Source organism: Amphiprion ocellaris, chromosome 14, assembly GCF_022539595.1.
Source record: "Amphiprion ocellaris isolate individual 3 ecotype Okinawa chromosome 14, ASM2253959v1, whole genome shotgun sequence".
Lineage (NCBI taxonomy): Eukaryota > Metazoa > Chordata > Actinopteri > Pomacentridae > Amphiprion > Amphiprion ocellaris.
In genome coordinates this window covers 6040337-6102764 of record NC_072779.1, presented here as the reverse complement: position 1 = coordinate 6102764, position 62428 = coordinate 6040337, and the positions used below count along the sequence as shown (strand labels likewise).

The 62428-nt window shown below is 38.8% G+C and overlaps 1 protein-coding gene across 1 annotated transcript; it reads right to left on the bottom strand.

The window, feature by feature from the left end:
* Positions 1-8372: 8372 nt before the first annotated feature.
* stk10 (serine/threonine kinase 10) lies at positions 8373-59785 on the bottom strand. Its single transcript, XM_055017351.1, has 20 exons — positions 59168-59785; positions 46034-46198; positions 37231-37279; positions 35979-36128; positions 32126-32198; positions 29854-30048; positions 29128-29209; positions 23106-23240; positions 19267-19617; positions 18758-19186; positions 15296-15420; positions 13463-13586; positions 13106-13285; positions 12859-12951; positions 12600-12729; positions 12389-12513; positions 12111-12299; positions 11902-12027; positions 11662-11775; positions 8373-10208 (listed from the first exon to the last, which is right to left on the bottom strand). Exons 1-20 carry the CDS (start codon positions 59324-59326, stop codon positions 10068-10070), a joined length of 3135 nt encoding a protein of 1044 aa, XP_054873326.1. The 5' UTR covers positions 59327-59785; the 3' UTR covers positions 8373-10067.
* Positions 59786-62428: the final 2643 nt, after the last annotated feature.

The window sequence follows — 62428 nt, the reverse complement described above, 5'->3', positions numbered from 1 at the left end:
AACATGTTGTAAAAACGTGCCATATGATGAAATAATGTAAAGGAGGGTGTGAAAAACAGCCCAGAAAGGTTTTCTTTGAAAAAAAAAAACCATCATGAATTTTCGCGCAAAAAAAACGCCTTACTATAGTATGTAGAAAAAAATTGCGATTTTTCAAACATGTTGTTAAAACGTGCCATATGATGAAATAATGTAAAGGAGGGCATGAAACACACTCCAGAAAGGCTTTCTTTGAAAAAAAAAAACATCATGAATTTTGGCGCAAAAAAAAACGCCTTACTATACTACACTGGATATAAAATCTACACACCCCTGTTCACATGCAAGGTTTTTTTGACGTAAAAAAATGACACCAAGATAAATAATTTCACAACTTTTTCCACTTTTAATGTGACCTATAGCCTGTACAACGCAACTGAAAAACAAACTGAAACCTTACAGGGAGGTGAAGTAAAAATAAACAACTGAGATAATGAGGTTGCACAAGTGTGCACACCCTCTTATTACTGGGGATTTGACTGTGTTCAGATTTAACCAATTACATTCAAACTCATGTTAAATTGGAGTCAACACACACCTGTCACCATTTAAAGTGCCTCTGATTAACCCCAAAGTTCAGCTGTTCTAGTAGGCTTTTCCTGACATTTTTGTAGCCACATCTTCCAGCACAAACCATGGTCCACAGAGAGCTTCCAAAGCATCAGAGGGATCTCATTGTTCAAAGATATCGATCAGGTGAAGGGTACAAAAGAATTTCCAAGCAATCAAATATACCATGGAACACAGTGAAGACAGTCATCATCAAGTGGAGAAAATATAGCACAACAGTGACACTACCAAGAACAGGACGTCCGTCCAAAATTGATAGGACGAGAAGAAAACTGGTCAGGGAGGCTGCCAAAAGGCCGACAGCAACACTGAAGGAGCTGCAGGAATTTCTGGCAAGTACTGGCTGTGTAGTACATGTGACAACAATATCCCGTCTTCTTCATATGTCTGGGCTATGGGGTAGGGTGGCAAGATGGAAGCCTTACGAAGAAAAACATCCAAGCCCGGCTTCATTTCGCAAAAACACATTTGAAATCTCCCAAACGCATGTGGGAAAATGTGTTATTGTCCGATGAAACCAAAGTTGAACTTTTTGGCCATAATTCCAAAAGGTATATTTGGCATAAAAAACAACACTGCTCATCACCAAAAGAACACAATATCTACAGTGAAGCATGGTGGTGGCAGCATCATGTATTGGGGGCTGTTTTTCTTCAGCTGGAACTGAGGTCTTAGTCAGGGTGGAGGGAATTATGAACAGTTCCAAATACCAGTCAGTGTTGGCACAAAACCTTCAGGCTTCTGTTAGAAAGCTCAAGATGAAGAAGAACTTCATCTTTCAGCACGACAATGACCCAAAGCACACATCCAAATCAACAAAAGAATGGCTTCACCAGAATAAGATTGAGGTTTTGGAATGGCCCAGCCAGAGTCCAGACCTGAATCTGATCGAACATCTGTGGGGTGATCTGAAGAGGGCTGTGCAGAGAAGATGCCCTCGCAATCTGTCAGATTTGGAGCGGTTTTGCAAAGAAGAGTGGGAAAATATTGCCACATCAAGATGTGCCACGCTGATAGACTCCTGTCCAAAAAGACTGAGTGCTGTAATAAAAGCCAAAGGTGCTGCAACAAAGTATTAGTTTAAGGGTGTGCATATTAATGCAACCAGGCTATTTTAATTTTTTTATTTTTCCCCTTTAAAGGTTTCAGTTGGTTTTTCAATTGCGTTGTACAGGTTATAGGTCACATTAAAGATGGAAAAAGTTGTGAAATTAACTTGGTATCATTTTTTTACGTCACAAAAACCTTGCATTTGAACAGGGGTGTGTAGACTTTTTATATCCACTGTATGTCGAAAAAAAAATGCGATTTTTCAAACATGTTGTTATAACGTGCCATATGATGAAATAATGTAAAGGAGGGTGTGAAAAACACTCCAGAAAGGTTTTCTTTGAAAAAAAAATCATCATGAATTTTGGTGCAAAAAAAAAAACGCCTTACTATACTATGTCGGAAAAAAATGCGATTTTTCAAACATGTTGTAAAAACATGCCATATGATGAAATAATGTAAAGGAGGCCATGAAAAACACTCCAGAAAGGTTTTCTTGGGAAAAAAACCATCATGAATTTTGGCGCAAAAAAAACGCCTTACTATACTATGTCGAAAAAAAATGTGACTTTTCAAACATGTAAAAACGTGCCATATGATGAAATAATGTAAAGGAGGGCGTGAAAAACACTCCAAAAAGGTTTTCTTTGAAAAAAAAACCATCATGAATTTTGGCGCAAAAAAACGCCTTACTATACTATGTCAAAAAAAATGCCACTTTTCAAACATGTTGTAAAAGCGTGCCATATGATGAAATAATGTAAAGGAGGGCGTGGAAAACACTCCAGAAAGGTTTTCTTTGAAAATAAAAAACCATCATGACTTTTGGCACGAAAAAAAAAAACGCCTTACTATACTATGTCGAAAAAAATGCAATTTTTCAAACATGTTGTAAAAATGTGCCATATGAAGAAATAATGGAAAGGAGGGCGTGAAAAACACTCCAGAAAGGTTTTCTTTGAAAAAAAAAAAATCATTAGGAATTTTGGCACAAAAAAAACGCCTTACTATACTATGTCGAAAAAAAATGCAATTTTTCAAACATGTTGTAAAAACGTGCCATATGATGAAATAATGTAAAGGAGGGTGTGAAAAACACTCCAGAAAGGTTTTCTTTAAAAAAAAAAAAAAATCATGAATTTTGGCGGAAAAAAATGCGATTTTTCAAACATGTTGTTATAACGTGCCATATGATGAAATAATGTAAAGGAGGGTGTGAAAAACACTCCAGAAAGGTTTTCTTTGAAAAAAAAATCATCATGAATTTTGGTGCAAAAAAAAAACGCCTTACTATACTATGTCGAAAAAAAATGCGATTTTTCAAACATGTTGTAAAAACATGCCATATGATGACATAATGTAAAGGAGGCCATGAAAAACACTCCAGAAAGGTTTTCTTGGGAAAAAAAACCATCATGAATTTTGGCGCAAAAAAAACGCCTTACTATACTATGTCGAAAAAAAATGCCACTTTTCAAACATGTTGTAAAAGCGTGCCATATGATGAAATAATGTAAAGGAGGGCGTGGAAAACACTCCAGAAAGGTTTTCTTTGAAAATAAAAAACCATCATGACTTGGCACGAAAAAAAAAAACGCCTTACTATACTATGTCGAAAAAAATGCAATTTTTCAAACATGTTGTAAAAATGTGCCATATGAAGAAATAATGGAAAGGAGGGCGTGAAAAACACTCCAGAAAGGTTTTCTTTGAAAAAAAAAAAATCATTAGGAATTTTGGCACAAAAAAAACGCCTTACTATACTATGTCAAAAAAAAATGCAATTTTTCAAACATGTTGTAAAAACGTGCCATATGATGAAATAATGTAAAGGAGGGTGTGAAAAACACTCCAGAAAGGTTTTCTTTAAAAAAAAAAAAAAAATCATGAATTTTGGCGGAAAAAAATGCGATTTTTCAAACATGTTGTTATAACGTGCCATATGATGAAATAATGTAAAGGAGGGCGTGAAAAACACTCCAGAAAGGTTTTCTTTGAAAAAAAAATCATCATGAATTTTGGTGCAAAAAAAAAACGCCTTACTATACTATGTCGAAAAAAAATGCGATTTTTCAAACATGTTGTAAAAACATGCCATATGATGAAATAATGTAAAGGAGGCCATGAAAAACACTCCAGAAAGGTTTTCTTTGAAAAAAAAAACCATCATGAATTTTGGCGCAAAAAAAACGCCTTACTATACTATGTCGAAAAAAAATGCCACTTTTCAAACATGTTGTAAAAACGTGCCATATGATGAAATAATGTAAAGGAGGGCGTGAAAAACACTCCAGAAAGGTTTTCTTTGAAAAAAAAACCATCATGAATTTTGGCGCAAAAAAAACGCCTTACTATACTATGTCGAAAAAAAATGCCACTTTTCAAACATGTTGTAAAAACGTGCCATATGATGAAATAATGTAAAGGAGGGCGTGAAAAACACTCCAGAAAGGTTTTCTTTGAAAATAAAAAACCATCATGACTTTTGGCACGAAAAAAAAAAACGCCTTACTATACTATGTCGAAAAAAATGCAATTTTTCAAACATGTTGTAAAAATGTGCCATATGAAGAAATAATGGAAAGGAGGGCGTGAAAAACACTCCAGAAAGGTTTTCTTTGAAAAAAAAAAAATCATTAGGAATTTTGGCACAAAAAAAACGCCTTACTATACTATGTCGAAAAAAAATGCAATTTTTCAAACATGTTGTAAAAACGTGCCATATGATGAAATAATGTAAAGGAGGGTGTGAAAAACACTCCAGAAAGGTTTTCTTTAAAAAAAAAAAAAAATCATGAATTTTGGCGGAAAAAAATGCGATTTTTCAAACATGTTGTTATAACGTGCCATATGATGAAATAATGTAAAGGAGGGTGTGAAAAACACTCCAGAAAGGTTTTCTTTGAAAAAAAAATCATCATGAATTTTGGCGCAAAAAAAAACGCCTTACTATACTATGTCGAAAAAAAATGCGATTTTTCAAACATGTTGTAAAAACGTGCCATATGATGAAATAATGTAAAGGAGGCCGTGAAAAACACTCCAGAAAGGTTTTCTTTGAAAAAAAAACCATCATGAATTTTGGCGCAAAAAAAACGCCTTACTATACTATGTCGAAAAAAAATGCCACTTTTCAAACATGTTGTAAAAACGTGCCATATGATGAAATAATGTAAAGGAGGGCGTGAAAAACACTCCAGAAAGGTTTTCTTTGAAAAAAAAAATCATCATGAATTTTGGCGCAAAAAAAAACGCCTTACTATACTATGTCGAAAAAAAATGCAATTTTTCAAACATGTTGTAAAAACTGTGCCATATGATGAAATAATGTAAAGGAGGGCGTGAAAAACACTCCAGAAAGGTTTTCTTTGAAAAAAAAAATCATCATGAATTTTGGCGCAAAAAAAACGCCTTACTATACTATGTCGAAAAAAAATGCAATTTTTCAAACATGTTGTAAAAACGTGCCATATGATGAAATAATGTAAAGGAGGGCGTGAAAAACACTCCAGAAAGGTTTTCTTTGAAAAAAAAAAACATCATGAATTTTGGCGCAAAAAAAAGCCTTACTATACTATGTCGAAAAAAAATGCATTTTTCAAACATGTTGTAAAAACGTGCCATATGATGAAATAATGTAAAGGAGGGCGTGAAAAACACTCCAGAAAGGTTTTCTTTGAAAAAAAAATCATCATGAATTTTGGCGCAAAAAAAAAACGCCTTACTATACTATGTCGAAAAAAAATGCGATTTTTCAAACATGTTGTAAAAACATGCCATATGATGAAATAATGTAAAGGAGGCCATGAAAAACACTCCAGAAAGGTTTTCTTTGAAAAAAAAACCATCATGAATTTTGGCGCAAAAAAAACGCCTTACTATACTATGTCGAAAAAAAATGCCACTTTTCAAACATGTTGTAAAAACGTGCCATATGATGAAATAATGTAAAGGAGGGCCGTGAAAAACACTCCAGAAAGGTTTTCTTTGAAAAAAAAAATCATCATGAATTTTGGCGCAAAAAAAACGCCTTACTATACTATGTCGAAAAAAAATGCAATTTTTCAAACATGTTGTAAAAACGTGCCATATGATGAAATAATGTAAAGGAGGGCGTGAAAAACACTCCAGAAAGGTTTTCTTTGAAAAAAAAATCATCATGAATTTTGGCGCAAAAAAAACGCCTTACTATACTATGTCGAAAAAAAATGCAATTTTTCAAACATGTTGTAAAAACGTGCCATATGATGAAATAATGTAAAGGAGGGCGTGAAAAACACTCCAGAAAGGTTTTCTTTGAAAAAAAAATCATCATGAATTTTGGCGCAAAAAAAACGCCTTACTATACTATGTCGAAAAAAAATGCGATTTTTCAAACATGTTGTAAAAACGTGCCATATGATGAAATAATGTAAAGGAGGGCGTGAAAAACACTCCAGAAAGGTTTTCTTTGAAAAAAAAATCATCATGAATTTTGGCGCAAAAAAAAAACGCCTTACTATACTATGTCGAAAAAAAATGCGATTTTTCAAACATGTTGTAAAAACATGCCATATGATGAAATAATGTAAAGGAGGCCATGAAAAACACTCCAGAAAGGTTTTCTTGGAAAAAAAAACCATCATGAATTTTGGCGCAAAAAAAACGCCTTACTATACTATGTCGAAAAAAAATGCAATTTTTCAAACATGTTGTAAAAATGTGCCATATGAAGAAATAATGGAAAGGAGGGCGTGAAAAACACTCCAGAAAGGTTTTCTTTGAAAAAAAAAAAATCATTAGGAATTTTGGCACAAAAAAAACGCCTTACTATACTATGTCAAAAAAAAATGCAATTTTTCAAACATGTTGTAAAAACGTGCCATATGATGAAATAATGTAAAGGAGGGCGTGAAAAACACTCCAGAAAGGTTTTCTTTGGAAAAAAAAAAAACATCATGAATTTTGGCGCAAAAAAAACGCCTTACTATACTGTCGAAAAAAATGCGATTTTTCAAACATGTAAAAACATGCCATATGATAAAATAATGTAAAGGAGGGTGTGAAAAACACTCCAGAAAGGTTTTCTTTAAAAAAAAAAAAAAAAAATCATGAATTTTGGTGGAAAAAAATGCGATTTTTCAAACGTTGTAAAAACATTTTTGGCATATTTTGGACGACATACTAAACTATGACGTTTTTTTCACATTTTGGACGACATACTAAACTATGACTTTTTTTGACATTTTGGACGACATACTAAACTATGACCTTTTTTGCGACATTTTGGATGACATACTAAACTATGACGTTTTTGTGACTTTTTGGATGACATACTAAACTATGACATGTTTGTGACATTTTGGACAACATACTAAACTATGATGTTTTTGTGACTTTTTGGATGACATACTAAACTATGACATGTTTGTGACTTTTTGGACGACATACTAAACTATGACGTTTTTCTGACATTTTGGACGACATACTAAACTATGACGTTTTTGTGACTTTTTGGATGACATACTAAACTATGACATGTTTGTGACATTTTGGACGACATACTAAACTATGACCTTTTTTGCGACATTTTGGATGACATACTAAACTATGACATGTTTGTGACATTTTGGACGACATACTAAACTATGACGTTTTTCTGACATTTTGGACGACATACTAAACTATGACTTTTTTTGACATTTTGGACGACATACTAAACTATGAGGTTTTTGTGACTTTTTGGATGACATACTAAACTATGACATGTTTGTGACATTTTGGACGACATACTAAACTATGACGTTTTTGTGACATTTTGGACGACATACTAAACTATGACGTTTCTCTGACATTTTGGACGACATACTTATGACATGTTTGTGACATTTTGGACGACATACTAAACTATGACGTTTTTCTGATATTTTGGACGACATGCTAAACTATGACCATTTTTCCAAGTTGTCAGTCAAGTGTGGATTTATGGCATGTCAACAGATTTATTACAATACTGTATATATAATATTTAGAAGAATCTTTTTTCAAAAATGCCACGTGGTGTTTGGTTATAAGCCACCATGTTGATTTATAGGCCTGAAAAAAGCAATAATGTCAACTATGATACCTGTCACCTGTTACAAAAAGTCCTACAATTATATATTGAAGCAGATATTGTATACTCCACCTTAAAGAGACATTTTTTTCAGAGGATGGTAAAGATTAAAGCAAAAAAAAAAAGCTAAGGAGAGAGAAATTGTACATATACTTGTGAGGTGGACAGAGTTTATATGAATGCTTATGTTGCTGTGCGACTTCACGATGTTCAAAGCAAAAACAAAACAATAATTTTATAGTGACCCACCTTTGATGGCATGTAGAACTCCGAGCATTTTTTCAAATCTCCTCTAAACTGGATGCCACTTTTAGTTTCCTCTCACATTTGGTCCAGGGAACCAGTAACCACTTCAACAATAAAGACAAACACATCACTAGTTAGAACAATAGAACATTTCTAATATAATGGCAACATGCTACATTAGAGTACTGGATATAACTTACCATAATGCAGTTGATCCTTTTCTTGCTTTTTCCTCACAGTCGTGCTTTTCTCTCTGGTCCCATACTTTCAGAATTAGAGGATTTGAGCATTTCTGAGGCACCTGTTTGTTTTTTAGTATATCACCTCTGATTTTTTTTCTCCAAATCTCCAAAAAGTCTTCATGACAATCCAGTAATTAGAAAATCTGCATTTATTAGGAGTTATTTACAACAGTGGTTCCTTCTGATACAGTTACATTCATACTCACGAGCCCTCCACACAAATAATGTTATGTAAACTGAGGCAGAGAGGAAGACATAGATGGAGCCATTAAATGTGACAGAGAAGAAAACATTTCTTAAAATAAATTTAAATACTTCAGAGACAAGAGTGTGAGAGAGGGAGCGAGACAGAGAGACTAAGTTGTACCTGACTGCTGACCTAATTCAGTGTAAACCTGCAGGCCGAGCTACTCTATAAAAACACGATCTCGCTCAACAAGGCAACGGGATCCTCAGCTGCAAACGTTAGGCTTCAGTTGAAGATTAAACATCTCGAGGCATCTTACAGCACACTGAACTGTTGCATCCCCTTAAAAATGATATGAAGACTTGTGTTCCAAAAGCAGATCATTGCTTGATAAATTAAAACACAAATTTATTGCTTCTTAAGTAATTAAAATGATAAAAGATGGAACATTTTTTAACCAAATCTCAAAAAGATCTATATTTGGAGCTAAACTCTTCACATTATTCTCCCTCTCAGTGCAAAGGAAGGCAAAGTTTAAGAAAGACATACATCTAATATTGCACATTGGTTAGCAGGCAGTTCATTCACTGCACAATTATACACTTACTACATATTTTTTTAAATCCAGATTTAAATCCCCCATATAACATCCTTCAGACAAACAGAACAGTATCTTTGCTTTGGCTTTGTCAGATCCCATCCAGTGTGACTGATTTTACAGTGTAAAAAAAAAAATACAACAGAAAACAGCAATAACGTGAAAAACAATTAGTCTTTCCTTGTTTGTTAAAATCTAACTCCTAAATAGTCATTTAAAAGAAATCATTCAATTCTAACAACTTTGGATTCAGCCTCATCCCCCATAAAAAAATACAAAATTATGAGCACATCCTTCATACAATGGGTGTTAGTTATTAAGAGATTTAAATTAACATTTACAGTGATAGATCCGGATGATGTTCTTTTCCAGGAAAAATAAATAAAGGCAGACTTTGGCAGCTATGTGACATGCACTAAACCTAATGGACAAAGCAAGTAACTAACCAAGGTATTGAGATATGGGGGAAATAAGCGATTTGAGTGTGTTTTTGATCATATTACTGATAATCTGCGGTAAACAAAAGGTGCTGAATTACTGCCTCACTAGTTTTCAAAGCATTTTTTCTTGTTATGCAAAAAGAAATTCCCTGGCTGAGTGCTTTGGACTGATTCCAAACATAAAAGGTGTTTTACTTGATATTTACTCATTAAAACAGATTATTTAATTTGGTGTCTTCAGCTCACCTAAATCGACTAGCCACTATATCATACTATTCTCATGTTTCAGTGTTGAGCTGTAGCCAGATTTCAACAGAAAAAGAAAACTAAGACATTGTACGAAAACAGATATTAGGTAAGTTATGTGAAGCTGATCACATAGTACAAAACATTTTCAAAGAAAAACCTCAGAGCAGGAGTTAAAACATGAGTTAAGACATAAATATTGACTAAAATTATGAAGAAACCTAATGGAGGGATAGGCATGCTGCCATTACTGGTAAAGCAAATTAAAACTGAGGCAGCGGGTAACACCTGCAGGGTGTCTGTGTTGCTTCTATCAGTGGGCAGGAAATATTGTGCAGGGTCACAGCATCTAGTTTTATGTGTTGGAAGAGTCTTGGTAAGGCATAAACTTGGAGAGCTTATGGGGAGAACTGGGATTTGGGCAATCAGAACTCTCACTCATCCTGAAAAAAGCCTCCTGTTCTCTTTTCTTCGTGTTCAGCTCATCTTCAAGGGCCTAAGGATGGAAACCAACATATGTATCAGATTACCTCATCAAGATGGAAATGTTATTAATGTGCAAAGGCAATAGACCAATAATGAGGACCGAAAGTCTTGATGTGTCCAATTTTGCACGATATTATTGTCATGCAACATTAATATTCCTGTACCAAAATAGGGAAAACTCTCTTTAGTTTGGGTAATAAAGTCATAAGCTTTTTTTTTTTTTAAGTGCGAAACATAAAAGTCAATCTGCTCAATCACCAGATCTAAATCCGGTTGAAAACCTGTGAAAAATCATCAAATGCAAAATGAAGAACCACAAGCCCACAAACAAAGCAAATTAGTTAGAATGAGTGCAACAGGAATGGGCTGCTGTGACAGCAGAACAATGTCAGAAGCTGGTGGAGAGCAGCCAAGACGCATGGATGCAGTCATCAGAAACAATGGTTATGAATCAGTACTAACTCCTGTGTGGATCATGTGACTAAAACAGGCAGAAAAGAAAACATGGAATGCCTGAAAGCTGTTTTTGGAAGTACAATGCCATAGCTATTGATGGAAGAACTGAAGTGATTTGGGTTTTTAATCAAGAAAAGCATGGAACATGTCTAGATATCAGCTCTTCAATTAAACTCTTAGAAGCTATTTTTGTTGTTATCATTATATTTGTCCAAACAAATGTAGCTTTTGTTGTACCAGGCATTAAAATGAACAAGAAATTGAAGAAAACAAGGGTGGTCTAATCATTTTTTCAATGACTGTATGCTCCAGCTAGCTAGAACAAGAAGTGATTAGCACGCTTCTTTTGTGTCTACATTACACAAAGAAGATGCAATGTGCTAATTAATGAGTTTTAGAGGTGTTTGTCGTCATATTGTTTCCTTTATCTCTACACTTTATGCTAAGCTAAGCTAATCACCATGGGATCTTGCTGTCAACACACTGTAATGTGTGCATTTAGCAGGGACAAGGATGCACATTCCTAAAAACTAGGGAGCTATTTTTTTTAACCTAACGAGCTTTTTTGTTTTGTTTTTCAATGAACTGCTGATGGATTTTTAATAAATTAGACTTTTTTTCCCAACCAAAGACACTGCCCCCTGGTGGGCGTTTAAAATAATGCAGGTTTAAAGCACTTCTGCATTGGGTTCTCATTTTAAACCCAGAAGCTACATCCACCTAGTCTATGATTAAGACATGTCCAAGGTAAGTTACAATATATAAATTCCTGTCCATATTCAAAATGTTTTCATCAGGTCTTCTGTCACCCAATGGATATGCTTTTACTTAACCAAATGCAGTAATCCACACTGATAAACATGGCACTTTTAATTCAGAAAGTCCGCTTAAGCACTTGAGCTTAAGCGTCAGTATTACATAAAACATATGTGTAACGAGTGTAGTTTTGTGTGTTAAAGTTGACTTTAAAATAGAATTAGTATAACAAACTGACAGGAAACACGTACCTTTTTTCTGGGCTTCAGCAGATCCCTCCACTCCTTCAGCAGCTGGTTGTGTTGTTCATCCAACTGCTTGAGCCTCTGAGTCTCATTCTCAACCAGCAGGTGGCATTTTTCATTCTGGAGCACAAAATGAGCTCATGTTAGCAACTGTTGGCCGGTTGTCGTCCAAAACGTCCATGCAAACCAAAAAAATCCAGAGTGTAGAATAGAAAAGTAATGTGCAAAGGACGGGACGGTGCTCACCTGCAGCTGCAGCAGCTCTCTGACGTTGCTTTCACACTGACCAACCATCTCCCTCATCTGGTTCTCATGCTTCTGTTGCTGATGCAGCCGCTCTGCCCTCTGCCGCTTCTCCTCCTGCTGAGAAAACTAAAGCGCCACAAAGGGAGTGAATTAGTGAATAATTAACCTCATGCTTTAATATGAAGTGAGGAAACCGTCCTCCTCTCTACCTGTTTGATCTTCTCTCTGTCCTCCGAGGCACTTCCTGTTGAGTTGATGCGGAGGCTCTTCTTGAACATGGCCATGCGAGTCTTCGCCTCACCGCGCTGAATCTTCGGCAAACGGCTCTTCTCCTGCTGCTGCCGAGCTTTCAGGATTTCAATCATGCGCTGGTTGTAGCACTGCATCTGTTCCTGCTCCTGCAGTGACACAAGAAATAGGCACTGAAGAGCATGAAATTGAGTCAGAGTACATTCTTATGACTCAGCACTTGATTTTGTCAATTTACCTTCTCATGTTTCTTTAGAAGTTGATGCCTCTGAAGGAAATACTGGTCTTTCAGCTGCTGCTTCAATAACTGGTGTCTCTCGTGAAGGTTCTTCTCCTCCATGTCCCATATCGTAGCCTCACGCTCTAATCAAAGAAATGCAATGTTGTTGTTATTGTACTGATTTAACTTAAGAACAAGACTTCAAGAGCATTATGAACAGATATTCTACCTCTGATTAGGTGGTGCTTTCTGTCGAGGCATTCCCTCTCCATCTGTGCGATCTCTCTCTTGTTGTTGGAGATGATCCTCTTCAGTGTGGTGTCCAGATAGTTCTTCTGATCTGACAAGAATTTTTCCTCCTAAACACAAGAGGAAAACGAAAATCAGTAAGGTTTAAGGTGGCTTAACAATAAGAAAAATGGAATATATTTGACTGTTTTGGGTTAACTACGCATAAAAATATCAGGACACAATGACTGTTGACGTACGTCTCTTATCTTTTCTTCTTGGAAGGAATTCATCTTCTGTTTCAAGGATTCTTTACGCTGACTTCTGGGCAGCTTATCAACAGACTGTTTTACCTGAAGAAGACACATTTTAGGACTTAAAGCTCAAATGCATCAGAACGTGTTGCTCCTTTTTTCCACATTCCATTTTGATTTAACCGGACTTGCACTAAAGCAAGAAGATTAACCTGGTGAGTTATTTCACAAACATACATTATTTCAACTGTACCTCCTTTTTCTTGTGTTTTAACTGATCCTGGAACTTGCGGTAGTCTCGTTCCTGCACTGCTTTGATGTGTTTGGTCTCGTCTTTAAGTTTAAAATTGTGGTCCGTCTCCATTTTCTCGATAGTTTGCTTCTGGTGCTTCTCCAGATTCTCTAACTCCATGTCGTAGTGTTTCTTCTTGGACTGGGGCACACGAATAGGAAACAAGCACACAATTATTTTAGGTGAAAATAAAATTTGCTTCCACCCTGATCCAGGTAAAGGAACAACTTTCCGACAAAGTCTCATAGCTGTTGGATTGCATTGCATATTTAAGTTGTGTTTTAAAGTGTCATCTTATTGTGTGTGGCTGTGACTTACATGCATCTCCTGGTCGAAACGTCTTTGCATTTGTTCTCTCTGGATTTCCAGTTTGCTGTTGAGAAGAGCCTGAACGCGGTGCTCTTCCTTCTGCAGTAAACGAAGCTCACGCAGCTCCTGGCGTCTAAACACACACAGAACATTACACACAGCTTGGTGAATATATAATTAAATGGACTTTCTGTATCATAGTTGACATTTTTGCAGTTTTCAGGCCTAAAATCAACATGGCCGCCTATAACCAAACACCACATGGCATTTTTACAGAAAGATTCTTCTAAATATTATATATACAACTGAGTAAAATTGAAATTGAAAGTTATTTCTAAAGATATTGTGGCAAACCTGTTGATAGATAAATCCACACTTGACTCACACACTACTTTATATTAAATAACTCAGAAAGCCTTGGAGTCTTGTCAGTCTTTTCTTCAGGAAGAAATTACATCATGTGGAGCAGGTCATGTGATCTGGAATCAACACACTTCCTGGAGAGGTGTTTTTGTAATGGGGAACTTAGTTGAAAGTGATTTCTTGGATACAGATACAATTTGTTATTTTCCATATAAAATATTATATATTGCCAAAAAAGAAATAGCTGTCATGATTATCTCAAACTATTAAAAAGAACACAATCAAAACAATGTTTGATTAAGCTCATTTTATTTTTGTTTAGCTAATTAGAAGGTGGTTGTTATTAAACTGTGATGGTTATTTAGTTGACATTTTAGTGACATCCAGTCATTTTTTTCATTAATAAGTGATTGTTTCCATGTAATTTGCAAAGACATGATCATAATGAACATAAAAACATTTTTTTTTTTTTTTACTTTTAATAAGAATGCATGCAAGATATATCCCATGGATTTCAAAAGTCCTTCAATTATATATTGACCCAGCTACTAAGCAGTGCAGGGATGGAAATGCTGTCTTGTAGATAATTATTTTGAAAAGCAAAGATCACAGCAGCATCTAATTGGTCTGAAATGACATGTTCTTGTTGACATTAGCAGGGAATTATTCCTTGTTGAGGCTACATTACAGTGAGTTAAGTTAGATAAGCTCAAGACATTGCTAGAAAAAACAACAGTGAAGAGTTGAAAGTGAAATGATTTGATTGGCAGTCTCACTGCAGACAATGCACTTTGATTGGATGCAGTTGATGGGCTGTATACGTATTAGTTAAGCTGAGCTTTTATTATTTCTAGAAAGATTTTTTTCCCTACTGGAATCATTTGTAAAACCAAAGTGTTTCTGTTACTGCAGTCATATCATAGATGCAGTTTCATACTCTGACCACTACATGGCAGGAGTAATGCACAAGAACTCCCTGGGGTTTCAAACAGTCCAGTGTGTTTAAGACTACTTTAACTGCTCATTTAAACACTTCAGTCTTCTGTGAAAAATAAGAATAAAACTGCACGAATCCTTCATTTGGAACATTTGGGTTCCACGCATGAAATAGAGATCAGACTGTCGTCATCCTGACTATTGCACAACTTCAGAGGCATTTTATGTTTCTCTCAATACACAGACCAATTTAATGTTTTTCCTGCAACGGTTTGGCAATTTGTACACTTTAATCCCACATGGCTAAGGCCCCAAGGAGCGGGGTATCTTATATAAAGCAACAGCCAACAAAGTCTCTTATCACAGTAGAGCCAAGTTCATGGCAAACATTTAGCAAAATTGAAGAACAGATTTGAAGGAAAACTAACCAAGAAATGGAGACTGAAATAATACAAATCTGTTCATCTAGATGGTCAGTACTGATTATATATATATTTAGCTTTGTTTACTGGATGTGTGTTGTGTACAGAGTCGTCCACATACCTCAGGAATCTCATCTCCTCATCTTTCTTCTCGTCATCCTTGATGATCTTGGAGGTGGTCACGCTCACCTCCACGCCGTCAACAACAAACTTCCTGGTTCGCTTCAGAGTCTTACTTGAAAAGGCCTGATGGGCAGACAGAGAAGATCAAAAGTCACAAAAAGGATGGTTATTTAAACCTGAACTACATGAAAATCCTGGCTTGTGGGGCAGCGGGTTCAGGATTTCCACAAATCGCCAACAAAAAAGGGTCAAATTCTTCTTCAATATCTTTCATTCATATTGCCCACAATGCAATGGGACCACTGGCAGCTTGGTGGGTAATTCAGGTGCGTTCTGCCAGTAGCAGTTGGCCTGCAGAGGTCTGGTCATCTCACTGCTTTCTAGGGCTGGGCGAGAAATCGACTTTATCGATTAATTCGACTTTGTACTTAATGTCGATTTGTTTTAATGAAAATCGATTTTCTCATCAACATCCGCCACCAACGCCTGCCTGCTGGGCTGCCGTAGTTCAGAGTGCTCGCCCCCCTCCCCCCCGCGCTTGATACACAAACAACATGGCGGCGAGCGGCGCAGATCTAAAGGTACGTGTCCACTAGATGCTATTTTCCCGCACGGCAACGCACCACATCTGAAAATCTCACGGACGGCGGTCACTAGCGGACCACAACATGGTCACTACCGGACCACAACATGGTCACATGACAACGCTGACCAACAGCAGGCCGCCACGTGGTCACGTGACAGCGCTGAGCAACAGCAGGCCGCTACGTGGTCACGTGACTGAGCTTTCAGCTGGAAAGTCCGGCAGATGTGTAGGATAAACACAGCGGCTCCCTTTTATTTCAAAAAACACGTCAGAGAAAAGTATTTCTGAAAGCATCTGAGGCGATAAATAATCTGTGCTGCGGCTGAATCTGTCCACGTTTTAGGTCACCGACGCCTAGTTTAGAAATTTGAGGACAGTTTCATGATGCGTGGAATCTCCGCACGCCTCACTGAATTTGCATAAAGAGAATTCAGTCTACTTTATGCAAATTAGCTGCTGCCCTCTCCAGGTAAACACACCGGATCGCACCGGGAAACGCAACCAGACCAGCATGCCACATGCGGCGCATTTCCAGCTGCGATCTGGTGTGTTTACCTGGAGAGGGCTGCAGCTCATTTGCATTAATTAGACTGGAATCCAGCGTGCAGAGATTAGGTAGGGGGTTAAAAAGGAAAAAAAAAAAATCGAATAAATGATGAATCGGGATTTTTTGTGAAAAATCAGAGATTTTTTTTAGGCCATATCGCCCAGCCCTACTGCTTTCTAACTCGAGACATCCATGTTTTTTTTCATTTTTAACCTTCAAACACAGAGTTCATTTAGCTTCAAGCTGCTCCTGCTGGAAAACCTTCACCTTTAAATATGTGTAACTTTCTGATTCCCAATGCAGTGTTTTTATCTGGTGAAATGAAGGTGGTTGTGTGTTTATGCAAGTTGACAAATATGTTAATTTTCCCGTCAGTCAGGTTTTACTGTAACGAGAAGCGAGATTCTCCATCTGTCAGCGTTATGAGGAGCGTCATGCAGGAAGCTACTCTAACGACAACAACATGGCCTCATCCACGAAATATGACACAATGTGACCTGCCTTCTCAACCTTTAACTCTTCACAACAACACTGAGCCTTTTTCTATCCAAGTTTGGGGTTTTCCACATAGTAAAACCTCTCATCTAAAAGATTTTTGCCAGTTCTTGCAATTGATTCAAGGTTATTTCTGATCATGGAGCTACAGAAAAGAGGTGAATGACCTTAATTTCTTGGAAACCAGACTGAAGTGGAACAATTTCTCTAATTCAGGAAGTATGAGGAAGACAGCACAGGTCACTCAAACAATGCCTGCTGATACCATCTTATATTTTCAGTAAGTGTTTAGTATGAATCAAAGCGTGGTCGTCTTCTTTTAACTGAACAGGCAAAACTGTTAATTGCTAACTGAGCACGTGGCATCAAATGGTTCCATTTCCAGTGTTCGCTATCTAAATCAGCCTTCACTGACAATATTTACCAAACTGATATGACATGACTGATATGAGTTTACTCGGCAAACACTGCCATTCAAACCCTAGTTGTCATAATTTCCTGGTTTATAAATAGTTTAGATACGCGGAGAGAAGTAGACTGAGAGTAAAGAGACAGGAAAGGATAACCAAGGTAGCTCTTCTCCCTGCAGTGAGGGAATTATTGTGGTTTGTGCTGTGAACTGCTGTCCACTGTGACAAAGCTTCCTCGTGAAGCCAACACAGCTGAGCAAACACACTCCATATGAGTCCTTGTGAGGCTCCTGTCATGAATGACAGCTACTGGATGCTCCTTTTACACCGTTCTGTGCTGTTGATTCCCTTTCTAATGAAGTGAAACACTTACAAAGGCAATAAATCTAAGTGTGCGTGTGTGTTTTGACGCGTTATAAAGTCCACACCGGCTCTATTATCAATTCTGTAATTCAGCTGCGTTGTGTTTGACTCTGCTGACTTCCCATCACTCCTCATTCACAAAAATTGCACAGTTCTTCTGCACACACGGACGAATTCATGAGCACAAGCTGACGCTCTCAGTCATTCACTGTTGTGCAGAAAACACACACGCCTCCTGTCCAAAACAACAGAGATGGTGCATTCTCTCGCTGCAGGCTGCTAATCTGTTCTGGAAAGACTTCACATGTCACAAACAGACATGACTCCCCCTGCACACTCAATAGGATTTCAATCATGGTCAGTCCATAAGCCTCCAGAAGCAACTGAGCGACAATGAGCTGCATAGAAACTTCCATCCACAATAGTGAATGCTGAGCTGTGCCCACACAAAGGCCACCGCTGGTCCCGATGAATGGAAAGTGTTACATGCTAATGTCTAGCTTCCCAACTTCCCTCCCTCATCACAGAAGAGATGTCAAGTTTGAGGATTGTTAAGATGAGACAAATTGCCCTCTGTGGGTTCAGAAAATTCTCAGTTATCAGGCAAAATCTTGTCCAAGACTCACTAAATAAATCCATATTTGAAAAACTCAGTGTTTAGGGATGCTAATTTGTATCATTCTTTCTGTTTGCTCCCCTGTGTGCTGCAAGCCTAACGAGAGACAGGCCATCCATTCAGATGGTTTACACCCAAACCCCAAAACACAACACAATGCAGTTTCAGTTCCTCCAAGTGTGCAGAGAAATAGTTTTTCCAAGGAGGGGCTTTCCTACTGAGGCAGAGCCCTGCTTCTGTTCGCCTGCAACACTTAAATCCTCAACTATTTGACCAGAAAGGTGTGTTCTACTTCAACACTTCAGTGAATGAGGGACATCTGAGTTCATTCATCTTTCCTGAATCAAGAAAGCAACATTTATTGCCATTTGGATTATTATGCCCAACATTTAAGAAAGAAAAGTGAACCAAACATTACATTAGATATAGAAAGTTTTGCTTACCCTTGAAGACATGGAGATGTTCTCCTTGTGGATCGACATGTCCATGCTCTCAGATGCCATGCTGCCAGAGTAAGAGTACCGTTTGTTGATAATCCCTCCATTCATGTACGGTGAGACAGACTCAGAGTTTCCTCCTATTGACGTCCGCTCTGGAGCACCTTTGCTTAGGGTGCCGTTTGCCCCAGAACGGGATGCAGGTACTGGGGTTGGAGCAGAAGAGGGCGTGGGACTGGGTGCTGCAGTGACAGCAGGACTCGGGCTTGCAGCCGGTAACTCTCCGTTAGCTTTAGTGTTGCTCTCTTCCTCAGTCACTTGGATCTTGGGCACCTCTGGTTCTGCAGAGTCTATGATGATGTCGACTTGATCCTCCGAGGCCTCAGGCTGGTGGAGAGATGGTGGCTGCTCTGTCTCTGGGGTCTCCACAGCAACCTAAAAATTCATTTTAACATTGTTTAGCACTTTAGGGGTATACACCAGCAGATACAGGATTATCTGAAGTCTAAAAGTACCTTCTCCTCCTCCAGTGTAGGGGTACTCTTCCCATCCTCAATGCCCGAGTCTGAACTGGAAGTCTTGGTCGAGGCCTCACTCTCAGATTTGTCTGACTCCAGAATGACTTCATTGACCAGTTTCTCTCCCATCTCCTCTGGATCTTTCGGTGGGATGTTCTGTCTCGGCAGAGGAACAGGGACCACCATGTTGGGGTTCGGCTGCTCCTCCGTGGGCGTATCTGGCTCAGCCTCTTTCTTGGGAAAAGGTATCGCTGTGGTGGGGGACGGCGTGGTGGGGCTCGGGGTGTCCGGGGAATGGTCTTCTTCCAAACTGGTCTGACTAGTCTGGCATGGTTCCTTGCCTGGAGACTAAGAGGAACAGAGAGGTGCTGTTATGCACCGGTCTGACAACACATTTGATGTTTTTTTGGCTTTAAATCACTGGTGGCCTCCCAAATGTTAATGTTTTCAACCTTTGCTTTCAGTCCAAATGCTAATGGATAAAGTCATTCAGGCCTCCCATCTTCAGTGCAGTAACTTTAATCTTTGGTTTAGCAGGAATGCAGTCATTCCTGCTTCATGCTACTTTTAACTGTGGCTGAGATGGATATCTAATATGAGGTAAGTACACTAATCATTACAGAGGTGAAAAGTCTGTGTAAGTCAGAGTTTTAAATGGCATTATTACCAAGAATGGTGTGCAATTCTTAATGAGTGCTTTTGTTTTATATGGAGCAATACATATGTTAAAATATATTCACTCCACTATTCTTTAACTAAGGCATATCTGCAGTGTTCAGAGTTAAATTTAAGACTTATAGTGGCAATTTAATACCACAAAATGTGCATTTTAGCACATATTTTACTCCATGGTGATAAAACATACACTTATTTTCAAGTGCATTTAAAAACACAACCTATCTTTGAGTATTTTCATCCTGTGTAGATGCAAAAGCAAAATTGGGGGTAAAAGTCCTAGTAAGACATATTGTGTAGTCCAGAACACTCAACAGAAATCACAAGCATCCTAAAGGCAAACTGAAGGCACTCTAAAACCACTAAGAAAAATAACTATCAATCATAAACCATCAAAGAAATTGACTGACTTCATGATATACCCTGAACAGAAGCAGCTAGAAGTGAAACTACAGTTTAGAAAGCAATGATAGAAATTCACAGAAAGAGGCAATTTTAACAGCTTTAACTGTAACTGCAGAAAGCGCCGCTAGACTAGAATTCTATAGTCTCTAGTTATAAAAACCACTGAAGATGATTACATGCACAGCTATCTGTCAAACTGAGCAATTCTGCATCTTGAGATCCCACTTCCACTAGAGGTAAACAACACCATAAGACACGTTTATGATCCAGTTCGGCTTCCCCGTCGTCTCGGCAAGCAGTTCTGCCTGGCTGTGTGTGATATATAGGAAAAGATAAATAGTTGGGTAACTGCCTGGCTGCTTTTCAGCGCCTTGGAACCGCATGTGTCAGAATGTTGCTGTGTGCGAGCAAGCGGGAGTTTCTGTTTGTGCAAGCAAGAGTGCCTTCGCTGACAGAGATGAAAAAACAACCGTAGTGATATCGTAGTTATAAAAGCACAGATACGAGGAATCTGATGTGTCTGGCCATTTATGGTTCTTCATAGTAAATTATTGTTTATAAAGAAGGATGTTAACATTATTTTAAGATTTCTTTGTAAATAAATGTCCATATAAATGATATTCTGTCTAATGTAGCATAGAAGTAAGTGATCTAGTTCATGATAAATTTAGCATTCTGTGTCTAAAATCCTAACTGTCTATAAGGTTTTACTTAGGGAAACTCCTTTAGCACACAGAAAATGTATTCTTACAGCAAGACAGGTGTTTTCTTTTCAGTAAACAGCGAATATAAAGCCAGACTAGACAGTGATATTCATATTACAATACCATTAATTGGTGCCAGAATCATTTTCTGCAGTATGACAATGACTACAACACATACACAGAGTCATAAAGACTGAACCTTGGACAGTTTGTGCTGTTTTAAAGGGTGGTTACACAAAATATTATGTTTTCTGAACTGTGTATAAAATTAAAATAGAATTAAATTGAATCAACAAATTAGAAAACTATTTGTAGCCTTATTTTTGAAACCATCCTTATTTTGCCTCTTTGCCTTAAAATGTTTCTGCAAATGTAACCCCAAATCCTACACAGTGTTTCATGAACAATATGGCCACAGCAATGACCACTTATTACTTGGGTTAGATGAATTATCGGGACAGATATTTTGCAATTTACAGACTATCAGTATTGTTGTTTTTATTAACCGATTATCAATAAAAATAAATGTCTGATGCAGCTGCCTCTCGGTCTGTAGTCACTCTGTGGTCGCAGCAATGCCCCTCTAGCAGAGATTGCAAAAACTGAACAAGAAACACAAACCACATAGCAGGAAATTAGCTGCTTTCACAGTGGCTCAGGCTACACCAGCGTCTAGCCATTAAGTTAGAAGGCAGGAACATATTACCACGGAACAGTGTCCGGAAAATAATAACTACAAATGCTTTATTATATATGGAGCTTAGTGGGCAATAAAAATGATTAAGATAAACAAAACAGAGAAGAACAGTAAATAAGTGCAAGAGAAGTGGAGGAAAATTGCTATAAAATTGCTAATTATTATTATTATTGAAAAAAGCCTTTTTATGAATGACAGGTTTTCTGCTACTACTGTTAAAATTCAACATGTAATGCATATCGGTTGTAAATATTGGTTATGAATCTTTCTTGATTACCAACTATCGGCATCAGTATTGGCCCTGGAAAACCCATATCATTCAGATCCTACTTAGAAGTTGCCAATATGGAAGGATTTACGGATAAACTGTCAAACTGTACTGCCACTATATAATACATTTAGACACTGTCACATCAACTGTTGGCATTATGAATGAAGGAGATAAGCAAACGTTCAACTTCATGGGGAGAGAAACATCCATAATCAGCACATTTGTCTCAATACGACTGTTTCGAGGATGCTCCACAGATACTCGATAGCTGTTTGGAAACCATTTGTTTTTATTTAAGGGTCAGAGTACAGCCGCAGAACAATAACTGACCTTAAATAATTTACTCCATCAAAGTTTGTGAGGCAACGGTCGTTTCTATACAGGAGCGAGGCCGAAGGCAGCACCTATATTTAACCGTGTGTGGGCGTGGGTGAATGCCAGTATTCCGGTTTCCGTTCCTTTGTTTGTGCTCAGGGCAGGCGGTAATCTGCACTCTCATACTATGTTACTTTCTAATCTTATGTCCTCTGTGGATTATTGAATGGCCTCTGCAGAATGGACCATCAATCAATTGGCAGGAAGGCTATGTTTACCGACAACAACGTTCAAAAGGGTCACCTAGCAAGGACTTTAAAAGTGAGTTAAGGCTGAATCTATGGGCTTTAGGGAGAATGTGTACGCATGCAGGTAGGTGCATGCCTTTCTGTGATTATGTGCACGAGTTTCAACTTAATTACACTGTCTGGTGACACTGAAATTAAGGCCTTTATCTAATTCTTACGTATCCGTTTCCTCTGGGGACCACACAGCAAGAAGGAAGAAAAAAAAAACTGAAAAATGCCTTAACTGTTAGTAAAGAAAATGCTACTTGCATGTAAATCTGTGGAGGCCAACTCACAGCATCTACTGTCCCTTTATTATGTTGTGAAACCAAATCACGTGCACTCGTACAAACCAACAGCTTGAAGCCACAAGACCTTTCAGAAAAGCGACTGGACTGCTTACTCTCTTTTTGGAAACAAACAATGACAAAGAAGAAATTGCAGGAGTGGAAAAGAAGAAAAAAAAGATCCAGGTTTGGTACCACAGTGAGTTCCATGGCGTCGTCCTCCTCTCCTTCCTCTCTATTGTCTTCTATTTCCTCCATGACCTCAGCTTTGGCCTCGGCCACCAGCTCTCTCAGCGGACGGTTGGACGTCACCGATCTCACAAAAGGGTGCTGCGGACACAATGAGGAGAGATGGGCATTAAGCATCAAGATACGTAGAATGATAGCTGGTTAAAAAGCCACGTTTGAATTTTAGTATAATTAACTCTGCAGACACCCCACAGCATTTGCATGTTGTCTTTGCGCTGAATACAAGGCATAGTTCAAGGGTTCAGCAGTGAAATTAAGGCAGGCTGCACCATAAAATCTAATCCTACTAATAAAATAATAAAGCAATTGCAGCTAAGTGCCCTAATTTACCCGCGGGGCAGCAAGAGAATGCAAGACGAGGCCACAAGAAACTTTCACTGCTGGGGAAACTCCATCTGTCACCTGCCAGTTCCTGAACAACAATAGCAGCCTCACAATGCAACTCTCCCTGTTCACTCGAACATCATGCACTTAAAATAGCAAAATGCATTTTTAGTTCCGCAACACCTAAGGAGCAAATGCAGAGTTTGACTCGGCGCAAACAAGGCAATGATAATAATAAGCTGAGTGCAAGGGAAATAAAAAGCTAAATTAAAAGCTGAGTGCAGCCTGGATAAAAGGCTGATCATCTATTATTCAGATGCTTTGTACCGCTGTGTAATTTAATTGGAACAGCTGACAAAGGGGAAAGAGCCACAAGTGGTGCTGGACCATGAAATGTGTATAAGACTGTGTGTGTGTGTGTGTGTGTGTGTGTGTGTGTGTGTGTGTGTGTGTACATTTGTTGTGGGTGATCGCAGTTGTTTTATGTTCAGGGGCTTATCCTTGAGGACTGCATTAGGCTTCAGCTTTTAGATTCTCCAGTGGCAAACAACAGTCAGCTGTTGCCTAATGAGTACTGTATAAGCTAAGTGCCACTTACCTGTACATCAGCGGAAATACGGATACATGATTACGATTTTTAACTGCTTTATATCCATATCCAATAAAGTATTTTTCTTGTTTGTGCATACTGTCTACATTGGCGTATATTTTTATTTGTCTATGTTGCTCCATCTTATTGAATTCCATTTATGCAAAACAAGCTACTCTTCCATTTAACTGTCAAACAGTCTTGGGCCAGATTTTAAATTTTGCAGAAATACTGCTGCTATTAATTGTGTTTTGATTTCAAACACGGCAAATTTATTTGCACAATAAAAACCAGCATGAAACTGAAATTCAACAAGATTTATTACATATAAATATATAATTCTCTGGCTGTTTTCCTTATTCGATAACAGCAGGTTTTTTTTTTTTTTAAATTGTATTTCGACACAAGCTTAGCAAGGGACGGCGGCCACGCTGGTTAAATGAAGATGCGCCGAACAGTTCGACTGAAATGATTCACATTCCAATGACCGCACCGCCACCTCCCAAGTGACCGGCTAACAGACTGTTGAAGCCACACAAACATGGGTGGTATGAGGGGGACGAACATATGCTGAGACTTCAGGATTTACAGCAACAAGTTCAGTTTGACATGTTTGGAAGAAGGAGTTGCAGCGGACGCATACATTTAAGAGCAAAAGTGCATAAATAACCCAACTTGTGCATTATTAAAAACAATCAACTAGAACCATTCGATGAGAAAACAGTCAGGAAGAAAATGAAGAAGCCTGGTGTTTAATTAGACATAACCATGAGGATTAATGATACTGGTAACTAGACATTGATGCAAGAGCCAAAACAAAGGGCATAACGATATACTATAAAGCCTTACATCACTGCAAACAATGGAAATCACATCGGTTCTCCACCTTCCCAAAAAGTTCAAGCAACAGGCATCTGTCAGTAAGGTGATGTCTTCTGTGTTTTGGGACAGGGACAGATTTCTCATGATTGATGTCTTGCAAAACCCTAACCCTCAAACCATTACTGGGGAGTATTATGCATCAGAATTGCAACAAGTAAAAGAAACAATCCAAGAAATGGAAGAAGCAGAAGCAGCCAAATGTGAGTTTTGAAGAGATGACGAAGCTTGAACATCAAGTCCATTGAAGTTAAAGATGACTATGTTAAAAAAAAAATAAATGCAGGAACAATCTTTCTTCTGTGACGTTTTTTGGTGAGGCCAAGATCTTTTTGAAGTATTTTTGTACTATGTAGCGCTCCAAGCTAATGATAAACTTCATAATCATTTAAAGGTGATTTTTGGAGAAACATTGAGCTTTTTAGCATATTTAGATACCTGCCACATTTACTGTCCCTTTCGCTCTCACTGTCATTTTCACCTCATTTACCTTTGCTTTCCATCTGCTTTGTGCAGAGAAATGAGAGCTAGCGGACAGTAAGAAGATATTTGCTGGATTTGAGAAGAAGTGTATTGGATTGCTCCACCTAAGATGATAAATTATAGACTGATCTATTATTTATTTGATTCATTAAAGATCAGAAAACTTGAGAAATGTCCAATAGAACTTCTTCAAGCTCAAGGAGCCGAGAAGAGATATCTGTTAAAACAATGAAAAGCAACAGATTTTATTGTTTGGAACTTTTGTATGAAAAATTGCTTCTACAAGGAAGAAAAGTTTGATTTAACTGTGGTCAATTATCAATCAACTAATCAGCTAATCATTGTAGCTTTACTCCTCTCCTTTAATACTAAAGGCCTACAGCAGATTTTGGGAGATACAGACCTAAACCTACACTGTTAGTTAAAAGTAATTACCGGATTAAACAAGATAGAGATCAGATGAACAGAATACCTGCAGTAGCAAACATCTGGGACTTCAGCTTCAAAATGTTTGTTTTAGCAAATTAAATCAAACCTCCCGTGCTAAAGCTAAACACAGCTTCCCTGAAATCAAAGGGAGAAAAAAGGCAAACTGTGAAGCACTGCTGCCTTGTTAAATCTAGCTATGTTTTTCTTTTTCTTTTTTTTTTTTTTAACCGACACTGTGGATCAAGAAGTGGATCAGTGAAGCTTACGTTCTCTTTTTAGGTTTCACATTGCTTTAAGATCCAGAGAGGCTGGAGATTTGGGACGCATGGCTGGCTGTGAAAAGGTTAAATGTGAACAATATGGCCCACGGGGTTACCAGAGCAGGGCTACCTGTGTGTGTTTTTTGGTGCGTCTGTGTTTGTCGGGATAAATGTGAGCTTTAGAGCATCAGTGAGGACATTCTGGTCAGCCCTCGTGTCTTTGAAGGGTGGTTCAGAGGTTAAGGGTTATAATTAGGTTTAGGTTAAGTTTGGGGAAGCATCGAGGTTGGAGCAAGTAGTAATTTCAGTCTATATAAATAAAGCTGACTTTTATTTATCCAAATTTTGAAATATCTGTCTGAGATTTCAATCTCACCACGAGGTGCTCACACTTTTTCAAATTTAATTATATATCTTTTTGCCCAAAAAAAGCCTCTCTCTGTGTAACACTCACGGGAACTACTCACAGCTTTACTCTGACACTTATGATGGAAGCTCCACCAAAAACAACATAAAAAATCCTGACCATGAGAAACTATGTGGGAGGAGAGGCTGCGTTCGGTATAATACTAGTCATCCAGATGGTGTCCCGCCAACCACACGGCCACAGTGACTGATACTGTGTCATGTTGTTGTGTATACATTCCTCACAGGCACACATGTGGGACAGAAAGAAGGCAAGAGTGGCTGAAAGAGGTAGAAAACTGCAGAAAAGCTTCCTGTTTTCTATGAAAAGCGTGCTGATAAACACTTCAAGAAGCTTCAGTTTCCTCTTTTTAAAACACACCTCAATTTATTCTTTGATTCATTACAATATCTGCACTCCATCAGCGGGAAATAGCATTACAAAATCTGCAAACTTGCCACATTTGCTGATAATAACTTCCTGTTAACTGACATCATCCGACATGCAAGAATCCAATGCCATCACTGCACAAGTATCTGCAGCCGCTACAGGCGCAGCAGGCATGATAAATATCTAAAACTTCCAGCACGGCACCAAAAACCGGACCACGCCCGTCTCTTTCTCCCCCCTACTGAAGAGCACATGCAGAATTCCCAGTGGGCCCGGGGTCGAGGATTTTCATCTGCGCCTCTCTCTAATTGGCCAGAGGTGGCGAGCTGAGGGGGATCCAGGCGCACCATTGGCCGGGAGCAGGAATGTAAATAGCTGGCATTCTCTCAGCTGTGGGATACAAACAGGAAACCGTGGTTCTGAATTTTAATAGATGCTACTCTCGTTCTTTAATCCACACCCCGTGCACTGCTTTTCCTCGATGCTTGGAATTCTGGAAACATTTGTCGAAGCTCTTCCCGGGATATTGGCACAAAATCACTGCCATAAGCCCCTCCTTAACTAGACCCCTGGTACACTTGTTTGCTGATATGAGCTGCCCCACCCGAAAGCATTGTTGGATTTACTGGAAAACAAATGGAAGACCCAAGAAGAACTATTCTGGAAATGATCACTTCCTTAACCCTCGTGTCGTCCTGCGGGTCAAAATTGGCCTGGTTTAAAGTTTGAAAATGTGGGGGAAAAAAATATTTTCACAGTGAAACTTCTGATGTCCACATTTTCAACATTATTGGAAAATCTTTGAACATTTTTTTGTGGAACAAAAGAAATGTTAAAAATGTTTCTTAAGAACATTCACAAAAGAATCAACCAAAATCCAGTGAATTTTGCTAGATTTTGGTTGATTTTTATGTGAATGTTCTGAAAGAAAATATTAGAAGTTTTACTGATATATATGTAGATATTTTTAGGATTTTTTTGGAAGATTTTTACTCATTTCGAGAAAATATTTACAAGAATTTTCTTGCCAAATTCATTTTTTTTTTTTTTTTAAATAAAACTTTTAAGGGAAACTTTTAAGGAATTATTGGAATTTTCTTCCTGAAAGTTTTGCAAATTTTTAGAAATTTGGGGAATTTTTCGCTGAATTTTTGGATTTTTTTTCAGACAAAGAAACAATATTTTTTGGTGCCCGTAAATGAGGACAACAGAAGGGTAAAGATCCTGAACACTCCACTTGTCCTAAGGGTGAAAAATGACCCGTCTCCCCTGAGCCTCTAAAATAGAGCAGCTTCATTGAATTTTCAACTAAAAATCTGTTTTACATGAAAACCCAACCTGTCATGCATCACAAACTTTGTGAATGTCTGTTTTTTTTGCTCTTCACAGGGCAGAAAGACTGCATTTGATCAGTGGACACCACTCATTTTCATTACATCACACGTTATAACTGTTTCTTTACTAAAGTAGAGGTTTATTGACACTATTATTGCTGCTAAAGGTACTGCATAGGTGTAAACATTATTTATTTAGCCGAAGAAAGTACCATAAATGTGCAGAAAGTAGCTCAAAATGCATTTTTGAAGGGAAACAACAGTGTACTGTATACTGGTCAATGGAATGGAAAACTACAAAATTCAATGACAAAACACAAATCTTCTCACATCTTTTGAATCATTGCTTCCACCCACAAGGTATATAACCTACAACAATAATAAGAATTTCACTTTAGGAAAAATCAGCAAATTACAAGTTGAAAAAAGGTCATTTCGGGGGTTTTCTGTGCTATTTAACATAGTCGCCGGGTCATTTTAGACCCGAAGACAACACGAAGGTGAATTTAAAAAAAAAAGTAACCTGCTTCAAAAGTGAGTTTCTAAAAGCCCCGAGTCTTCATCGCCCTTTGCTGCACCTTTTAAGCTCTCACTTAACTTTTTCCCACTCTGTAACACAATCCCACTCCTTATATACCTGTTCCATTTCCTGTACACCTTCTACTCTTTCCCCTACTCCCATGCCTGCACCCTCCACGGGGCACCGCTCCCTCCTCCTGGCACAGATCGCTCTATTCATGTCCTAAAATAGAAGATTAAATTGCTCCGCATGTGTGTGTCAGTGCGAGATAAAGACGGAGAGAGGACAACGTTTGATCATACATCTAACTGCAGCATTGTGTGATATATTCTCTAGGATGTAACTGCACACTACCTCCATGAGTTGGACTGCAGTTGGGCGAATCTCTGGGTTTTTATCCAAAGCTTTCTTCAGGAAATCTTTAAACTCCTGTGACCTGCGGGGGGAACAACACAAGAAATACAAGCATTAATCACAAACAGAGATGTAAAGGAACAACATTTTAAAAAAACATTTTCACAACCAATAGTGATGCTGGCAGACGTGGATCATCTTTGCACACAGCTGCTTAAACTGAAATGATGAGTCAGCACCCCCTCCCCTATCTCCTCTCAGACACCTGATAACTTTGCTTTTGCAGTAATAAATCTGCTGCTATGGAACACTCGCTCTCGTAAAAGTGATAGGAAAAAAAGTCATAGTTTGGCACAAGTGCTTGAGCAAGTGCTGAGTTTTTTGCTGTAGTTCTGTAAAGGGCAAAATGGACTGCAGGTGGTGAAGGGGAGGACAGTCTGATACATGGAGTGTCTACAGTGCATTACAGTGCACTGAGTGAGCACAAAAAGGGAACGAATGGAATGAAATGACCTGGTGAGCTCTTGACAGGAAGATATAAGACTCTATTGATTCAACCTGGCGTCGTCTGTGCTGTAACTAATGAAGGAGTTGCATGCATGGTACTTTGGCTTTTAATTTCAGGTTAGTCCCAGGTAGCATATGCCTGCTTTCTCTTCCTAACTTATTCTACACAGTCGTTGAGTAGTTGTAGGAAAGATAAATTCAGATCCATTTCATCTGCACCATTTGTATGGCTGCTCCAGGGTCGGAGGCTCAGACTTGGCGATCTTCAGCAGCACCCTCATGGGGTTGAGCTCGTGGTGAGGAGGTTCGATCTGCGCGAGCTCGATCAGAGTGATTCCCAGAGACCAGATGTCAGCCTTGTAGTCGTACGGAGCGTCCTTCATCGTCTCACACATCACCACCTCTGGAGCCATCCTGAGACACACAAACAAAAAAATATAAAGGTTGAACACTTGTAGTGTGCAACAGAAAAAAAATCCTCAATGAAAGCAATCATGCATCTTACCATATAAGTAACTTTTTTCTGTGTTGAATGTATGTATTTAATGAATAGAGCAGCTGATGCTATGTTTAGATTAGTCTCAAAAAATGACCATCTGGAGTCACTGAACTTCTAATCAGTATTTTGCAACCCAGAGGTACAGTCCTGTTTTCATTGAGCTGGGTAGGTACTGATGAATGATAACCTGTTGTAGTCAATGGTTAACCACCTCCAGTCATATTCACATAGGGGAATAAACCTATGGGACACGGTTCGCTGAGAACTGTTTCCATTGACTTCAGGACACTGCACTGTTGTTACAACAGCAGCACTGAGGGCACTGAGTGAGCATCAATAAGTTCATAATCCACCAAGCAAATATATGCGCAGGGATGGTTGTTGTGTCCACAGTTTTTCAGATTTTCTATATGGATAATTCCAACATAAATATTTGTTTAATGCAAGTGAGGTTGCACCGGCAGAATACATTTGCAGGATTTAGAGAATGTTGTGTCGAGGCAATGAATTGTCTTGATTTGTCAGGTACAGTACACATCAGAAATGAACACACTCCTGTACAATATGAGATACACGTAAAATTATTCAAAATTAGTTCACTTATTAATGACTGCATTTCTTCTAAGTTAACAAGTATTTTTTATGAAAAATTAGATGAAAACCTGTTCACTGAAGCAAAATCGAGTACAGGTGTGGTTTCTAATAACTGTAATTGCATGAGCAGAGATGCAAAATGACCGTTGAACACCAATATTTGTTCAACTTTGAACCTATTTCCTGTGGCTCTGTCTGCATCATGACTCCATGTGGGGAAAAAAAAATAGCTGAGGAAATGAAAAATGTGACTGTGAGACTTCCCGGAGATCAAAAGGAACAAGTTGCAACTGTATTCAGCAGGTGTAGAATCAAGCCACTGTGGCCGGCTTCCTGAAATGACCTGTTGGGGTCATTTCAGGTGCTTTACACTCTAATTTCTATTGATAACTCTGTGCCAACAGTTATCAATGGAAACTAACATTTCTATGACAGCTGAGACAGTTGCATACCATCAACCTGTATGAACAGCAACGTAGAAAAGAAAAACCCTTGTTTGCTGTGAATGGCAAGATTAAACTTTGCTAAAGCATATGACAATAAGACTGAGTAATAGTGGGAGAACATTTTTTGGTCAGATGAGACCAAGATAAATGTATTCGACTCATGTTGGGGTTCAGCATGTCTGTCATGGACCCGGCCAGTACTACCACAGTAGAAGCATAGTCCTGACAGTGAAGCACAGAGGTGGGAGTGTGATCATATGGGACTGCATAAGTGGAAAAGTTGTCAGAGAGATGACATTTAAAGATAAAACTATAAATGCCTCTGAACATACTAAAATACTGCCTGACATGATGATTTGCAGTCGGCAGAAGAGAGATATTCCGTCATGATAATGATGAAAAGCACACTGCCAACATCACACGAGTTTTCTAAAGAAGAAAGACATGAAAGCTTCAAGCTGGCCAAGTTCCACTCAGGAATTCAATAGAACACCTTTGTGGCGTTTTAAACAGAAAGGTAGATCAACACGATCCCTGCAGCAAAACAAAAAAACAAAGAATGGCAGAACAAAGTTTGCACCACACTGGTATCCTCCATTCCAAGGAGGATTGAGTCGGTCTTCACAAATAAAGGTAGATATACCGATGTGATTTGCTTTCTGAATCACAGCAATGAAAGGTTTAGGACTTTTTTGCATTGGGTACCTACTGTGGGGCTTATATTTTTATACAGCATAACTAAATGGTTTTTAATTTCATATAAGAGCAAATACCCCACTGCTCTACTTAGAAGGAACACACTAGCTTTTCATTTGACTTTTAAGTGATAATACACAAGGGTGTATTCGCCGTATTTTGTACTGAACGTATTGTATTAGGAAACATAGACATCTGGTAATTTTATCTGCAATGATTTCTTAATTAAAAACAATTAACTTAGGAAATAACTCACCAGTATGGCGTTCCGATGAAAGAATCTCTTCTTTGCAGGGTTTTGGTATTTTTTGCAGACACGCCAAAATCAGCTGCAAAAATGAAGAAAGGCAATAAATAAATGTACAAAATGACATAAGAGAGTTGAAAGAAATTACCAGAAGTATTTCTAAGTAACAGGAATAATCATATTTCACACAATGTCCATGTTTTGTTTCCCCTTGTACTGTAGAAGACACACAGTTTGTACCTTGTAAATCTGTCAGGACATTGCAATGGGCGGAGAGACAAAGCCAGAATCAGTGAATGTATAGCAGCCCTCTTACCCAAACAGGTTGCCCCAACTCCCTAACATTGGCCTCAGATTACAGGGGTGTTGTTTTCATTTTGGCCGAACACGTTTTTCCTCTGCGAGTAAGAATATTATGTGTGGCAAGGCCGGTGTGGAGAAGAGTTTTGGCAGAGGCCCGGAGATTTTGCACACAAGGCAGCAGCAGCCTCACTGCTTCAATTACAAACTGGCATGTTCTATTACAGGGACTTAAATGGCTCTCTCGGTTTTCGCAGACTACAATTCAAATTTCTTTGATTTCCCGGTCAAACGTTCATTCGGACTGTCGCAGTCTAAACTTTTGCGGAGAGGATTTCTTCTCTTCCAGGGACAATAAATGTAACTACTACTGTTATTATACCAAGAAAAAGAGTTTACATGTCACTGTGGTGGGAGATGTTAAAATATTCAAGTAAAAATCATACAAATATAGTTAAAATCCAATGTTCCCCTAAAGAATCACTTTGATTCTCTACAAAACAACTACAATTAAGTGTTTTAGCAGGAAATCCAAATGGATTAAAATAGGAAAAGTCTTAATATCTTTAGTTAAGACTTTTGTGTTTTCATCCTGAAATGCTTTTTGTGCTGTAATTAACATTCTGCTTCCCATACATGTATGAATCTACTGAAACTGGTCGAGTTGCTGGTTAGAGATGGAGTCACGAAAGCATTTCATAAACATGATTTTAAAAAAGTTGAATTGCACAATCACGCATTATAGGCAGATTTGATGCAACTGGCTGACCTCAGAGAGAGCTAATTGCCGTGTTGTTTGAATGAACAAGCAGTGGCAGAAGTTTGGAGACTGTAAATGAGTCTGTGTCATGACAAAATGCATTTAGAAGGGCAACTCCCAGTGATTATATCTAACTGTGGCGTGTAAGGGAGGAATTCAAGGCCTTGGAAAAAAAGAATCTTAACGGGAAGTACCAAGTGGAGCTTAGTGAGCACAGCGTCTGATACAATGTATCATTTGAAATTAAGAAAAAAAAATAGGGAAATGATAATAAAACCAAATCCAGTAAGTGTCATCAGGCTCAGAAAGACGCTGTCAGTCCACATCCACATTAAGTCTAAATCTAAAATGCAGTTTTATTTTGAAAATTTTCATTTCAGATACATAATCTCTGTCTAGGCCCGGGGTGTCAAACTTATTTTAGTTCAAGGGCCACATTCAGCTCAATTTGATCTTAAGACCCGTTAAATTACAGCATACTAACTCATACAACTCCAAATTTTTCCTTTGTTTTCATGCAAAAAAGTATGTTCAGCAATTGTTTACATTTAATGAACAAAACACTATGAACAACCTGAAGTTTCTTCAGAAAAATAGATTCAATTTGAGCAGTATTAAGTCTCAGATTATCATTTACACAATACAACTTACAGATCGCAGTGTGTCTACAAAGACTCATTTAGTTATGATTAAAACAATAACGGTTGGACAAGAAAAGACAAAAAAACAAAAAACAAGACAAAATATTATAAAAATGAGACACAAAATGACAAGAACAAAACGAGAAAAAATGAGACAAATGACACAATACAAAAAAGAGACAAAAAATAAGGCAAAAAGTAACAAAGCGGCAAAAAAATGGACAAACGACAAAAACGAGACAAAAAATTACACAAACGACACAAGAGAGACAAAAAAACACAAAACGATACGCAAAACAAAGAATAAAGCAAAACAGAAAATGAAAAATAAGACAAAAAACACAAGCATAACAAAAAAGGAAACAAAATGACAAAAACAAGAAACAAAACGACAAAAACATGAGACAAACGACAAAACTCAGACAAAAAATAACAAAAATGAGACACAAATCGACAAAAGAACAATAAACAGTATATTTTACTTTATTGTCAAAATAATTTGTCCAGAAATTATTTTAAATCTATAGTTTTACAAATTTACAATTTGCAGTTAATGTCTTCTCTGTAATTTTTACTCTTTACAAAATCGTCCCAGGGGCCGAATTGGACCCTTTGGCAGGCCGGTTTTGGCCCGTGGGCCACATGTTTGACACCACTGGTCTTAGCCGTCAACCCAGATCACATGATCATTCACTGGTCATGTGCGTGCCGGTGTAAACAGAAAGCAGAAAAGTTGCAGAGTCACGTCATAGGGGTGTGACCAATAAGCTGAGGATAAGAAGTGACCAATAAGAACCAATTAGGAAGTGAATGTGGGTGTCGGCGTCACTGTTTCTAAGTTTCCTTTCCTGCAAGAGAGTTTTTGAAAGTCTGGAAGGAGTTTTCCAAAAGGTCAATGTTCAGTGACTTAAAACCAGTTGCTATGTAGCCATAAAGCCAAAACACATATAAAAAGCAACATTATAAAAACTATGTGTGAACAAGGCTTTAGTAACTCTGCTTAGTGTTTTTGGTTTGTTGGTCATGACAGAAAGCCAAGCAAAGAAAGCGAAGCATGCATTCAAAAGAGAAACTCTTGTTTAAAGGTTTACATCTGAGGATCCAACTATTGGGCAACCTTTGACAAAAATCTGCACTTCCCTAACTGGCACTCACATGAAACACATTTAAACACCATTTCCCCTTTTCAGGAAAGCTACACTTTGATCCAAAACACACGGGTCTTTGGGTTGGATCCACAACTTCAGCTGTGCAATGTGAAGAATGTGGAGGGCTCTTCAAAAAGCCAATAAATGAAAATATGCAACATTCTCAGAAAGCGGTTTTCCCACACAACGCTGGCTTCAGATCCTCTGACGGCACCGCAGGAGGGGCGCAGGGCCTCGGACCGAGTGTGTATGTGTGGCATGCATGTATGCCAAGCAAACAATGAATCAGAGCTCCAGAGATAACCTTCAATGTTCTACAACAACATGGAGTTTATCTAAGAATTAGTTCTGCTTGCACCATGTGGCAGTAAAATGGTTTTCTCTGTGAAAGACTAAATGGGTTTAAACACCTCATGTTCTGTTTTACAACAATCCATATGCTGGAGTCTAGCCTTTTTTTTTATTCTGAGGAGGAATTTATTGCTTTTGGGTTCGATTCGGTGAACATACATCAAAACACAGAAACTGAAAGAAGTATTTTACATCTTGTACTCTTCTTCATGGTGCATTAATCATCATTTTAGCGATACTTTCCTTGGACAGAAACAGAATATGGTCCAGATTTAGCCACCATAACTGGTTCAGTCTTTTGTAGGTCAAACCCAGTGAATAGTATTAGACTGAAACATTGTGGTTCTCCATGTTAATTCTAAATTACAGTCTGCTGGAACATAATTTATAGCATTTGTGTACATCTACTATGTGCTTGGACACCATAATGAACAACTGCTAGAAAGTTGAAAGTATCAGTTCAATTGAATCACATATTTTGGATTAAACTGAAATATTGTGATTTTCAATGTTAATTCCAAACTAGAGTCTGTTGAAACCTACGTTAGAGCATTTATCTACTTACATCTGCTTGGACACCATGATGAATGCATGATGACTAATTTCTACGAAGCTGAAATTTATACATTTGAACATCACAGCAACTGAAACCAAATCCTTACCCAGCTTTATGTCCCCATCCAGCATGAGGAGGATGTTACCAGCCTTCAGGTCCCTGTGGATGATCTTCATGCTGTGGAGGTAGTCCAGAGCCTCCAACATCTGGCGACAAACCACCTTAATCTGCGGCTCTGTCAGTCCACGGTCCAACTCTGATAAGGTCAGGAGAGGCGGAGGCAGGAGAGAAGACGGAGAGGTTAAACGTGGAAAGAAGAGCATAAAAGAGAACAAAAGCAAAATGGAAGCAAGAGCTGAGAGAACTAGCAGAGAGGAGCTATTATGCACACATGGCAGATTGCGTATTTAGTCTACATACAGTCACAAAGTCTCGAGGACCGAACTACTGTGTGAACTCCTCGAGAGAAAACATTACAAGGCAAACCTGTGATACCAGCTCAGATAGTGTTGCTGGATAAGTAATCCCAGATTAGAAAAACGCTTCACGCATCCAAGCTGGTCCTGCCCTGCTAGACTTTATTCTACTTTGCCTGTGTTGTGTTAGCTGCAGAGGGGCGCAGACAGTTATGAGGATGTGGATTATCCAGTGAAAACAGACCGGGGGGTTTCCCACACCGGAGGACTCCACTATGTCTGAGTGCTTGAAGGTATTCAAGGCCAGATTATTGGAGCTGTAGTATGTGGTCATGACTGGAGCAAATGTATAGTATTGCAGCAGTACAATGCTGATTTTCTACATTTTTTCTCATGATTCTTCACCATATGTACTGGAGCTCTGCAGCAGGTTCAATATATAACTGAGGGAATTTTGAAGTCCATGGGATATATCTTGCATACATTTTTATTAAAAGTTTAAAAAAAAAGTTTTTTATGTTTATTATGGTCATGTCTTTACAAATTCCATAATTATTTATTATGGAAACCATCACTTATCAAAAAAAAAAAAGACAGGATATCATTGAAATGTCAACTAACAATTTTACTCAATTGTATATATAATATTTAGAAGAATCTTTGTCTAAAAATGTCATGTGGTGTTTGGTTATAGGTGTTCATGTTGATTTGTAGGCCTGAACACAGCAAAAATGTCAACTATGATACCTGTCCACTATGTTAGCAAAAGTCCTGCAATTATATATTGACCCAGCACAGAGCAGCTTTGACCTGATATAAACTTGCTCAGAGTCACTGCTGAAGGCACAGGTGCAGCCAAAGCTTCGCCGCAGGTGTGGAACCCAACGCTTTGTGACAGTCAGGAAGGGGGAGTGTTTAAAGAGATGTGCGAGTGAAACCTACCGAGCATTGTGGCATCCACAGCACCTCCAGGGCAGAACTCAATCATGATCTGAGGAAGGGGAGAAAAGAGACGAGGTTCAAGCCGGCCCTGAATATACGAGTACAAAGTAAAAACTCACAAACTGACAGCTGAAAACTATTTGTTCTGGCACTAAATGAAGCGACAGGAAGAACAGATCGTCAAGAGTGTTCTGAACATTGCCTCACTGCTATTATTTTCTTAGAAATGTCATATAACACCAGTAGCAGGCTTTGACATGTAATTGCTTTAAACCTTCTGAACCACGAAATGTGCCAGAGGGTGATAGAAAGTATGTCGTCTTTAAAAATCAGAAGAAGAAATCAGTGTCAGAAACTGCAAAAAAATGTTTAAAAATCACCAGCTTTTCAACTTTCCAGCGGTCCTTGAACTGCTCAAACGAACCATATCTAAGCTTAAAGGTTTTTTTTTTGTTTGTTTTTTTGTTTTATTTGATAGGGACAGTGCACAATAAGGAACGCCTATTTAGACAGCAATAAACGTAAATATGCTGGATTATAGCAACAATGTTAATTTACATCCGCAGTCTCTGGGCAGATTAAATAAAAAGCAGAAAAAAAAACACAACAGTGATGCACAGGACAATAGGCTGCAATAAAAGCTCATTACAAAAAGTACATAAAGAATTGTTATTGTTTTAATGTGGCTCTTAAAGCACAACGTGGAATCAAGAGTCACACCAAGATACTTGAATTGTGATGACGTGATGTTTCATCATAATTCCTTTATTCTACACACCATTTTAAATTTGCAAAAAATTAACTGTAAAAAACTACAAAAAATTCTGCACTCCTCTGTGTAACCATGAAGCCATTCAGTTGTAATCAACACTCACGTGACAAAACAAGTCATAATTTTGGCGGAACTGATTTGAATTGGAGGCTGTATTTGCACAGAGCAGATAGGCAACAATTACACAAAAAATAATAAAATAAAAATAGTAATATAAGCAGTAAAAAAATCAATAGTATATAGAGTTACCCCTTTTCCTACTAGTGTGCACTTGAAATAAATTGTACAATTTGACTCCTGGTGAACAGTCGCAAAAAAAAAAAAAATGCTAAAACTGCTTGCGGTGCAGATATCAAACAATTGCAAATTTTTCTAGACTGTAAATGAATTAAATATGTTTTTCATAATAGTTCCTTAGACAGCAGTGACAGTCTGAGTTGCATATGTTTAAACTGGAAGCCTGTAAACATGAACATACTGTGTCCACATTTTATCATCTTAACCTCAAGCACAAGTGCACGCTTTAAACATTTTAGCAGCTGATTGTTAAAGTTTTCATTCATCTCTGTCTTTGCTGATCGCTAAAGTTATGTCATCACGACCTGGAGAGGCCTCCCTGTTCAGTGAAACTATTACAAAACACACAGTTTACAGAAGGTGACAGCCGGATTCAAACTGAAATGTTCAATACAATGCCAGGCTTCAGCTACACACACGTCTTGGGACATGTTGCCAAATACACAATACCAGCTCAGCATCTCCCTAAATGGTGAATACTTCTTCACCTTTCACACTCTCTCCTTACATAGTCAGTCACCCTCCGACACACACATAAGCACACGGAGAAAAGACTTTAAATATTTTATTCATGTAAAGTACAATCAAACAAAATATAGATGAATTAATCCTGTGGAGTTTTGTTTTTTTTTCTACAAAACTGAGTGTGTACATGTTTAAAGCAGCTCATAAACAGGGTTGTCTGACACAGAATTGTCTGATGGCAGATGATCTTTTGATTCCCAGTGATCAATCTTTAACCCTCGGTGTTGTGCAGCATACCTGCCAAGTGACCTCATTCTTATATAATCACTGCTTGCTATGACAAGACTGTCAAACCTTCAGTCGGATGCTGGACAAGGTGTGGAGTTTCAACCCAGACAAAGCCCTACGCAAAATTACACGCACAAAAGGTACACACACACGCACACAAACACACGAGGCAAATCTGAATGCAACCAACTGTGCACACCCCTGTGCACACGCAGTCACATGAAGACACGCTGGAGAAGGCACAGAAGATGTCGATCCTGGTGTGCAACTCCAAGTGGAACAATGTTCTTTGGTGAGGTTTACATTGACAAGCCCCATCAGTTTTGTCATGTCTGCTTTAAAGACGGTTTCATCTTTCTCCTTGTATGACACACAGGAGATGGACTGTCTGGCACGTGTGATAAATGCTGTACTGCTGCCAACTTTTGTACCTCCGCATTCAACGATCCAACCTCAGTAAGCTGCTAAAGCACCTAAAATATGGCTTAAAATGACATGTTTGTGTTTTAATGATAAGAAAATGAATTTAAAATCAGCCAAACCAGTATATCAGTCTGGGTCTGGCTTATAGATGTCTGTTATATATATGTGTGTACAGGCCAACAAGAAATTGCATTGAGATCATTTACAGTGTCTCTATTACAAACTCAACAGAGAAATTTACATTTCAACTGTCAAATACCTGCTCAGTGCAAAAACTATGTTTTTAAATGAAAATAGTTCTGCGTTTCAGGCTTAAAGATATAAATAACATCACCTGACACATTATCATATTTGTCATTCAGGACTTAAATTAAGAAAATAAGTCTTTAAAATGAACATTTCTGGCTGTAACTTACTTTAGATTGTTACAGAAATAGTTAGATTGTGACAGAGTCTTGCTGATCATAGTGATACTGTTGTTTGAGAACACACCCTATTTATGTATTTTGTTGACACCACACAGGGTGGGTAATGACACGTTTCAGCACAAACCACTTCCCTGTTCATACTCACCTCTAACCAAACACACATTATTTTTTATTTCTCTTCTGTTTAAGAACCACCCTAATAAATTCACTGCACTACACTTCAGTAGTATCACACTGTACAGGCCAACCTAAACAGCTATACATTACACCACTGTGTCAGCGGCCACTGGTTTCTGTTGTCATCAGTGTCTCTGCAGCAAGATTTGTTCTCCCTCCTGGATGACATGTTGTACTGCAGTAAAAAAATGCGCTCTGACTGGTCAAACTGCATGTAAAGCATAGCCACTGTGGGCTGAACACAAAGAAACTCACTCTCTCCAAGACAAACAGAAGAGCTAAAAATCAATCAAACCGACAGCTAATGCATCACATGATACTTGTTTGGAAAAGCCAACATTTCGGTTTCAGCAGAAAGCAACAGAACTACCTACTAATTACACTTAAGTGCATTAATTTAGTGTTTTACTATTAGGACATGACTTTTAATTTGAAGAATCACTAAACTAAGCCGGGTTGTTGTGTTATAAAAGATATGAGGGTCCTTTTTCTCCCTTTCTTTTGAGTCAAGGTGGTCAAATTTGTCCAGTCTACAAACTTTGGATTTGCCGTTTTAGTCTTAAGAGATTATATTTATTTTGAAAAATTACTGAATTGAATTGATGTCATCGTCATATAAAAGATACTATCTCCGCCTATCTTTTTTTACCCTTTCTTTTAAATTAAACTGGTCAAATTTGTCCAGAGTCTACAAAACCCAAAAAGCTTTAAAACAAATGAAGCAGGCCACGCTGACACTGCAGTGTTCCTCCAACTCACAGCTCAGTGATTCCACACTTCACTTTGTCAGAAGCCAAAGGACAGTAAAAAGGTCATTGGGCAACAAGGGCGCGCTTTGAAACGGTAATCACGAATAAAGGAAGAAATACAACTGTATAGGCAAAAAAAAAGTGAATCACACAGACACACTGTTTATACTATGTCACTCTATTAACATGATTAATGCTTCAGTGATCTGTGTGTGTGTGTGAACTGGAGTGTGTTTTAGAGTGTGAGGTGGTGCCAACAAACACAGCGACTTGTGCTGAGGCTTTCCAGTGTCATCCAAAGCCTCCTAGCAACCAGAGACGATGCCATTATGTGGAGTTTCGCTGTATGTAAATAGTGGCAAATGTAATGTACTCATACAACTGTCCTTGTGTTGCTGTGTGCAAAAGAACCAAGAAACTGTATAGTAAGAGCCTCATAATATATACAGACTGGGGACACAACAAGATCCCCTGATTTATCCGCTGCTGTACACCTATAAAGGCTCTTACAGGGGATCTTAACCATCCTGTTGTCCTCATTTACAAGCACCAAAAAATATTGCTTCCTTGTCTGAAAAAATTTCAAAAACATCAGCAAAAAAATTTCCCAAATTTCTGAAAATTTGCAAAACCTTCAGGAAGAAAGTCCAATAATTCCTTAAGTTTCCCTTAAAAGTTTTATTTTTAAAAAATCCCCCAAATTTGGGAAGAAAATTCTTGTAAATATTTTCAAAAAATGAGTAAAAATCTTCCAAAAAAAATCCTAAAAATATCTGATGTGACTACATATACATCAGCAAAATTTCTAATGTTTTCTTTAAGAACATTCACATAAAATTTTATTTTTTGTGAATGTTCTTAAAGAAACATTTTTAACATTTTTTTTCCACCAAAAAATGTTCAAGGATTTCCCAAAAATGTTGAAAATGTGGACATCAGAAGTTTCACTGTGAAAATATACATTTTTTTCCCCACATTTTCAAAATTTAAAATGGGTCGATTTTGACCCGCATGACGACACGAGAGTTAAAAACAAATCAGGCTCTATAATGTCAAACCTGCTGAATCAGTGTCTACTTCTAAATAATTTGATGTAGTCTATTAATACTAATATTATTATGATTATTATCATTATTACTATCATCATTATTACTATTTTTTATTATCATCATTATAGCAATCATCCACTTGATTTTTTCATACTTTATTTATTGTCTTTAACTCTTTATTTATTCACTTATTTATTTATTTATTATTACTTCAACTATTATTATTATTTTTTAGCCTTGTATTTATGGTTTTGCCCTCTATGTTCTTTTATTTCACTTGTGTATTTCTTGACTTTTTCTTTTCTGTTGTTCAGTGGTTGTCCAGAATATCCTCCTTTAATGTTCTGTCCCATCTGTGAAGCGCTTTGTAAACTCTATATTTAACAGGTGCTATATAAATAAAGTTATTGTGATGATTATGACTGGTATGATAATAATAATAATAATAATAATAATAATAATAATAATAATAATAATAATAATAATAATAATAAAAATTATTATTATTATTATTATTATTATTATTATTATAATTATTATTATTATTATTATTATTATTATTATTATTATTATTATTATTATAAATTGGCTAGACTTGGCTCACCAAAGTGACTTAATACCATATTCCTTTAATTACTCATTGTAGACAGTTGTCCCAATAGATTATGAGAGGTTGATGGGATTTTGTTTTTAGAGCTCAAAAGCACTGGAAAAAAAAAATCCTCCTAGAAGCATTGTTCATTTTGCTATAAATAATCCAAAGTTTTCCACTGGAGAAGTGGTCCCTATGGGGTGAAGCAGGAATTTCAGGGAGGGATATCTCTTGTTACAAACTGCACGGCTCCATATGCTGGTAACAACGTGTTCTATGTGATTTGGATTAAACAGACTAAATAATGGCTTCTTTCTCTCTGTGTTTATCGCATTGTTGTCCATCTGTTTAACTGCCCTCCCATTATGTCTCTCACTGTTCGTTCTTCCCCGTGTGCTGATGTCAGCAGTCCCGTCCCCCATGTTAAAGGGCCTCTTTTTCTCACGCTGTGGGCCTGGTTGCCTCACGAGCCCTCAAGACCAGATTGTTCCTGAAGTGGAACAAACAGCCTTTCTCTCACTGTCTTCTTCCTCCCCTCTGTCCCCTCTCGTGCTCAGCAGAAAGCGAGGACGGGTGGGTCGACGCTGGAATGCATCAATTTACTTCTGCCCGGTCCACCAAACTGGAGGCTACTGATGCTTGACCACCAACCACTGGGCTAATTGTTGTTGAGATGCTGAGACGAACACACACAAACAGAGAAATGACGTGCATTCACTGCTCACTTTGTAGTCTCGTCAGGAATTCATGTTCATTTGGGGGCTGGTTTCTACGCTAATGCATAAGGAGTGTAAAAATACGCAAGATCTAAAAGCTCAGAAGTGACATAGAGAGGCGAGCGTGGCAACAATGAAGCCACAGAGAGTTTGTGGTGTGAAAGCAACAGGCCGGGATGTTTGTACATTTGGCTTATCAGCATAAACTAACAGTCTCACACAGTCCCGCTTTGACTGATGGGGAACGTTCACCTTCCACCCTCAGGAATTCCAGCTATGGCCGACACAGCTGTGGCCAGTTCTGGGACTGTGATCCAGCTGTGTGTGTGTGTGTGTGTGTGTGTGTGTGTGTGTGCGTGTGCGTGCGTGTAGGCAAACCCCAGGGCAGGACTAGTCAGAAGAGGCCTGTCAGGTTCCAGGTGTGTCAGGTTTGTGCTGCATTCAATCATTTTAGCTTTTCCTGGAGTTTGATTTTTGCAAACCGAGACTCCATTTTTGATCCCCCTTTTCAAGGCTGCATTTCTTCTAGAACAGTCACTTAATTTGACGTCTGGACTATTCCATTTAAGATCATTAGGGGACTTCTGCTTAATAATCTCTGATTTACTTGAAACTTTGTTATCATAAACTCTGGATATTGTAAGTGGCATCTGAGAAATTTTAGCTAGATGTCATATAACTTTCCAAGACATTTTTTCTTTATGTAAAAGCTCATTTTTGTGACCAAGTATTCCATAATAATAAAATGTTTCCTACATGTTTTGCATTATGGATGGATGGATGGATGGATGGATGGATGGATGGAAGGATGGATGGATGGATGGACACTTTATTCATCCCAAGGGAATTTCAAGCATTCAGTTCACTAGCTGACTGATGTATTGTCAATTTTTTTGTAAATGTGTGTACAAAGATAGGACTTTTCATGGTGATTTTTTATGTTCAACTCACCCATAAATCAGAGACTAATTAGTCTACTTGGCCAATATACTGCAGTTTCTGATTTAATGGCATGGTGAGAAATATTTCTAAAAAAGTTAGGCTTTTAACTTTAATGGTTCCTGAGATGTTGTCATCCAAAAATAGCGTCAAATTTCAATGTGCAAAAAAATCTGCTGAAAGTAGGTTGATGGGCACTTAGTTAAAGAAATCTGATCTTGGAAAGTATTAGATATATTACGCTAAAATGTCAGAAATACCATTTTAATATGCATAGTTTCTGATTTGAAAAAGTTCCAAGTAAAACAGAAATACTGAGCAGGAATTATTCTACAAATAGGATGATTTGACAACTAATGATCCCCCTATTGATGATCTCACTATAGAGTTGTGTTTACTGGTTTATTCCCTGGATTTCACCACTCCACACTGGAACCAGATCAGCTACCACATAAGGCATTCCCCACATATTGTTTGTTACATACATGCATACAATGCAGCACAATTATACATCACAGTCAACAGCCTCGTGGTTTCCTCTCCATATAAGGTGTCCTAGCTGTATTAACTTGCTGCCTTCTACTTCACATGAAAAGTATTTGACTAGTATTTACTGTGCAGGAATCACAGGAAATGCATTTGTCACTGCAGTTAGACTGTAAATGCTCTTCAAAAACAGGGCCAATGAATCAAAACTGGTCATTTCCAGCATTTCTTTGTCAAACGACAGGATAATAAAACAAAAATGAGCAGTCAGAGTGAGCTGAAGGAATTTAAGAGTAGTCAGCTTTAGTGGAAAATTTTATTACATCTCACTACTACTTCTCCATGAATCAGATTTTGAATGCAAACATTCCTGACTGAACTCTTTGTTAAAATCAGCATGAGTTTAGATGGCTGTGCTGTGAGCTGATGGAACAGTTGCTGGACCAAGCTCAAACTTGCTGTTACTATGGAAACCAAATCAGCCATGACTGAAACCTTATAGATTAGTAAATTGACAATGCACTTACAACCGTATTTACTGCTGGGAACACCAGACAACAAAAGAAAAACGATCTTCTTAGATTTATTTCTGTATAAAATACACACGTTAAATTTAATTTTGTGTTTATAGTAACATTGCTCATGGAGGGGTCCAGGTAAAAAAGAAAACAACTATCTTTAGTCTTAACGCTCTCTTGTAAGTCCTCAAATATTCCAGGTCGTGCCCCAGCATGAGGTCACTAGTATTAGTCTTGGCCTGATGGAGTGAGAGATTACAGAGAGAGTTGAAAAGTTTACTCTTGACCCAGTGTGCGAGCGTGGAGAGGAAAAATAACTCAAGAGTAGAGAACGGCGAAATGAAATCCATCTTCATTCTAGTGGTAACACCAGGGTGAAGACGGGGTCGTTTCTGATGCATTATGTCACCCTGGGGGGGCTTCTGTCAGTCCCACTTAGGCGATCCACGCTTCTTATCATTATCTTTCAGCAGAGCTCTCATATGCAGGAGAAATATGGATGCTCGAGATGAGATATCGTTGCAATAAAACAACAAGGCTGTCGCGGGGTGAAACCGAACATCCCATGAGTCGGAAAATATACACAGTTAACAGGTTTGTTTTTGCACTTCCCTGCTGTGAGTTTGTGTGTTGTGGCTCAGTTTGGAAAGCTTGCAAAGAAAACTGAATTGATGGACACAGAAAGTCCACAAGACAGAGGAAACTAACTGTCCTGTGAAGGCAGAAGATGAGGCTGATGTCAGTCAATCGCTGTGTTTTTTTTAATTAGATTATTATACTTTTTTGTTTCTGTCTTATAGCATAGTGTCAGTAGTGAGACTAATAGCATTCAACAAAGGGCACAGGAAACAGAAAGAGGTGACAAATCTGTGGTTTCCTCCTATTGCTGGTTGGTTTCACCTACCCACAGTTTGTTGTCATGGTAAAATGCATCGAGCAGCTTCACGATGTAGCGGTGGTCACATTTAGCCAGGATGTCGATCTCCACCATGTAGTCCTCCAACTCCTCCTCGCATTTTGTCTCGATCACTTTGGCTGCAGCCAGAACTCCTGTTTCTTTGTTTTTGGCCTGAGAAAGACAAAAAAGGAGCACAACTTTACCTTAAGCATGCAATAGAGAGACTCTTTAACTGATTATTGTATCTTACTTGATCTATTTTAGGCTCATAGAAAAAGTAAATAAAGGACTATCCCATAAAATCAAGAGTTTCGGTTTCCCAGAGAGCAATTGTTATCGCTTAATCTTCCTTGCAGGGTGTGGCAGTGTTTGTTATGTGCTATATTAAAAGTGGCAAACATCAAAATCAAATGGACAGTGTCAATATGTAAGAAAGAAGGTTTGGTGAAACAAGAAATACAGGCTATGACCAATGTGAAGCTTTCACAAATCTCAAACTCCCACTAAAGATGAACGTATTGTGCGGCACTTTTCTGTCCCAGCTGTAGCCAAAACATCCAAGATCCACAGGACAGTGATTAAAAACATTTAAAGCCAAAACAGGAAGAAAGGAAGCTCTACACACTCACTGAGCAACTGTGGAGACAAAGGAACCAAAAAACACATTTGTCACTATGGCTAAACCGAGACACACGGATAGAATTCCACTAATTCCGAGCAGTAAGGAGAAGCAAACATAAAGCAGATTATTCAGTGTTGTCTTCCTGGTATAAGCAACAAAACAGCCAAACCATAGTGTGACTCACGTGGCACCAAACACATGATCCTTGTGTTAGAGAGAGCATGTTGTGAATTCTGACTGATGGGATTTTGTGGCTGAACACAACACTGATGCATGTCTGTGGTCAGAACCGTATATTCAGATCCATGAATGGAAGAGTGAAAGCAGAGACAATCCAAGAAAACAGAGAATTTAAAAGGTGGAGGAACTTAAATATCACTTAAAACTCTCAGGTCGTATGATTTTTCTCCATGTTTGTGGCATGCAAGAGGTGATGCCTTTGATTGTTGGAGAAGAAGCGATGGAGTCGGTGAGTAAGAGTGTGAAATTCGGATGAAGGATAAGAAAATCCTCCTGTACAGCGCTACATCTTGGTGAAAAATGGGACTATTGTGTGCACTTTTGTGAGCAATCGTCCACCCAGTGACCTGCAGAAACACGCAGACTAAACAGCCTGGTGGGGTCTGATGCCTTCATGCTTTACAGCAGCTCTGGGAAAACATCTGAATAAACAGATGAGGCTCACAGCAACGTACGCTCATCGCAGTGCGCCGCGACTCCGGGTGTGTGCGACTGACAAATAGAGTTCCAGGGAAGCCCAACTGTCCCCCCCACCAGACTAACCTACAGTGTGAGTCAACAGGACGTCTCCTCCTGCCATCAAACCGTCAGTCAGTCAGTTAACAAGCCTCAGCAGTAAAGGATGAGACAGCAGACACTTTCACTGCTCTGCCAACATCTCAGCTCCCTGCAACAACACAGTTAGACTCAACAAACTCACTGTCTGGGGTCTGATTTCAATACGTGGCGCATATATCAGGGTTACGGCTATATGTACTGTGTCTGTTGGTGCTGCGCCATCACCCTTAAAGCAAAGGTTTTTCCAAATAGTGAACCTTTTTGCTCTGCACCTCTATGGAAACAGGCCTACCATGGCTAGAAGGAAAGGAAAGTCAAATGTCCTCTGTGTAGTGTGACAGTTGTCATGTCATATTGCAAAAAAGAAAGAAAAAACAAAAAGAAAAAAAAGAAAGTTGAATTTCTACTTACATATTCTAAATGTGTTTCTGTATTTGTCTCCTATCAGCTTTGTGTAGTCACACAGCCTGCAGTTCAGTCGAATACAGCCAAAATGTCCTTGAATTTTTGTCAATTGACTGTTGGTCACAATAGAGTCACTAACGGCTTCATGGTTGTGCTGAGGAGTGCAAAATTGTTTGGTTTGTGTTGTGTGATCAACGCAAATGGTTCATTTTTGGCTTTAAAAAAACAGACATAGAAGACATTAGATTTTAGACTTAGTTTTTAGTCATCTTTAGAAATAACTTTCAATTTTACTCAAGTGTATATATAATATTTTAGAAGAATCTTTCTGTAAAAATGCCATGTAGTGTTTGGTTGTAGGCGGCCATGTTGATTTTAGACCTGAAAACAGCAAAAATGTCAACTATGTTACAAAAAGTCCCGCAATTATATACTGACCAAAACACAAACCGTGGCTTCAGACAAACACACAATTTAAGGCGACTTGATAGCCAAGCAGTTCGAGTGCATACCACATGGATGCAAATGTCGTCAGAATTGAGTTTTTGGTTTAATTCCCGGCCAGCCTGCCCTTTATTATAGGTCATTCCTCTGCTCCCTTTCCCCATATTTCCTCTTTGGCTCTACTGGATAACAGCAAATATGCCCAAAGAAAGAAAAACCATATCATGAGGTGCCACATGAAAACCACACGCAACGGCAGACTCCAACTGAATTCTTGTGAGAACACTAAACCCACACAGACACAAGACAAGAGAAATAACTGACGGGATCATCTTGGCAACATGCAGCAGAAGCCAAACATTATGACTCCTCTCATTCTCTTCTAGCTGTAATTCATCATTCCACATCTGTGACACTGTCGAAACAAGATATATTATCTTTTTCTATTCCAAGCATTCTCCTTGTCAAAACTTGGCTCCCTCGCTACCCACAATGCAACTGGACCGCTGACAGTTAGATTGGATATGCTAATATCTAATGTTGCCTCAAGCTGCTGGTAAGCTGTGGGTCTGGTAAACTCAATGACATTTATTTGGCGAAAAAAGCAATTATGACTAAGCAACAACTACAATAATAGCGGTAATAAATATGTATTTTATTGCACCAAGACTATATTAACTATAATAAACTTTCTATGTTACCTACTCCAGAACTGTACCTACTGTGTGTCGATTTTTCCACAAATGTCACATCAATTCCTCGAGTTTCGTGTCTCATGAGTTAGCGACCCACAAAATGATGGCTGACCTATATTTGAATAAGTATGTTAAATGACCAGAAAAATAATGAAATAAAAATGTTTACCAACACTTCCAATTTGAGCAACTTTTCGACTTTTTTGTGCTCAATCTCGTAGCCTAAACTTTACAACAACCAACCGCTGACCCAGCTTCAAAAGGCCATTTTCTGTCTCTCAGTCTCTCTCACACAAACACACCTTTACATCTCAGTGTGAACAAGGCTGAGGAATGCGCCTCTGGCCTTCAGATGGTTGGGGGGTGGATAGGGTGGGCAGACACTTTTTTTTGGTGGGGTGGAGAATGCGTGACGTCAATGGTGGTCCTCAAGTGTAGCATATAAACACGTGTGTTTGTTTACATGTGCGCCTTACCGACTGTACACACTCCACAGAGAGGAAGTAACCATCTGAAACACCTCATTGCACAGGGACCTCTGACTTCCTACAAATGACATCAATGCACAAGTGTCTGTGGATGTTTGTGCATGTATGAACACACAGCAGAGAAACTAGGGCAACTGCATGCTTGTTGTTGTGTCTTGCAGGTATGCAGTGTTAATTTCTGCACAAGTAAGAAAACTGGGCATGCAGGTTAGCAATCACAGCTAAACAAGGAAAGACTGCTCATTCCCTGACCTTGCACTGAGCACAGGCGTGTGTTATTCATGTGTACGTTATGTACGGATACCGAATCGCCTGACCTAAATATGCAGCAGGCAGCGGGAATTGATGGGACTCGGAAACACCCCTACAAGTAAATCAATTGTTCCTTGTATCATTTCTGATGGATCAGTCCTGATAAGTCCTCAGTGGTGGATTTGTGGTAGGACGTAGTGTTCACTTGTCATAGTTACAGAGACGCCGTGCCTCTATCTCAATGGGAAATCCTTAACAAATCCGTGGATCCAAACTATAAACCACATCACTGCTAAATCTAACGAAGTGGTCCTTATGTCATTTCTGACCTTCCCTGAAAATTTCATCCAAATCTGTTGGTCAGTTTTTGAATAATGTTGCTAACAGACGGATTTATGTACGCCAATCGTCACATAACTCCGCTGCGTTCCTTATCGGAGTCACTAGTGCACAAGCTGATTAAAATGACAGGTTTTTGCACTTCATTTTCAACATGCATCATATTTGAACAACAGATGTGGGGGACAATGTGTCCTTTGTGCCTTAAACATAATGGAACGCTGTAATTTTGGCAAAAATTCGACATTTCTGACCGCTTTCCCTCCTACACAATCCGTCTGAGTTATGGAGGAGATGACACATGCTGCTAGCAGCTACAGCACTCTAGACTTGTTTACATGTGACCAAACCAAATGACAAGAAAACAAGAGAAAAAAAGCACAGACGCCAGATGTCAGGATTATATAGGAAAGGCTGTAAGTTATTACATAATAACAGCACACAGCCACAACCCTGAGGGACTAGAAGTACAGTTAACTACATACTGTTGCTGCTGCCATCCCAGGAGGACAACAACGGTTCACTGTTTCAAACCTAATGACTCTTCACTTCATCTTAAGCCTAGAGGAGGACAACAGTCTCTGGCTTTGTTGAAGTCTGGTTTCCATGGTTGCCATCAGAAGGATTTGTTTCTGGTCCATCTTGAGACTCTCTGTTTGGCTGTTTCACCATTAGTAAGAGGAGTAAACTAGCACAAAAACAGACCTACGGGCTCTTGAATGGTTTGGACAAACTGCTATTACAGAATTCAACCGTCTGTCCATTTTTAACTTGGTTTTAGTAAAATTTTTGGCTGACACAAACACTTATTTTCATTGTTTAATAATCTGCAGATGATTTTGTTGTTGTTTGGTCTATTTGACATCAGAAAAACGGAATTTGATGTCTTTCTGTCAGATCTACAGTCCAAAGCCCAAAGATATTCAGTTTCCTCTAATGTAAGTCAAGGAACACAGTCAAATTTCACATTTTAATGCCTGCAACAATCAAATTTCTTACTAATAATTCCTAATTCTTAATAACTCTGCTGAAATAAAGATTGAAATTACTGTTTTATTATCAAAATAGCTGATGACTTAGCTTCCCTGACTAATAATTGCAGCTCTAATTGAAATTTTTAATCGTAAATAAAAAAATTCTGCCTTCTTCACAAGTTTTCTTTCCATTTCTTTGATGCCTTTCTATCATTCACCCATCAATCTAGTATCTGCATGCCCTTTTATCTTCTTCCAAGTATTATCTCCCATCTTGTTTTTAATCCTTTTAATGCAGCATATTGTATATATCTCTCTGTCCTCATTGTCTTCTATGCTGTAAATGTATTCTTCCTCAACATTTGTGTCTCTAACATCCCTGCCTGGCCATGTCCCTCCATCTGTCATGTATATTTACCAATCTGTTTCCAGTAAGTGTGGGTCTGAAGCTGCTGCTGCTCGACAAAAGCTTCAGAGAGGGTAAAGCCGCAAAAGCAGATGTTGCGGGTCCACGTGTGAGCACACAAACACACTGTAGATAGACTGAGCAAACACACAAAAGCACACACTCCTCAGTCTCCTGTGCGTGTGCCACCTAGTATTCAGGTGCAAACACACTCAGCCGTTTTGACATGAATCAAACTGGGGAATAAGAACGTTCAGTGTTGACTGAGGTATTAATGATTACTGTGGGTGTGACGGCTCGAAAGCACACCGACGGATCGCACTCCGGGTAGGACAAGTCGAAAAACAAAGTAAAATATCAAAATATGACTAATCTTAGAAACTTTTTTCTTTTTTAAACTTATATCTGAAGTAAATGAGAATAAATCAAACGCATCCAGGGACCAGATGTGACCTTGTGTGACCGGTAAGGCAGAGAACTTTCCCCAGGGTTAGTCACCTCCAGGTTGAATGCCCCTACCTCATGCTGATGTGTATTTTCGGCTCGTTCGCTGTGGTACAGTTTCAACAAAGCGCACACACACAACTCCCTTCAGGGGAATGTGTGTGTGTGTGTGTGTGTGTGTGTGTGTTAGACCTTTGCCCCATCATAAACCTGTAAACTGCCCCTCCTTTGTAGACTCTCCCCACTTGTCTGCGAGCAGGAATGTGGTTCTCAGCTCGTATATAACCTCCGACAGCAGGCGTCTGAGGAAGTGATGACCTCTCATTCAGATCAACAGGCTGCACAAGAAAAGCACGTTGAACCGCTACAAACACTGTAGGGTGACGACTATTTTATAGCAATACCTGGACAAAAGATCAAAAAACTTTTTGCTTTGTTTTATTACAGCTGTGTCAAGTGTCATATTTGATTATTTAAAGAGTAGAGCCTAAAATCACTGATATTTTTCTTCATTGTTTTATTACTTACTTCTTTTTTAAACTTTACTATCCTGAAATATGTTGGAAATTAAGCAAATTCCTAAAAACGTGCATGTGAACATGTTTTAAATGAGTGAATATCATAAATCTTTTTATCTATACATCTGAGCTCCGTTTTTTGGGATTGTGTATCCTGACACAATGACAATAAATCGATCTTGAATCTTTCTGAACCTCAGTACTAAGACACAAAAGGTGTCTTATTTATGTACACTGGCACACTTTACATTTCAAAGTCCTGTTATTGTCCCTCTCCCATTTACAGGCAGTAAATAACAACTAAAGCATGCCATTTTAAATAGACTTCAAACTTCACTAAAGAAGATCTGAGCTGCTTATCGGAGTCACCTTTGGGCATTATTGTCTGATTACAGCAATTAAGCTTTACAAGGTGTAGGCGTGATACAGAGAGCATCTTGACACAGATTTTGCCTGCAAGGCTGTAAACAAGCTGCCCTACCTTCCTGGTGGAGACTTTTATATGCAGCTTGTGAGAAAGACAGCAGAAACTCAAAACATCAATGATGGAATTTAAGGGATTTCTACACAATTCTTCTAAAGAGCCACTGAGATAATGCAATAACAGAACGCGCTCTTTGGAGCAAAGATAAAAGAAACACTAACTGCTCTTAAAAGCTCACAGTGTAAATCACAAAACATTTATGAGATTAGCATCAGGTTTCTGCCAGAGTTGGTTACTGGGCGAGTTAATCATGACTTTTATGGGATTCTTTTGGTACACTAACATTATTACGGGAAGCATGAGAACCAATTTACACATAATTTATTCGCAAGATAATAATAATTTATGTGTTAGTAAAAATAATACAAACAGCACTGAGGGTGATTAATATCTCCCTTTATTTGTCAGGTGACTGACTTGTAAAAAGAAAAAACAACTAGATTAGAATATCGAGTTGGCACTGTTGTGAGAAGATGTGTCCTGAAGTAGATACAAACTTGTTGCAGGACTGAACAATTAGCCGCTTTCAAATCAAGTTTTGAAACAGTGACATTAGCAAGTTGCAAAGGCTGCAGTTTAGAATGTGTGCTGCAGATGCAGTGCATGAGTTTAAGCTGTTGTGTCAGTGGTTTTACATATTCAGGCAGTGCTCTTTCTTTAACAGTCACACTTCTGATCCCATCTCATAGGGTTATGCTCCGTCACATGTTTTAAATCTATTAGACATTAAATACTGAAACAAAGCTAGACTTTAAACAAGTATATCATAAACCAAATGACGGTATTTGTCAGAAAAATGTAAATTAGGGGGGTTATCTCAAAATAAATATTCGGATACCACCATCACACCCGGATATTCGGATATTCGGGTCCAGCCCTAGTGCATAGCAGTATCTTTCAGAAAACAGCCAGCACCTTCAAAGAACAAAAACAGTTGAGCATGTTTTCTTCCACCAACTCAGGAACAAGACTCTTCCTCTCTTACCCAATCAGCTGACTGCATAGAAGCACAAATTTATACACTGCTGGACCATAACTGGGTGTGACGCTCATACCAGCACAAAGCTCAAGCTTAAACACACCCCACAGTGAAGCAACGAGTCTTTTCAGGATGTGAAAGTTTTGATCAACATTGCAAAATGTCCCACGTTTCAACCTTGAGGAGTCACAAAAGCAAAGCAGGTCAGCGAGGCAGGAAGCTGTACCACAGACCGCCTGAGACAGAAAGTCACCCAGGTCGCACTTGTTTCTTCAATCATTCATGCAAGGCCTCAGAAACCATGATTCTCATGATATGCGAGAGACACTTCCTGAGCGCAGCCTACACAAAGCAAGTAGAGACAGATTGGAGGGCTACGCACTCATATTTAGAACGTGATGCTAAAACCAAGCTCTGACAGGCTTAAGGTACCAGATTTTTCAGTATAACTATCTAAAACTGAAGCAACTCAACAATGTAAAAACCAGACAAGCCAAAGAAAACGTCACAACCAACACTGTAACACACTGTAGAGGTCCACTGCTGATCTAAATCCTGCATTTAACTGCAACATAAAACTGAAAGCGTGTCATAAATTCTCATGTACGTCTTCAACCTCTAGCTTTCGCTGCCAGCGGTATATGGATGTAGGAGCACAGATCAGGCTTTCTAAGCGCCTGTAACAAAGTCATCACAAGGATGAGGGGGACGCTGAGCCCACACCCATCCAGCTGGGCTCTTATCAGCCACTGAGCACCCAGCTGCTCCCTCAGATTAGACACAGGAAAAGCCAGACTTTCACGACGCTACCCCCCGTCTGAGGGCAATGCGACACACTGCAATCTAAATTACCATTATGAGTTTAGAGCTTCACATAAGCTTCGTGGTTTTCCTTCACAAAGAGGATGTTGCAACCCGTGCACCCTCCCACTCACCCACGTTTCTCTTTCACTTGACTGAGGAGGATAGTCATGTCTGAAGTGATGTGTCTGCAGGTTTGCCACTTGCCACCACTTGTCATTGTGAAACGCTAAACCAGGGGAGAATTTTTCTAATTAAATTCCATAAAGGAGTCCTGGTTTCCTGCAACATCTGGCAGCATTTATCAAATGTAATGTGCACAAATAAAGTCTTTATAAATGGTAATCGAATTTCACCCCAGGGACATTTAGACCTAGTCGGGCAATGGTTGAAGGACAATCAGACCCAATAACACCATCTGATAAATGACAGCGTTGCTCCAAGGCATTGCTGTATTATGTTTTGGCTATCTAGCCGACAATTTTTTTTCCTTTTCCAACCTTGTATCACAAATGTTTTCACAAACCAATTTCCATTTCACAATACCACACCGCTCACAGTCTCATTCCAAAAACCAAAAGGAACTATGCTGTTGTTTTTGGAGATTACGACACATTGTTTTTTAAGGAAGCGTCTGAATAAACTCAACTTTCATTCTCAACACTTGTGCATGCGGCCAACTACACAAACAATTCCTCGCCAACGGTTGAAGTCCAGGTTTAGCGCGCTGCCTTGTGCACTTAAGACCAACAGGGACAAGATTCGCTGTGGTTTTCATCCCACAATGGGAATTTGACAGAGCATAAACTTACAGCATGTGTCTATGGAAACAATTCAAAAGCAGCAGCAGCAGGGCAGCGTGCTCAGCGGCACGTGGCTCATTAATTAGTGAGAGGAACCATACGGCTCGTCTGCTTCACGCTTCAGCGGCGGCCACACACCTTTAGCGCACACTTTCCAAACAAGCGCAAGCATGCATAGACAGACAGACAGACAAAGCAAACAACCTATGACACACTGGACGTGCAGGAAGTAACACATTCTCCTGCCCAGACTTGAAGTATTAGAGAGGTCGAAGTGGCTACAGTCGGGTGAGAAGCCTTCAAGGAGGCAGAAATGTCGCAGTATTGTTGTGTGAAGCTCTTCGTGGGTGTCAACACAATGCGGTGAAACATTTCAAGCACCGACAGGGGTATTAGAAATGACACGCAGTTAAATCAAAGTGCGATTTGAATGTCCAAACAGCAACAATTTGCTCTTCAGAGATGATTTCTTACATGTTTACTTGAAGCTGAGCTCCCGTACATCTTGGTAAAGTTAAGAAGTTGTTCTACCGTTTAGCTACGGTCAGAACTCAAAATCAGTGATAAGCATGCTAAATAGCTTCATTAAACTGGGTCAAGGGTTGAAGCTATGTTTCTCAAACTAGTTCCTGGCCTTTGGTACATGTCAACATGTGCCAACAAACTGCAAACACTCGACAATTAGTCAATTTCATTAGATTTTTAACAATTTTTTTAAAAATCAAATATTCAGTTTGAATATTTATTATAAGAAAGAAGCTTTTTAAATGTGAATATTTTCTGTTTCTTTACTCCTCTATGACACTAAACTAAATATGTTTGGGTTGTGGGCAAACAAGAATTGGAGGATGTCATTTTGAATTTTAAGGATCCACATTTTTCACCATCAACAACTGATCGACTACACAAGCAAATAGTCAATAGACTACATCGACAAGGAAATTACTTGTTAGTTGTTAACCCTTTTAAAGACACTGCCGGAAAGTCATTCAGTTGACTGTATATCCTTGTTAAACTGCTGGCCGACAGTGATACTTTAACCTAGTGAAACAGAAAACATGAGGTGTAAACAACAGCTTGTTTGTCTGCGTGTTTCCTCTGTGTTGTCATTTACTATTCAGACACATTGTTCTGTGTTTAGTTTTTAAAGATGCTCATTTCTAAATATTTGACAATTGCATTCAAATAAAAGTTAATAAACAAACTATGATTTAATCTGTGCTTTAATGTTCTATGCCTCCAAAATACAAAACACAAACCTGTTAGAAGTCTCTAATGTTAATTTATAATATCATGCTGAAGCAGTTCTTGAAGTTTTTGGACTGTAACCCTTTAAAAAGCTACAACAGAATCCAGTAGTTTAACCAGACAGCAACGTTACATTCATAGGAGTAAATTTCAGAAGTCTGAAGAGATCAAACTTTGCTGTTTTTTTACATGAAACCACAGAAATCACCAAAATATTAGGCTAAAAGAGGCTTAAGTTTGTGAGGCAGTTTGCATTCCTGCTGTGTTCATCAAATAGTAACCCCTTAAATTCATCCTGGAGTTCACATCTGCAGTAGAGTGTCAACAACAGCAAAGAAAAGGTGCACCCAAGACTCCAGAAAGACAGCAGAACATACTAGATGACTGAGGGAGTATAGTGCGATTTATGAGATCCTGCTTTCACTGTGTTCCAGCGATATAAACACGCTCGAGTTGTCCTCAACACTCCCCTTAAGCGAGAGCGTTGTTATTCTCCCAATGGTGACATTAACCTTTAGAGATTCAGTTTGGAAGGAGCACTCTGTCCTCTCCACCAACACACTTAAAGAGGTCTGTGCTTGTTCTCAAAGACGCCTCATAAGTGGAGCTCTTTGCCACATGCAAGGCGAGAATTAAAAGTGTGTTTTTTATGAATCTATATTCCCCTGGTGTTGCCTGTTACACATCTACAAACAGCTTTTTATGTGACTCCTGCCCTCCCCGGCGCTCTGATAAGCAGCTGATTTCACTTGTGACAGAGACACCTCCCCTCACGCCCGCTCTATCAAGCACTTTTAACAACGGAAAACATGTGTGATTCGCCACTTGAGGCCTTTCCCTCCCACAGACGAGCTGATTATTCTGAGATTTGGGAGCTGTGAGAGGAAGTCGCCCTCCGATGCAGTCCCACGATTTCCTCTCTTGGCCATCATCTGCTCCCACTCTGCCTGCCTGCCTCCCTCCCTCCCCTCCATCTGACAGCTGCAGGTGTGGAACTGTCCTCCTCCAACCCACTCAAGGAGGGGAAACAGAAGCCACAGCACGAGCTTGATATTTGGATTGGAAAAGGCAAACATAGTGGGGACAAACTGCATTTTAGAAAGCTGTCCAAGCGGCACTTAATCACACTAAACGTATCACACATGTGGGCCTTTAGTTTTGAAAACTTTGGAGCAGAATTCAGCTGTGTGACTTTAACTTTTAAAGGCCTCTTCATGCTAAGTTCACTCAGTTGCTCAGCTTCCTAGGTGGAAACTGAAAGCACTGTTTGTTTGCTTTAGTTATGTGTTATTTTTTCCTGTGTTATCCAGAGACTACATCTCACATGCTCGCTCTGCTCAAAAGCTATATTGTGAGACGATTTATGTAATTCAGACCTGCGGCGACCTAACAAGTCCCCCTCCTCATCCACTGAAACCTTAAATATAAAGGTGAGGTGTTATGTAAGGGAGAGGTTGGAATAGTGAACTTTGGAAATCCAGCCTCTAACCAGCTTCCCCACTGTGTACACTTTCCAGGAAAAACCAAACATCTAAATAAGGGTGGACTCCCCTAGAAAACACTGCATTTTCTATTCGCTGCAGGATTCTGCTAAAGCATCACTTCTTCCACTGAGGCCCGCGATGCGTCAAAGGCGTTCACTGTGTTCCGCTGGGCCGTGCACACACTGAGGGCCTGTGCCCGGCTTTGCAGAGGGGACTGACCAGCTAACACGTCCAGATTAAATATCTGCTCTGAGCCAAAAGTGCTGCTGCTGCTGAGCTTTGGGAAGAAGGGACAGAACTAATGAAAAGTGCCTTTACTATCCCTGTGTGCCGGCCTCATACTGGATTCACAGCAACCACTGAGCATGTCCAGAGGGTGATTAAACCCTCTGTAGCGCAGATGTTTAAAGACAATCACAAGACGTGAGCGGCCATCAGCAAAACTAAGGAAACAAACGAATGATGCATCAACAAGGCACTCAGAAAATGAATGAAAGTGAAGATGCAATGAGTGACAGAAGAGGAAGCAAACAGCAGTGAACAGAAATCCAGTGAATGTATTCTTTCAAACAGTCTTTCACCCACTTGTTCTCCTTGACAGCCAAAGTTGACAATACAGTGACTTAGTTTGACTGTGGAACTCTGGACCAGCAGCATAGTTAAGATATTTGTCATAATCTCAGCAATGCTGGTATGGAAGTAGTCAGTCCACACCCCAAGTATGTACAGACAGAAATAAAGTATGTGCGTCAAAACAAACACAGATGATTAGTCTGTATCGAAGAACATGACTCATGAGGGACTTGGAATTTCAGATACCAGAATGTTGCAGAACTGACAGTTAACAGGTGGGCAACTTCTCAGTAAAGTTTGAGAGGTTTAAATACAAGCACAGATTTACTAGTACACAGTGTGTCCGGTGTGCAGGTGCCTAGTGTCTCTAAAGTCACACTCACCTTGTAGACCTTCCCAAACGCGCCATCGCCCAGTTCGCCAATAATTTCCCATAAATCGTTTGGATTGATGTCCCGGTGGACGTGCTCGTACTGCTTGACTTTCTTCTTTATTTCAATAGTAGGCAGGCGGAGGATTTTGCTGAACTTTGCAAATGCCATTATTTACAACTTGTAATTAAAAAAAAAAAAACAAAACTCTAAAACTATCACCAGGTGTCAGAGGATCTCAGAGCATTATGCATGCAAAGACGCGCAGCTCGCCACAAAAACAAAAAACAAAAACAAAACTCTTATCTACCAATTTACAGCGTTCACTTTCAGCGTCCTTTGAGAAAAGACAGAGAAAAAAAACTGAGAGAACTGCCTCAAAAGAAGTTATTCTACTCCGTCCATTCCAGCCCTGGTCTCAGGTGAAAACATCATAATCCAGTTGACAAGCTGCGGTTGGTTAAGCGCCGGGGACGCGTGCTGACCACCTGCCGCTGAGGAGACACGATGGAGGAGCCGTCTGCCTGTCCGGGAAACTTGTTGATTCAAACTGAGCCACAAAGCCCCACCTTGTTGCTCAACAACGCGCAAGCTGCCGTCATGGAAATGTAGTTCCTTCGGCAGGACAAAGTCGTCGTCACTGCAGCGCGGATGAGGTGAAAGAACTTCATGTCCGGGTTGGTGCTGGGCGGGTCTTCAGTGACTCCAACAGCTGTGCCATCAACGAAACTACTTAACCTCTATAGGAGCCATTCAGGAATCAATTATGACACTAATTTACAGTTCTTTTGCACCCTCCTGTCTCACTGTATTCTTGGTTCAAGGTTTGCTTTTTATTAAGAGCAACATAAGTAGGAACCTGGGTGATAGTTCTTTGCAGCTGAGTTTAGAGGAAGTCAAAATCTCACTGCAACTGTTCTGTGTTCCTCTTCTCTTTTTTCTTTAAAGCTACATGTTGGCACAACTTACTTGCCCACCACCTGTTCAGGCAGTGATGCAGCGCCCTCTAGTGGAGCATTCAGCTCAGTATCTTTGTACCTGCTGTGGAAAACATGAATGAGACAAAGACAGAGGGAAACTGTAATGTTAATGAATAAACACTCAACTAAAATATTCATATATGACGACGAGGGAAGGTTAGTTTCTGTTGTTCTGGTTTGAAAATGATTACATTTAGCCAATTGTGCACTTTATGAACTGTTAAACTGGTGACAAATTCTCGACAATGGGGTTAATCCAAACCCTGATCAGGTGTGGTTTAAAGGACAATAACCAGCAAACAGACACTCCTTTAACTATCAAAGTCCATCTTTAAAATGCAGTTTTATTGCCATGATTTGGCATCACCGATGACACAAGTAAGATGACAGCAGGCTGTTGGCATGCTGGATGCTGACATGTCATTTAGACTTTAGCCACAAACTTGAATGTCCACCATGCCACTGCTTAAAAATCATTGCAGATGCTCGTGATGAACGTGTCTCACAACATGATCGTGACCTCTAAAGTGGACACCAACTTCAGGAAGAGTGGGACAACATTTCACAAGCAACATCGACAACTTTAACTCTCTGTCTGACAGATGTGTGATTTGTTACAAATTTTGTGACCCCACTCTTGATCTAACCCATTATAATTTCCATTATTGTGAAAACTCGCTATTGTAGAGACACTGTGTGTGTGTGTTTTTTTTTCCTGTGTGTTAAAAGGAATGGCTCAAACTTGACAAAATATGACATGCTGCATTTATATTTTTGTTCATTCTATAATTAGAGTTGGTGTGATTTGCCATTATTCGGTCAAAAACATCTGTATAAAATGTTCTGAGTAAACATCCTCCTCTCAAATGCAATGATTTGTATGTTTGTATGTTATACAGTGATGGAGACTTTATGGCAATTTATAGAATAAATGATGAATAGATAAAACAGCAGATAGCTAAGTAGCCATCAGATTAATAAATAATGAAGCAGGCATTGCTTGAAGCCCTGTATATTATTACCACGGCTTAGTGGCAATTCTACTATATCACATGCATCAAAGATTAACTAGCAGAGCAAATTTAAAATATGACTGTGGGGTTTGGGATTTAATCTCTTCCTTCTAGTTTATTAGATATCAAAAGTTGTACTCTGTGCGGCTGTGACCTTTTGTAGGGTTTTTTTCTGTCTGGCATTTCTGTAGCCTTTTGTCCCTTGACTGACCATCTGAGGAATTTTCCAAATGCCACCAATAACTTGGACAAGAACTCAGCGAAGGTAACTAAAATATGAAATCATCAGTCTGTAGAAACTGTTCTTTCTGTTGTGTTCTGTTTGTGTGATCACCGCAGTAGTGGAAGAAGTATTCAGATACTTTACTGAAGTAAAAGTACTAATAAAGCACTTTAAACATGCTCTATGGCGTGAAAAATCTGCATAAGCAACAAATTTTGAAGTAAAAGTGTTGGCTTGGTCCCTCTGATTGATATATTATTATAGATGACATCATTAGAATATTAATCCTGAGGTATCAGTGTGTCAGCAGCATGTTAATGTTGCTACTACAGGTGGAACTAGTTTGAACTACTTTATGTACACATTTACATACAGGGGCGGTAGACATATCTGGGGGTTTGTCAGATCAATAATAGTAGAGAGAGAAGACAAACAAAGGCATGATACACAAACCTGTATCCAGTTTCTTGATTTTTTTGTCTAATCTATAATTTTTGCTACAGTATTGGATTATTACAACATTTATTGAAATTAAACTTTGCGAGTTTCAAGGGGAAAATGTCAGTTTGGTGGAGCTGTAAACAACTCACAGACATCATATGAGCCCAAGAACACACTTTTTGTCAGATCTGAGAAGCCAAAAAGGCTATAAAAAAAAAAAAAAAAAAAAAAAAAAAAAAAAACACTATCACACACTGCCTGGCCAATAAAAAGCTGCCACCTGGATTTAACTAAGCAAATCGGTAAGAGCCTTCCATTGGATAATTAGTGCAGTGATCATTATGTTTCAGCTGCAACAACTTATTTAACCCTAGCTGATGCAGTGAGGAGCTTCTCATTTCTGAAACAACCATGTAGGAAGACATATCCTGTGGTCATGGAAAGGATGTTAATCTGTCTCAGATGGGTCAAATTATTGGCCTGCATCAAGCAAAGAAAACAAGTAAGGAGGTTTCTGAAACTATTAAAATCAGATTAAGAACCGTCCAACGCATTATTAAAACCTGAAGGATAGTGGAGAACCATCATCTTTGAGGAACAAATGTGGTCGGTCATG

What these genes read in the sequence shown, in the direction of transcription:
- stk10 (XM_055017351.1), bottom strand. Translation starts at nt 59,326, where the DNA reads ATGGCATTTGCAAAGTTCAGCAAAATCCTCCGCCTGCCTACTATTGAA. An exon ending in ACCATGACAACAAACTGTGG is followed by an intron (nt 37,280 to 46,033) that starts GTAGGTGAAACC and finishes CCCCTTCCTCAG; the next exon opens with ATCATGATTGAGTTCTGCCC. An exon ending in AAAGCACCACCTAATCAGAG is followed by an intron (nt 12,514 to 12,599) that starts GTAGAATATCTG and finishes TTCTTTGATTAG; the next exon opens with AGCGTGAGGCTACGATATGG.